This window comes from Galendromus occidentalis, unplaced genomic scaffold (genome assembly GCF_000255335.2).
Source record: "Galendromus occidentalis unplaced genomic scaffold, Mocc_1.1 scf7180000077360, whole genome shotgun sequence".
In the NCBI taxonomy this organism is placed as follows: domain Eukaryota; kingdom Metazoa; phylum Arthropoda; class Arachnida; order Mesostigmata; family Phytoseiidae; genus Galendromus; species Galendromus occidentalis.
In genome coordinates this window covers 434,797-503,841 of record NW_003805348.1, presented here as the reverse complement: position 1 = coordinate 503,841, position 69,045 = coordinate 434,797, and the positions used below count along the sequence as shown (strand labels likewise).

Here is a 69,045-nt window from a genome sequence, read left to right as displayed (position 1 = left end):
CAGAACATTCTCCCCTCTTTTCCGAATCCATTCGTTCCTCTCCCGGAATCGAACGGGAATTCGGCGAACCATCCAGAGCTTCCACGAGGGCAACTCGACTTAACCGATACAAGGCTGGTGCATTCTGTGAGAAGCCGTCACAAGCGCCAGAGAATAGACCGATTCGTCCATCAGCAGTAACTTCATTAGGACCTGCTTAGAAATCGATTTTGCCTCCCCTGGAGACTCATTGGGAATTTTCGCCAATAAAACAATATATGCAACGGTGCCAGCCTTCATTTTGTCTAAGCCGGTGAGCGACTACTGCTAGCGAGAAAGCCAACAATCCACCGAGCATCTATACCGGTCCCAGGAGTAGTTCCTCACTTAGCCCACGTACAAGTCCACGCGAGACGTGTTCCTACGTTCGTCGAATGAACACAATATCTACATACATGGAAAAGAGTCCATACCTTCCCAGAGAGGCTACAGGAGCGGCGAAGGCCTTAATGAGAAATACCTGTTGCAGATCGTAGCCTCGTAGCCTTCCCGGCACGATTAGAGATTGCGGTTCCCAATGACGTCTTTTGGATGAGCCTGATAAGTCGGGGAGAATCAACGAGCACCGGGACTCTTTTGGAAGAGACGCTAAAAAACTTGAGTTGTGATTCAGATCCACAACTGTGTTCGGGACATATTCCCCAATCCCGGAACGAGCGGTCATTGCCCCCCTTACGAGGGGAAGGCGGGTATGAGGGGCGGGGAGAAGGAGCTGGCTCGAAAGAACGACCAACGCCGCGCCGGGAGTTTCGACGCTGGGGTAACGGAGGAATGGGGAAAGAATAATTACTGAGAAAAACGAGAGGCTGTCTCTCACAAGTGTTCGTGTTTCTCAGGGAGAAAACAATGGTTGTGAACGAACGCTGAACACCGCTGAGGATGACGTTCGGCACTCGGGAAGAGAGTTTTTCTGGAAGCTCCTCCCTCTCTGTGTAACCGACTTTCCCTCTCATCCTTTTGGAGCGTCCAGACTCACAGGCTGGGGTCTGGTTTCCCCATCGTCTACACATTCTCCGCTCTCTTGTTGTTCGTCGCTCCGTCGAGCGATTTTCCCGCTGCTCGACAAAATCAAATTTAGTTTAAGGCTTTCATTATTCATGAACGACTTGATCGAGACACAACGAGCTCGGCAAGCATGTGCATACGAAGTGCACCATAGTGCTAATGATAGGAGCAGCTCTCTTGACTCGAATCAGTGGTCACCATGTAGCAAAGTTCTAAGCTTTCGAGCTCTTTCCAGTTGGAACGATGAGCACATGAGTATTTTTTAATGATCCGCGGATGCTATATCGAGCGTTTCCGAAGTCAACCGAGTCGGAACTCGCCGACGCATGGAACAAATACAGAGGACGTGGCGCATGTTCCTTCATTTAGATCGTGTTCAAAAAGTTTCGCAAGCATGCGGGAGCCTCGTCGTACTCGACGCACGGAATCAGCGCTGGTGATTGACTCGGGACTGTGATTTTTCGGCTTTGAGATCCGGGCCCTCTCAAAAGAGCCGGATCGCTGTATTTTGGTACAGCGCGAGAATATTCCCGGGGTGTCACAGGATCGCTGAAACTATTTTCATACCGGTGGCAGCCAGAGACGACTCGATCTAGTAATTAGCTTAATTTGGACGGAGTCGACCCGTCTGCGAATATCCTCGCAGGAGTCAACAGCGGCTCATCGTCGGACACGGATCATCTTGTCGCAGTCAGCTCGAGACTCAGGGATCGAGAGTTATTTCCCTCTTCCATCGCATTCCCCTCACCCAACTCCCATCGACTGACCAAAAGGATCAGGGAGCGTGAGCCGTGAATGATCGAAGCGGAGAACTAATGACTTGGAAAATCTTCACTACTCTCAATTTCCCTTTCACTGACAAATTGGCGTCGTCGCATCCGGACGAGGGCGTCGCCGTCGAGCACGCGCTGACGATCGACGTCAACTCGATCGCGGTCGGATCGGGGAGCGTCATCGGACGCATCGAAAGCAGTTTGGATAAGCTTCGCGTGAATATTCCACGGAGCCTCCTCATCCGAGAACCATACGGAGCTCTGGGAAACCTGAAGTCCGTCCGAAGTCGCATCTGGGAATCTGTCGGACTCCGACGGGAACTCGCAATGAAGTTTCGAAGCATCATCCCGATAGAGAGAAGTCTCTAAGGGAATATTTCTTCACTGTATGAGCATGTCAAACGTCATCGTCAGCGAGATGACCATTTCGCACATGAGTGCATCGGGCTGACCCCGACTCCTTGTCTCTGGTGTCCGGAGACGGACAGAGAAATATGGCGGGACGACCTACAAACATACCAACTTGTCATCCGAGCAGTCAAAAAGCCCTCAAAGCTCGTCAGCGTGACCCCCTGGCCTCCCCTCCCCACTTATCCTTCCGAGCGGACGGAGTCGACTGCATCGACGTCCTTTCAGCGAGACACAGTGCGTCGATTCATGGTCAGACTGTTGACAGCCCCCCCCCCCCGGCGGATCGCCTTGAGCAAGGCTCCCGAGGATTGCCGTTTATTCCATTTCCAGTCAAAAGAATAGATCCCGAATCGCAATGAGGTCGTGCCGGTCGATATCGACTTCGGCACTCTGTCGTCTTGAAAATATAACAGTGCATCGCGAAAGTCGGCCCCAAGATGAGGAGAGGCGTGCCCTCGATACGATTCGATCTTCAAACGCGCTGGTGGCTCCATTGCGAGGAAATCCACGAATTCGACTGTCAGGCTCAAAAGTTCATTTAACGGAGGACGGACGGAGCCAGCGAACGAGGAACGCCGACTAGGGATCAAGTTCATTTCCCTCGAGGATCCCCTTAGCATCGGTTGCAAGGAAACACGAGGACGAGCCTCGATGGAAAGAATCCCCAACGCACAGACGGAAACCAACCGGAATACGTTTTTGTTTGGGAGTTTTTCTGTTGCAGGTGTCGCGCAACAAAGTGCAAACGAACCTTTCGCGGCTCCGGCGGGCGTGATGAGCAGCAGGAAAAGCAGAGACGACGACAACAACAACAACGACAACAACAACAACTGCAGCGACGGAGGGAGAATGAGGAGAAGGACTCGTCGCCACCTCATGTCGGTCCACGTTCCCTCAAGGTGCGGACATTCCACTCCACTCGCGAGTCCGTCGGATCTCTTGCCAGAGCCCGCCTGAGAGAGGTGTCAACGAAACGCTGCGTTAGGTCCACATGATCCGTCGATCAATCAAACGATCAATCGTTCACCACCAATCCACACGGGAACGCACACAGCACACATGCACACGAGACAAAACAACTCGGAGCACCACCGGGTAGTCGTCCCACGAACACCGTCTAACGCATCACTGTCTTCGGAGCGCAGTAAGTTCTCTCCGTTGGAGCAAGAGCAGGAGGATGGAGAGCTCGACGGTGGAAAGGGTCCTGCCGAAAAAGGAGAGTTCCTGCTGAGGGAAGGGAAAAGCACACCGGACAAGGTTACAACACCGCTCTCAGGTCGTTGTCGTCGACGTTCTCCCTCCGTCGGCCGCGCGGCCACCGTCGAGTCACAATCCCTCCATCCGCATCGGGGTTTGATATCCCACCTCTTCCAGTCGGCTCTCGGACTGGAGTCTCCCGTTTTCCTCAATGACCCCCAGGACCGATGAGAGGAGACCTTGACCATTTTTGGTCAGACGGACGTTCCCTGCTCGAGCAGCGTACTCGCCAATGGGAGAATCAGCTGACAGAGCGGAGCTCTATTTTTAGGTAGTGCAACACAAGTTTGCAACTTGATAGGCGACGGCAAGACCGTCAGGCCAATACCGGTCTTCATAACTGTCTCTTGTTCGACGTGAGTCGACTGCTGACGCCGACTCAATCACCTATACAGCGTGGACCGAACGAGTGAGCGAGCTTGTCCCTTAGCTCGCTTCTCGGCTTTCCGGGGAGCCGGTGACTGGCCTCTCCGTCGTCTTCGCTCGAAAGTAGAAAGAGAACCTCGGTAAACAGATGCCTCTGTCTTCCCCCAACTGTCTGGGAGGGCTCATCTGCAGCTCGTCGTCAGCAATACGTGAATCCTCAGGGGTGCTGGCGGAGCTCCGGGGAGCCGAATGACACGGCACAGTAGGGACGAGACACAGTCTAGAGTTTACGGGAACTCATCGTGGACAACGGACAAAAAATGTTGACACGGCTGATTTCAAGGATGGGCCGAGGACGTTCGGTGGATCTGATTTCAGAATTTCCAGTTTCGAAAATTTATGTCGGCCGGTCATAGTTTCCCTCATGACTGCCTCTCACGACTGGATTATGTTCGACTCCCGCTTTTTTTCCCGGCCGAGGCGTCCGTCGTAGATATTGGACCGAGAGGAGATTCTCTCGACTCGTTGCCGAGGATGAGCGAATTGAATCAGAGAAATCACTCTGAGTCTTCGAAGGACGCACTCTCGTCTCCCTCCGCTTTTTCCTCTGCTTCCGCAGTCTGTTTCAACTGAGCCTCCGCGACAACAGTTATTATTATATATTTCACGATTTTACGATTCTGACATCGACGAACTCTCTCTGCTGGCTACGAGAGGGAACGTACCGGAGGGGACCCGCTTTCTGATGTTGCGACTCACGTGCCAAGAAAGTTCGGGATTCGAACCTGCGTGAGACTCTGTGTGACCAAGCGAGTGATTGCCGTCTGGGCAAATCTACGAATGGAGGAAGGACCCCGCGACTCGCGATCTTCTGAATCGTGGGGCATGGTATTAATAGTTCGAACCGGAGTCTGCGAGAATATGCCGTCTATTACCATATGACTCACAGTAGCAGACGGGTCACGTTTTCTCCCGAGCTAAGGGCATTTCCCGCGATAGGGTGTCAGGTGGGAGCCTCGTAGCCGGTAAAACAAATTTAGCTCGCTCCTCCCTGAGTCGTTTACCGGATTCAAACCCTAGCAAAGCAAACAGGACAGGCGGGTGACAGTGCGGGCGGGCGGCCGTGCGAGTAGGGAAGGGCTAGACAAACAGGCTGGCTGGCAGGCAGGCAGGCGAACAGCCAGGCAAGCAGGCAGACGAACAAAGTCGCTACGAGTCGCTCACAAGGGAAAGCGAGGTAGCAGTCAGCAAACCTGCTAGATAGCTATTTACGCTACGGGGAGGTTAGCCGACATTGTCAACATCAATGTCAATGATCTGATACGTCCGGGGACACTCGACGTCCTCCCGCAATTACCCATGAGTGCCTAGCCCGGGGCGGAATCTTCATCTGATTGGAAAATCTTCGAATTTCTCCCGACCGTGGGGCTTGGCCGCGGTCCGACGCCGCCGAAGGAAGACGAAACAGATGAATGATAGAACGCTTTGGAGCCCGATTCGTTCTGCCTTGAATACTCTGTTCAGGAATTATTATCATGTCATCGTATGCGATCAGGTACGTCTGTGAGCTTCAGGTCGTGATCTCCCGCATGAGAGTTCGGACCGGTGGAATCTTTGAGAAAAAGAGACTATGTCCAGGAAATTACGAGAGAAATCCCCCAAAAAGGAGGGGATTCTTTGACGGCAAGGAACGATAGATCCCCTTCGCGTGGAGGGCGGAGCCCCACGGCGGAGTTTGTTGCTTGGACACCCACGGACCATTCGGTGTTCAAGAAGATATCCTCCCCCGAGCGATTTGAACTTTGTTTCAAGCTCGGACTTATAGAAATTCGGAAATGAATCATGCTCCTTGAGATTACATTAAAGGGGAATCTTGTTACGATCCAGTGAGGGATAACGCTCGCCAGGAATGACGTCAGAGGATCGCCTCGTCCCAAGGGTCCTTTGCACGGAACGCCAAATTTCCAATTACAGCACGCTATTCCGCCCCTCTGATTCCCATCCGAGCTTGGAACGACATCGCGAATCGCGACTGACAGCTCAGAGTGGCCAGGTAATCCTCCAAACGAGGGAAAATCAGACAAATTCCCCATTCTAGAAATCACGCGGAGCCGCTAGAGGGCAAGACTTGCTAGGGAGCGGGCTCAGGCGTTGACACCAGAAAGTTCATCAGAGGCACGATAGAAAAAACGTGCAGAGCGGCTCGAACGTTCATCTGAAGTTTTTACTTTGTTCTTTCCCAAGGGGGAAATAAGCCGCCGGCACGCCAGGAGGTCCCTCTCACGACCCAACGGGCTCGAGGACGTGACCTGCCAGGGGTAAGCGTATCGCCGATAATGAAATCAGAGAAAATATGGAAGACGTCTGGAAATCACTGGAGACAGGCGTTCAAGGAAAACAATAGGCGCAGAAATAAGTGGGTCAGCAGCGAGCGATCTGCGGAGCACCTTGTCTCGAGAGTTGACTCGACCCTGTCGCAGCTAGCGCACAATCGTTCCACGCGAAATTTGCATCAGTCTTGTCCAGCCCCGCCTTGACAGTTGTCGACCGGTAGACCACCAAGGTTCCTTGCCGTGACACCGTTCGAGAGGTGGGGCGTGCCCCCTTCACGGAGGTCTTTCTGCAAAGACGTCCGAAAACCACTCGCGATATCCTTCCGCTACGGCCATTCCCCGGCCGTTCTCCGACGGATTGGACATTGATCGTCACCACCGATCTTTCCCTAAATTTCCCACCCGAAGGTGATCGAATGATTCTGTTCAATCTGGGGCAACTCAAGTTCAGAAGTCCGTATTTGAAACTTGCGCTCGGGCATCGTCACGCTCGATCCTCATGGCACGCATTCTGTCTCCTCCTCTCCACTCATTCTCTTTTCGGGCACCATTGACGTACTGCGGTTTCCCGGCGTGAAAGTCTCTTCTTTCCGGACGAGCGGAGCAGCGGTTGGACGGCGGTTCCTCAGGCAGTTCGCTCGTTCGGTCGAGTGGTCGGTAATAGATTCGGCAATGATACAAATACCGTGGGCTTCCAATCTACCGACAGCAGATGACTTTCGCTCTGACTGAGCGTAGTGCCTAGGACGGACTGTCCTGGCAAACGCGGACGGACAGACGGCGACAAACTGATTCGTTGAGCAAACTGGTTACATGAAGCTCTCTGCAGTAATCACAAGGCATCGCGCGGTCTCTCTTCTTGTATTTATATGCTCTAGTTTCGGCGGCGAATTGTCGGGAGGAAGGAACAATCGTGCATGGGCGGGCGGAATTATCTCGAGGTTGCAGGCTGACGCACATGAACTTCTCGTCTCGACAGTTCTTTCTCGCTCCAAGTACGCTATCTACATACCGGGAAAATGTGACGGAGAAAATCCCGACGGAGGAAAAGCCGAGCTGTCGGCATCCGCTGCTACCCTCGCGTAAACGTCTACCCGCTCTCTCGAAGATCGAGTGAATTCGGGATGAATCTTCTCTGAGACTTCATCGATCCCGCGCCCCGTACTCGTCGGCAGAAGACTACGATTATATTTCGTTCCGGAATCTAGAGCTCCGATCTCTGATATATTGATCAGAGAATTGATTCGGATATTCACTTCCCATCTGACCGTGGGGGGGACCCATCCTGAAACCCGGAGCTATCCGTTGTCACTGGTTTGCGTGGAGACTCTTCGAATCCGGCACGTGAAGCCGAATCTGAGATCCTTGGGCAGCCTCCTTCTTCCCCATACGGAACGGGAGGATCGCGGAACGATACGGTATATCGAGACGGTTCCGAAGAGCAAATATCAAGGTAATGGCTCGGAAAATTCCTCGCTCTTCTCCTGTTCACCACATTCCTGAATCCGCTCAGCTGACCGACCGCGTACAACTCCCTGATCGGATGCGATTTCCGCTTGAGTTTTCAGCCGCCCTCTATTCAGAAGACACCTCTGTTCCCACCAACTCGGATCTCCTCGTCAGCTACCGATAGCAAACCTGTGAACACGGGACTCGATGATTGCTGCGGGTCAATCCAGCTACAGCCGTGGAGGACGAGTATTCGACCGAAAGTCGTGGACGCAACTTCCGTATCGCAAAGCGGATCGCGGTACGATCAGCTCGAACACTTTCTCGACGTCGGATTTTGTTCCTCCGTATGCATAGCGAAAGTTTCGACGGCTCACGTGAGGTGAAAGAAGTTCGTTTATGGTCGACGATAGAGTTCTAACAGTCCGAAAGTAGTTACTATCTTCAGCGTCGCACGTCACGTATTTGGTTTCCCGCGAATTCTCCGGGGACGTTGCCGTGAAAACGATAATGCGCGGTATCGCTCAAATTACGTTTACGATCACCTACGACAGAGTTCCTCCGTCCTCCACCGCGGGGAATCGCCCAGAACTCAGAAGCTTCGAGAAAAGGGGTCATCGGAAGAAAGCGCCCCGGGGTTCGAATTCAGGGAGCTGATAAAACGGTGTGCATCGTTTCGTGCACCTTCGGCGGAATAATAACGCAATGGGGAAGTGCGAAGGCCGACCTTCTCTCCGACTCGGTTGATTGCCGCCGGTCCCCGAAGAATGAGGTTGGAGCCGCGCTGAAAACAGATTTTGCTCTTGCGCTAGAGGACGTCCGCTACGAGCGCGGAGCCCGCTCCCAGCAGAGCGGGGCTCGCTCGTAGGAAAATAAGGGGTTCGGCATCAGACAGGCACGGCCATACGGGTGAGGAGAGGGGGGAGGGGAACAGCCAACGAGGGCCAGAGAGCTTCGTCCACTGCAAGATATTTAATTAACGTCAACTCCACGACCGACGATGCTCACAGGGCAGCGTCGCGAATCTCTCCGTCGAGTCTTCGAATGGTGCACTGTTACAAAGATTACTCGATTTTGAGAGGGCGCGCGGGCTACTATTCGACGAGCCGGGACGGCCGAAGGAACGGACGCCGGTGATAATCTCTGACGGAATTTCTTCTGCATGCAGAATTCCGTGCGATGTTCCATCCGTGGCATCACTTAGCTCATTCCGCTTCTCGGAGTTTGGAACCAATGGAAAGAGAATTCGTAGCATGAGCCAAGACAGTCAGGTGGCGTGGTACTCAGTACACGCCAGAATTCTCGATCGGCTTCCTGACCGACCTGATCCGAATTCAGTTTCGCGATGATTTTTCCCTGTCGAGCTCTGACGTGAGCATCTATCCCGAGGAAATTTCGCTGCTGAAAGTCAATGTTTGGAGTTCTGAATGTGAGACAATCTGAGGATTCCCGCTGCATCTACCCAATAAATGACATGGAGAAGAATCCCTCGCCGCGCGGAAGCAAAAGTCTTTCACTCACGGCGGGCTTGGGCTCTGTACGTGTAGACGCGTTGTTGGAGCTGGCTGGAAGAAGCAGTCGAGGCAGAAGTGCTGCGCTGCGAACATGCCTGCACGTCCGTAAAACGTAGCCGTAGAGCACATAATACACCACGGTGAGCCACGCGACGTCATTGGTCGCAGGACCGGAGGCCACCCACAGTACATCCTCGTTTCCCTGCCCGTTTCATTCAGGATTCCACACCGCACCGGTCGGTAGTCGTGTCAGGAAGGTCAGGAATTCTGCAAACTGAAAGGGCGGATGAGCATACGAGAGGGGCTCTCTGTCTTCTTCCACGTATCAGAGGAGCGTTCTCGACGTTATTCCCCCGTCATAATCTATCGTGGCGTTTCTGTGGACGATTTCCAGAATCTGGATTCACGTTCGTCGAAAAACTCGCGCGCGTTCATGTTTTCCACAACGAATTCTCGGCGGGATGTCCCCGTTCGACAGCGTTTAGGAGGCAAAAGAGTGATGCAGTGAGCTCCGCTTAATAGGAACACATCGGGACCAGGCAATTTCGATCCGAATAGGCGGCGGATCCTATTAATCGGAGCTCGAACCAACGGAAACCACTGATCGGGACTCTCCGAGAGCGATCCGATTGAGCGAACGATCCCATCAACCGGTGTTCCCATGGAGCTGAGTTCACTGTACTTCGTAATCTCTGTGAATCGTTGCGCGAAGGAAAGCGCGGGAAATGAGAGAGGTTGAGGGTCAGAGGAATAGCGGAGGATCGCGAGGATTTCCAAGTGTTAGGACGGGGGGGGGATGGAATCTCAATACTTTTGAAGTCTGCGGATTCCGAGGCACTCATGTCCGGAAAGTGAAGATTGGGAGACCCTAGGAGCGCGACCGCAACCCTCGAGCGACGGGCTGCTGAACGGACGAGGACCGCTCGCGAGAGAAAGCCGTGACGCGGAGTCGCATCATTTTTCCTTCTGTTCTCCGATGAGCATCACTGCAGAATTTTCGAATCAGCATCGTGACGCGTCGCTGGTAAGATGCCTTACCATGATTAATTTCCCACACGGAACCAGATTCCCGTAATCAGGGCCAAGGTCAGCCATCGCTCCGACAATCCCGTACCGTAATTAATTCAACGCTGGGCGTTCGAAACAGACTGGGAGGATCGGGAGAGAGAAAGGGAGGACGATAGGGCATCGTCCCGAGGCAGTCGTTTCCGAAACTGCGGAGTCGAACCGCAAGATCGGCGGGATATCATGGACGGGGAGAAATGAAGAGAAACTTGCGTCGTGCTTTTCGTAGTGCATTCGAAAGCAGCAAGGGTGTTCCCGGGAACGAGAGAAGCAGACCGCAGCGCAGATGGAGCTCGACAGGAGGAGGAAGTTCACCAGCGAATTTTCCAGCTCCGTCGCTCGCTGCGCCGAATGACTATTGAAGCATTATAATCGCTCGCCTTATCGGCAGCTCCGAGGCAACAACATCGGATGATGCCCACGAGCTGCTCCAAGAGACAAGAGTTGTTTCCCAGCGCATGGCCGAGAGGTTCCTCCGGCATCTTCTCGAGCCGAGTCCCTCGTCATCGTCATCTTCCGCCGTCCTCTCTACTCTCCTCCCTCGCTATCTATGAAGCCATCAGAGGCGAGTCGAGTTCAGAAAAAACGCTCCGGTCGACGGACGGGAAACATAGGCTCAAGTATTCAGATAAGCCTTATGAAGTGCATCATTGACCCTGTTCGACAGAGCCGTTTTTCCCTTCGGCTCTCCACGCAGCTCGCTTCTCCCATCCGTCTCGAGTCAGGAGTGATCCCAGAGTTTCAAGATGCGATTTCAACGACGTTTTCCGTCTACACGGCCTTATAGCTAACTCGGTCGTGTTAAGTCAAGCTCCGGAACACCATAGAACAATCCGGAGCTTTCCAGAACCGCTCGGAATGACGGACCGCGAGAGGTCGCCATGGATATCCGAGCCCGGTCGCCGAGGGATCTCTTTCTGGGACGCAAGGGATGGTCTGGTCGAGCTCTGCGGTTTGCGAATCTCTGCGGCGCGGCCGCAGCGGGCGAGAGTTTCCGGGTTTCCGGAATTCGATCAGTAGTCTAGAGAGCAGATCGTGTCAGTCGAGCGAGACCAAGAGAGGAATTTCCCATTGAGGAATATCTCGAAGCCGCCTCGCCAACGACAGTGGCGGATCCTGACATCCTTGGATGGACAGACACCCACTTCTTTCGGAAGCTCGGCACCTACGCGAGAATCAGTATTTTCGCATCGCGTTTCGAGGAGCGGGGAATAGGACTCCATATGTATGAATTCAACGAGGAGCCATCGACATCCACGGACGGCTTGGTGATGGAGTCGGATAATGGGATTTCGCGCATCCTGAGGCTCGGAGTTTCAGACAGACAACGTCCCGCTCCTCTCCAGCGTGAACTTTCGAAGTTCCTTCCACGCACCACGAAACGCATCTTCACCTCCGGATTCATCTGTTCGAGGAGTGCGTCCCCGTCTTCACACGGCCGGGGTCCGATTGTGAGATCAAGAAGTATTCCGATAGGTAAACCCATCGGGAAGAATCATTTACTCCTGAGGGGATGTCCATCGTTCCGGGGGCTCACGAAAGAGTGTGCTCGTGGTCTCTTCTCCCCGCGTGACTGGGTTGTCAAACAGAACTCGAATATTTCCGCTTGACCGTCGATTGGCATTGGATGATGAAAATTCGAAGTACCTAAATCGTAGCAGCTCATCCGACGTAAGCCACCGAATCCACCTGCCTGTACAACGAGTTCCCTTTCATCGGTCCCTTTCGTTCTTCCGCATGAGTCTAAGCTGTAGCGGTGGGGGACCCTTCCATGCTCGAGCTCGGGTCTTCTTTGCTCCCGGCCCTCGTTCGTCTATCCTGTGTTCCGGGAAGGGGCGGAAAGGGATGTCATTACCCCGTCGCAAGTTTCCTCAACGCCGCTCGTCTTGGTGTCGGAAGTCATTAGGACTCGGTTGTCCTTCGAAAACGGTGGCAGCAGGAGCTGATAGATAGATAGCGAGACGGGGAAACTAAAGAGCAATGCGGCTGGAATGAGTTACTTCGCCTGTGTACGCGCTGCGGGCAACGCGTCTTCAGCATCATTGAACCGCACGTCGGTCGCCGTCCGCCGCGACGACAAGACAAAGAACTGCCGGAGGGGCGGCGATAAGGGATCGCCTGTGCGCGAGGGGGTGAGAATCCGTGAAGTGAGCCGGAAGGACCGGCTTGCTTTTCTTGACTCGCCTTCTTTGCCTTGCGGGAAGCGTCCGCTCTCACGGGCGATCTCCCCCTTCTTGCCAGAGGAAGTCTCGCCGACCGTCGCCGGTCGGCTTGCTTAGCTTGCCAGTCTCTCGTTCGGGAACATGTAATACGTAGACTCCGGTAGCCGCTCCTACGAAGCGAACTCGCTCGTCTGCTGGTCGGGCAGCAGGGGGCGGGGGGGGGGGTCGACCGATCGACTGGCCCCAAGAGGAGGGGGGAGGGGGTTTGGGCGTTGCGGTGCTCCCTTATCTGACGCGGAAAGACGCGCGGACCTTTTTATCGCCCACGGGGTCGTCCCCGTTCCGGACCCACCTACCAGATGGGCATCGAGTGCGAGGTCCCGCGGATCTCTGTGTATTTCGTATGAAGGACCCGTCTTTTCGGATCTGTTTTCCAATTGATTTGCACAATATCCACGCGGCTTTGTCGGGGGCAACGACGACGTTGAAATCTGGGTTCCCGATTGACGTCGCTCCATTTGTCTCGGTCGGTTTCGATCGAGTCAGCAGGAAACGAGTCCTGCGTCCGTCCATTCATTTGCCTTTCTAATGATAGGAACGCTTGGCAACAGTGCGGAAATTCGCCGCTGTGAGTAGAAATGAAACAAAAAGCTTTTTCTCGAGCAGTCACATGTTCTTCGTTCCCCGTCTCTTCCCGTTTCTCCTCTCATTATCTCGCGGTTTATGGGTGACGACGAGTCACAGCATTCTTCATTCGTCCTTAGAGGATGGGGTTTCTGGCTCGCTCGCTTGACTCGAAACAAAGCGGCGCTGGTGTTCGCAACATTTTCCGCGGGGGTAGGAGCGACGTTTGTCATCGCCTCCACTTTAAACAAGTAACTGTCAAGTAACGCTCGACATGTTCGTCTTCGCGCAGCTTGCAATTGGAAACACTCATAGAGCCGAGGAGTCAGTCAGTCATTCATTCTGAGTCAGTCAGCTCAAGTCGGTCGTTTGAAGTTTTTTCGACGCTGCGGAAAACTCGTCGTCTCATTTTCTCTTTCCGGCTAGCTGCGAACTTGAAGCTTGGAAACTCGAGTGTCGTGTCCCCAATCGAGCGAGCTCCTCACACCGCCGGACGGATGGAGTTTTGTTTCTGAACGTCTTCGGCAGCTGCGGTGGTGAGTGACGCACTGGAACAAACAACGCGAACTGCGACGATTATTATCTTGAAAATTCCCGTACACCGAGCAGTCCGAAGTGACCTCGGAATCAACCTTTCGACGATAAGTTCATCCCATGGCTCTTTCGGGGAGGATATTTTCGTTAACTGGAGGGAACTTGCGCATTTCTGTGGAACAACAAATCGCTGTCGTGAGAGTCCAAGCCTGAAAATTTTCGGCAGCCGTCAAGAAGCTTCTGGAGCCGCTCCCCGAACCTCCCGCAGTCGAAGTCCCGCACGCGTCTCCGGGCTATGCGAAACTTGAAAATTCAATGTCTAGAATTCCATATTCCGAGGAGCAGATCTCGAGGTGCCTGATCTGTCTCCGTGAATCTTCTCATTGTCGGAGAAATTCATTCCGATGACGCTTTTGTTCCGAACGCGCGAGATTTTTTGTTCCGGGGAAGAAATGCCGAGAATGAGATCAATCGTTCGTTCTTTGATTCACAGTCAACTTCTCCTTACGATAAAGGCCATGGGAGCTCATATCCTACTGACGCCAAGCGCCTCTGAGCCCCACGGGAACCCTCTGTTTGCGACTCAGCTCGGTGAACTTTGATCTCGAGGGACAGAAGTTTCTCGTCTCGATTTCTCCCGTTTCTGGATCGACTTGGATGGTTCGTAGATAGGCCTCTTGGATGGCGGGGAAATGCTTTCGCCGATCGCAGGGAACAGAGAATGAAGCAATCGGGATGCAACTTCATTTTTGTCCTGCTCTTTGGGTTGAGAATTAGGCGGGGGAAGTCTCCTCGTTGTAGGTGGTCGAATTCTACTCGATTTCAGGCTCTTGTCCAGATAGGCCGATGCCTCATCCGAGCGAACGAGAATGACCCTTCTAACAAGCTTCGCACCCGCGCTCCGGTCTCTCAGCGCTATCCGTGGAGGCTGGGATCCTGTCGAATTTCCAGCGCGGATCGAGGATCCCTGGGAACTTGGCCTCCTATCCACACCAGGTATATCACTGGGAAATTCGCTTTCCTTCTCTGAAAAATCTCTCCGACGCAGACTGGAGCATCGCGCCCGATGTGGTTTCCAATGCCTAGAGATTCTCGTGTACGAAAGTTTGCGGGTTTCTTCTCGGGGCTCGAGAGTTACGGCAGAACAGGGTTCGCCGCATGAAACAGCGGAGGTTCTCCGTTTCGAGTTCTAATCGCCAGAGTTCTGCGAGTGATGGATGGGGGATTGCGACGAATTCGCCTGCTCTACCCGCACGACCTGGAAGAGGGAATGGCAGGCGACTTCGGATAGTCGCGAGCTCTGAGTTGGCGCAAGCTCGGGAGGCATGCGGTGTTCAGAATCCGGACCCTGTATCGGATACTCATGTGGGTATCGACCTTTTGGCAAGCTATCCAGGTCATGTCTTCCTATCGATGGATAACTTGAAGCGCGATCGAGCTTCATGCAATACTTCGGGGAGCCGGAAACCCACGTATACCCGGGCGAGATGGGTTCGCCCAACATTGTAGCCGGCCATATAATGTCTAATAGAGCCCTCCTATTAGCTGACTGCATCCTAAAGGTGGACGGAGTGAGAATTCGTGAAACTAAGGAAACCGGTCGGGTTCTTCGGAGTTGCTCAGTGGAGACGAAGACCGAACTCCCCAACCACAAATACGCAGCATGATGAATTCTTGGCTCCACGGAGGGGTTGGGGTGTGGCAGTTGGCCTCTACGGATTCTCGGCCTCCGGAGATCGAGTGGTGAGAGTTTGGTATCCGAAGGAACAGGACGGAAACTGCGAAGTGATAGCGAGAGCTCATCAACATCACACTGCTCCCATCGGCTGTGGCCGGCGTTCATTCTGACTCCTCGGAGCCGAAGAACTCGGATTTCTTAGTGTGAGAGCCGACACGAAATACTAGCTCTTCCGCGGCGAGAGTGATGCGTCTGCGAACCGTCTCCACGCATCTCTCCAGCAGAACGTAATCAGTACTGTCGGCTGAACGGTTGACGGCGGGAGATGCATCCGCTCCGGGCTTCGCGTCGGCCTCTCGGTGGTAGGCGCCGGCTCCGCAAGCTCGGGGAGTGCCGATGAAGGGGCTTCCAGGCTCCCTCCGACGCTTATCTTGATTGTTCTGACGCCTCATGACTCACGATTCACTTCTCAGCGCACCTTCTTTTTCTGTTTCGACTTCCAAGAGTCGAATCTTGGATGAAATCGTCGAGGGGCGTCGAGACGCCCGTCCGCTCTGGGCACCTCGAACCCTTGAGCAAGCCTGCAGTGGATTGATACGAACGGATACTTCGGATAATTCGAGGGAACCTCTGATCAAGTAATCCCGAATGGATATTTTCAATCCGTACGAACGGTCGACAGCCGCCCGCGAGATGTGAACCGGCGGAAGGCACTCGAGAACGAATACGCTCGGTACACAATCGCATCCTCCGGAATCGCAGCCGCGGGAGCGCCTCTCGGAGGGATCGAGTTCGAGGAGCCGCTTTTAGCACGCGTGGAGACGGGCGTGCCTCTCGGACCTCGTAAGTTTATATTCATTGGGAATAATGACTCCTGAAAACTTTCCTGTATCAATCTCTACCCTCTATAACAGCCGACGGACTCCCCGGGGACGATACTTACTCAGCATCGTCCCCAACGGGTCCCAAGGGAACAAACTCCCTTTGACAAGGAGCCCGATGAGTTCTCTCCTTACCCTGTGCTACGAGAATCTTTTCATCAGCGGACGGTTCCCGGAACGGAGCATCGCGCAACAACATACCCGGAACGAAAATCAGAATAGCATATCGTATTCCAGAGGAAAGCTTTCTGAGTTATCGGATTCGTCTACATAGGCGCTCCAGTCTGCTCTCATCGAATCTGATCTCGCCCGAATCGATTCTGTAGAGCCTAGTCAGATTTCGACGCTACTTGGGTTCGTATTCGGCCCATGGGGCTACTGGAGCCTGAGGAAGCCATGCTCAAGTGGACTCATTCATCTGAGACCTTTCGCTCTACTCAATGAAAAGAAGAAGCCTGGGATTCCGGAGATTCCCGGAATTGACGCTCGCAGAAAATCGTGAGCTCGATCTTCGAATTGACTCCGAGTTTTGTCGAGTCAATGTTTAGTCCGATCATGATCATAGTCATGAAATCCGATCTCAGAAATTCTCCCACTGTGACCTTAAATCGCCCCTCGGAATGTTCCGCCTTCTTTTCGCTCTATGAGCCGGCAGGATGTCCCTGATTGCGAGGGGCAAGCGCGAGCTTCGAAAAGGCGCGCCGGTTCATGTTTATCTCGAGCTTCCTGGGAGAGGAGGAATAGACGTTCTCGTCGCATCCATTGGAATCATTCGAATCGTGCAACCAGCTGAAGACTCGGAAGACCGATACCTGGATGGAGTGCATTGTTTTAGCAGTAAGAGGTTCGTGCGACGTCTGAGCGGGAGACTTTTTCCAGCCTCCAGGACAATTTATGTAGCAGGCGCGATCTGTCAACTGAGAATCAGCTTCCTCCGTAGAATTCGAACCGCGCAACGTAGGACTCCTTGAAGGGGCTGATTTTCGCTGAGAGACGTAGATTCCCGAGTCGGGTCGATATCGTTGCTCCCGAGATGCAGAGAGCGGTGCAGAGATCTTCGGCAACTTTGCGGTGTGGGCTTTCGCTGAGTAGAAAACAGAAGGTAGGTTCAAAGTTTCCCGACTCGCTGTTGATCACCCCGTAATCTCTTGCGACTAACCGTTGCCATGAAGGATCATCGGAATCGGAATCGATTTCGCCGCTCTCATTTGACGCATACTCTTCATGAGTGTCCTTGCGGTCTGCCAAGATTTTATCCTTCCGACAATCGCCATCTGTAACGACTCCACGGCGGCTCTCATATCAATGGTTCTCTGTGACAACGTTTTCACGAAAGCGTGGAGCAGATATTATCTCTACCAAGCGCGGTCTATTTTCCACGGTTTCATCCCATGTCCCTCCGTTCCGTCGCGATGGATATCGGTGGATAATTTCTTCGATCGATTAGAGAATACACAGTACTTCTTGCCTCTTACCCTATGAAGTAGAGCTAGAGCTCTGAAAAACGGCAGAGATCCCGAAGCGAGAAGATAAGCGGTAGCATTACCGGCTCGGATTCATCGCTGCGCTTCTCGGCGCAGTTGAGCATCGTGAAGAAGCTTTTTCCTATCATTTGTCGAGTCCGGGGCCTGCGGAGCTGTCTCACCTTACAGGTGGCTCCCCTCCCGCGAGGACCGTCACGTTTGCTATCATCGTCCACTTGTCCGAGATATTTGGTCAAGGGCATACATACATCATCGGGTTCGTATTATCCCCTGCGACGGTCGCCGAAACTCACCCCGATCACGCCGAGGCTCTCCGGAGTCCGAGCGGAGCGAGTTTTCGCAATTCCCGGAGCTCCTCCTTGCCCCAGTAACTTCTTTTCTGTCCTCGGGCTCATTCTCTCCACAACTCGGGAATCTGTGCTGTTGATCCTTGTCTACCGCTTGCTAGTAGTAAGCAGAACCCTCGAATAGTCCACAGAGCCGGAAGAGCGATCGACTTCAGATTATCGGATATCGGAGAAGGCATCTCCGAAGTTGTTATAAAGGAATGGTACGTCGGCCTTGGCTCGAAAGTAAATCAGTTCGACCCTATTTGTGAGGTAAGTATTCTCACTTCCTCTATCAAACTTCCTCGATTCAACTCACTCATCATTCGAAACATCGTTCGCGGGGAATGCAACTCTACCGTCGTCACATCCCCTATCCAGGTGCAATCGGATAAAGCGTCGGTGACTATAACTTCGCGGTACGATGGAGTAATCAAAAAACTCAATTATGAAGTGGAGCAAGTGTGCAAGGTCGGAGCTGCCTTGGTCGAGATCGAAGTCGGTGAGTGGGGCGAACGTTCTTGGGGGGATAAACCTATGTACCTCGTACCATAGCGAGCTCGAAATTCTTCATGGTTCCCCAGCTTCTGATGCCGCGGTGGATTCCCGACCGACGCTCGAGACGGAAACGCTAGCTGAAGAAGAGCCCGTAAGGAAGAGTCAACCGTCCCCAGCAGTCACTCCGATTGAATCAGGGAAGTCAGCTGTTTTCGTCGACAAAGTATTGGCGACGCCCGCGGTACGCCGCTTCGCCACTGAGATGAATGTAAGACTTCAGCTCCACCCGGAGTGCCCACATGCCTATTCGATGCACATGGGGAGGTTAATCTGACCTAGGGTGCCACGGCTATCACTATACGCTTCTAGGTAGCGCTGAGCGCCGTTAGAGCTACGGGAAAAAATGGAAGGGTTCTGAAGGACGACATAGTCGCTTACACTCAGAATAAACCGAGTGTCGAACGACCCGCGCCAACGACGCAAGGTAAGGCTCGGGTCATTAAGCCCAAATGTTTCAAGCAGACTTCTGCTGAACCCCTGTAGAACCTGACTGTACTAATTTGCAGACGAAGCACCTCGTACCAGGATTGTGGACATCGGTGGCTATACTCGGGCCATGCTGAAGACGATGACTAAGTCCTTGCAGATACCGCATTTCGGCTATAAGGATGAGGTTGAGATGGACGCCCTCATGGCTATCCGGAAGGATCTCGTTGCGCAAGCGAAAAGCTCTGGCGTTAAGTTGTCTTACATGCCTTTCTTCATCAAAGCCGCCTCAGTGGCGCTCTTAGAGGCAAGTTGAATGCGATCTCTCCCGAGTCCGTCATTCTGTTTGAAGAGCCGTTTTTTCCTAATTCTCCTCACTCCACTTTCAGTATCCGATTCTGAACGCGTCTTTATCCGATTGTCAAGAGAAAATCATCTACAAGGACGATCATAATATTGGTTTAGCGATGGATACTCCTCAGGGTTTGATTGTGCCAAATATCAAGAAGTGCCAAGTGAGTTTCTCAAGATCAAGAAGGGAAACCACCTATTTTCGCTCTTGCGATCCGAGCTTGTATCTTGATTTTACGTTCACTTGATCAGGAAAAGAGCATCCTCGAGATCGCGGCCGAACTGAATCGTCTGCAAGAGGCTTGCCTGAACGGCAAAGTTGGTACTCAAGACCTCGTCGAAGGAACTTTTTCGCTCTCGAACATTGGATCGGTGAGAAATTCACTCACAATTGGGATCGGGGCAAGTGATCCTTTTCGGGGCAAGTGGGTGAGGAATATGGACTCGGACAGACTCGTCGATATATGCGTTGATCGATTTTGCAGATCGGGGGCACTTACGCATTCCCAGTTTTGGTTCAACCAGAGGTCTGCATCGGCGCTCTCGGAAGAATTCGGAAGCTTCCTCGCTTCTCTCCAGCTGGGGAAATCGTTCCAGTGAACGTCTTGAATGTCAGCTGGTCGGCGGATCATAGGGTGATCGACGGAGCGACAGTCAGCAGATTCTCCAATGTCTGGAAGAACTACTTGGAGAAGCCTCATGCGCTACTTATGACCCTCAAATAGCGAGCTGCGGTAACACGCGCACCGGGCACACTCGTGTATGCTGGTAGTCCGGGTTTCCGAGATCAGTTGATATGACGACTCGGAGCAATCAGTCATTTCCGATTTGTTCTGAGAGAATTTCATTCTCATATAGGCACGGGTTTCTAAGATAATAAAACATGACTCTAAGATGATAAAAAATGACTCCTAGATGAAGCTATGCATTCCGTCGTCGACCACTTGGTCAGAGCTTCGATTGTATGTAGGTTGTGACGCATAGAGAAATTCCCGTTCATCGTTCCCCGGGGCTTCCCTGACGGAAGTCAACACGATAATGGGGTTTCGAGGCGAAATCCCGGTTAAAGCGATTGACTAAAAGAGATTGAATTTCTATGCAGTCAGTTTCGATTGAGCTCAAAACTCTGGTTCAGATCGGCGACAGATTCGCGCGAGGTGGACAAGGTGCCCTGACTCTCCGTCGAGAACCCGCGTGTCGTGAGCGATCGACAGACGTTTCGAGCAATATTCAAGGAAGACCGTGAGCTTCTCGCAGGAATTTAAACTAGAGTCCGGTCGGAGCTCCGAGCGGGAAATAAACTTGCGGCATTCTGTGCTAAGGCGAAAAAGTCGCTGGAATCATTATTCAAGCCTTGACTCATATCTGTAATCTAGTGCATATCGAGAGAGAGCGCACGCGCCGTGAATATCCTCGATGATTATCCTCCACACGTTCCAGTCGATTCCAATCGCCGAAATCCGAGATGAATTCGAGAACCAACAGGCAACCGGCACCCGGGATAGTCCGCGTACTCGGAGCCCGCCAGAGGTTCCTGGATTTTTTCGTCGAGAGCTAATAAAAGGTGGCAGCCGAGTCTCTTTCTCAGTCTGTTGGAGTCCCTTTCCACGCAGTCAGCGCAGTGACAGGATGCAGCACATTCGTTCGTAGCTTGTGAAAACTCCGGTCGTTGTGCACAAGGCCCCTCCATCGCGGCGCGTTTGTGTGTGTGTTCGTGTGATTGTTCGACTCGTTTGTGGTTTCGTTTCGAAAACCGCAACAACGTGAATCACGGCCACGACAAACGGGAAACCACCGGAGCTAATTGGTGAGAGTCCAACCGGGTACTTCGGAGCTGTCAGAGCTGGCCGGTTTGAATTTAATTTGAGAATACTACCGAATCTCCCGAAATCCGACGGGAGAACCTCGATTTTGGATGCTCGAGCTAAGACCACCAACTTCACAACGGATACCGGTACGGAATCCCGTCTGTCACGAGCCGCCCGTCTCTCGATTTGGAACTGGGCTCGACTGGATTCAACAAGTCGCCCTCGGAGAACCGAAGAGCGAGATTTCGTTCGTTTGCCGTCGCGAGGAAGCAACAAAATGGAACATTCCGATTACTCCACATTCTGATCGAGTTGAAAAAAAGTTTCCGAACGTCCACGATGTGGTTCCTTGAACTCGTGGCGATTGCTTAGCCGGAAGAAGAAGAAGAAAACAATCACTAGCAACCACCAGTAGCTTCCGAACACATTTCCCAGATGTTCTCATCAGTCGATGAAAGAGTTCTATTGGAGCGGCTCGGCCAACAAAACGGGCGCAAGTCACCCAGGATGACCAGCACGAAGTCTCTGAAAATCCTTTCGTCGTCCTATTGATTTCGGTCGAGGTCTGAATTGAGGAGAAACTACCGCGGTTTTTACAGAATATATCGAACGATGGACGGCAACGGTGACAAGCTCAATGTGGAAGGAATTGGAATGAGGGTCCTTTTGTTACGGTGATCATGTCGCTGGTTCCCGGAGGCCGAAATTATGTTGCGTCGCATATCCTTGCGTCGCGTCCCATTCATGGTTGGACTCTTCCTCGGAGTCATCGCATCGCTGCTCCTTGTCTCTCCGTTGAGCTGTGATGTTGATGCCGACGTTGCCATCAGACCGATCATCAATCTTCAAACCAGGGATACCGAAGCCAACAAACAATACTCGACTGTGATTCGGCCAAGGTGAGCGTCAGAAGAAGCGTAAATTGAACCAGTCACGACAGAACATTCTTTGAGATCTCTTTCGGTTCTTTCAGATTCTATTCAACGGAATTAGAAATTAAGGAAAAACTTCTGGTCATCAGCTTGAGCGATCGCGAGAACTTTGATGATTTCGGCAGAGCCTTCAACCACACTCTCGCTTCTCATGCTTCGAAACTCGTGTTTTACGTCTGTTCAGACTCCGCATCGAATAGCTCCGCATCTCGAGCAAACGTGGTGTTTGTTCACAGTGAATGCAATCGCTTGCTCTACCACGCCATGCTTCACATAGAAACAAGACAACTAGCCAAAGAATATGATTTCGTGCTAATCGCTCGAGCTTCAACCTTCCTGCGAGGCGACAACCTCATGTCCCTCGTCAATCATATGAGCATATCTCAGGACATTTACATGGGAACCCCCCTGGCAACAGACCCGAGAATTTGCGACTTGGAATACGGGATCCTGTTTTCGGAGTCAGTACTGTTCAGGGTGAGTTTTGCTCCAGTCCAACTCGAGCTGATCGATACCTCAGGCTTTATAAGAGCATTTTTCGTCGGCTTCCCAACGCGGCCAAGCACGACTCTCTATCTCTCACCGCTTCCGAGAAAATCGCATTCTAAGATTTTCGGCTCTCGGCCGATTCCTCGAAACAAGCCGCGTCGATTACTAAGGGGCTCGTCAAAAAGTCTCCCACTAACCTAGACCCATTGCCCTATATAGTCACTTTCGCCAAGCGGCTCATAGCCTGAATCCCCATGTCATTCGGCTGTACCACTTTACCGTCAAGACTCAAGCACAGTTTTCATCCACGCCTTTTCAGATCCTTCCAAACCTTCAGAAGTGTCGCGGTGATGCAGATTTTCTAGATGACGATGACGCGTTGACTTGCCTTCTGAAGTACAACCCGATATCTTGTCAGACCCGCGTAGGCAACAGTCAGTATTTATCAGTGGACGCTGATTCAAGACTCGATCCGAGATCTTTCTCTGACTCACAGGTTCGTGCCGGAATTGATTGCATGAGAATCGATCCTTCGGGATTCTATCCTGCGCTAGGATGCGCCCAAGTCTCACGGTCCATTCCCCTTCTCCGCAGCGACCAGTGATAAGCGTTGCTCCATTGAACTACCATAATAACTTCTACCAACTGAATCATAAACTAGACCAGCAAACCTACAAGAAAGTTCAAAGGCAACTCGTCGGCATCAGCAGTAACATAGCCGAGATAAACGACAGGTGTAGTCTGCCGGATCTCTGGCCCCGTGGATTGCGGAAGTTCTTCCAGCCAAAAAAACGCTTCGATGTCATCAGGACTACTTACTTCAATATGACGCACCTATTTTGGAATACTGATAACAAGGTAGACTTGATTCTCTACGACCCCATCAGCATCGCTGACACACAATAACTATTCGCCTCTCTTCTCGTCTTGCCGATTTGTCGGTGGGTGTTTCGCCGAGAAGCTTCGATTAAGCTGACTCCCCGCTCTCCAGGTGATTGAAGCTCTGAACGAGATTTCTTCGAGCGACATAGAATCAATCGTCAGAGCATGTGAGAAGCATCTCCAAGAAAAGGTGACGCTCGTCAACGGCTGGCTGACAGTCGATCCAGTCATCGGAGCCACGTATCTGATCGACGTATCGCTGAACGGAAATCTCAAACGACTCAAAGTCGTCAGACCCCTGAGCCTGTCCGAACTGACACCGATGCCCTACGTAACCGAGAGCACGAGAATCTCGATCGTGGTTGTGGTCCATGGCGGTGAAATCGATAGAGCTTTGGCTTTTTTGCAGAACTACTCGAAATTGATGCAAAAAGGAGATAACTCGATGCTTCTGCTCGTGTTCGCGTACAGAGATAAGGAAAACGAAGAAGACGGTTTCGATCGGGTCCGCAAATTAGCCGAAACATATTCAAAACAGTTTTTGAAAAAAGCGGCGAGGATAGCGGTACTGAAAATTCAGTGTCCAGAGCACATACCGGAATTCGGACTGATTGATATTGTCGCCTCTAAGCTCTCACCTGAAGGGATAATGCTCATCGTGCAACCGAACGTTCTTCTGACGGAGAATTTCCTCAACCGTGTACGCTTGAATACCATCAGGAACGAGCAAACGTTTTTACCAGTACCCTTTACCTTATATAAGAACCTTGCACAAACAGTGGGCCAATCTATCACCAAAGACTCCGGTTTTTTCGATATCAATAATGTCGAAAACCTCTCAATTTTTGTGGGTGACTATTTACGTATTCGTAGGAATTTGCCACTTATTCCGCTAGCGACGGTCTCAGCCGACTTGGACAGGGAAGCGTACAAAGATTGTATATACGGTATAGCCGAGGTGCTCCTCGCGACCAAAGAACTCCATGTAATGAGAGCCGCGGAGCCTGAGCTGCGGATAGAATATATGCACAGAGTCTGCGAGAACGTCACTTCTAATTCTCGCCAGTCTGCTCACTGCAAGCGGACGAACAAAATCACGGTTGGGAGCAAGAAATATCTAGCCTCGCTGGTAGCGTCTTGATATTGTTCGAACCCGGGTCGAGGAGATAGGAATTTTTATAAATAAGCATCCAATGGAATTTCCTTTTCCTTGCCTTGGCACAACAACGCTCACACACTCTATCGCATGGGTCGCCTCCGTCGGACACCGACCTGGGATCGAGCCGAGCGCCATGGGATTCTCGTCCGATTTTCCGCGGACCGATGAGCCCACGGCGCGCCGCGGGATAGGTGAAACGCACGTTCGAAAGTCCTCTGATCGCGTCTCCTCGTTTGTCGGGGATGAAATACTATTGGACACGTGCGATCTTCCGATGAATTCAAGTTTACTTGATCAGTCAGGGGTCTCAACGACCACGAACCACTCGATGGAGCTTCGGTCCGGAACGTTCGAATGCTCCCGTCTCATTCGAATGCTATGTCCCCGTATTCTCGTGCGAGCTCAGCACGTCGAACCGAGTTTCCAACTTTTTCTCCGTGGTTTTCTGTTACTTTCCATGAGGATTGGGCACGGCCAGCCGTGTTCGGGTTCAGGCGGCGGACTCCAGAGGTCGGCGACGGCGATCGCCGGCAAATTCGTGACGCGGCGCACGGCTCTGCTTGGGATGGCGGACTCGCGTGGTAATGTCATGCATGTAGCACCTCGCAATAACTCGGAATATGCCCACCGGACCCTACCCTGACTAATCTTGAGCGGATCGTAAAGTTCTGTTCCAAAGAGATGCTCGATGATCGACTGAGCTCACATCATTCTCACTGATTCTCGGTCGGATATCTCTTTCAGCTCGACCGAGCTCATCCAGGGGGCTAGGACGCCTAATTCCCAACTTAACTCGGTAGGGGCAGACACGGGACGCAATCGAGACTCTCTTGAAAACATAATATATTATGTGATGCATTCGACTGAGGCGATTCTGGTTCCTGCTATAGATGACGAAATCACCGAACGTAGACGAGAAACTAGATCTTCCGACGACCATCGAAATCGTTTGGCGGGGTCATGCACCGCTCCTTGCCTGTTCCATTACTCACTGACTCTACCATATGGTTTCTATGAGCACAGCCACAACAAGTAGATCAGAATGAAGAACAAATACCGTGCGGGAGCAAGGAAACACGGTGGCCTTCGGTGAGGAGAGAGGCTCCATCAACGCTCCTCTTTCCATAATTGCTCGCTTTTTTCCCGCATCGTGGCAGACTCGAATCGGGAACTCGATCATTTGAGCATGACAGCTGGACTTCGAGAGCTCCGACGGAGTCCGTTGTGGATAGAGTCGAGCTCGGTCGAGGGGAGCTTCTTTCGTTTTTTCCAATCACGAATCGCGACAAGTTCTGTTGATATCGACAATGCGGTCGGTCCGCCTGGAATGGAGCGGGCGGACGAAGAAAACTACAGGGAGAGATTCATGCCTCTCGATGCAGAGAGAATAAATTGGAGGCCGTGGAAGTTCGGTGTCAACATCGACCAATCCAGGCACGTCCGCAGGACCAATCTAGGCTGTCCAAGGATGAGCGACCGGCGGCGCGAGGATTCAGTTGAAAAACTCCATCAGGGTCGCCTTTGGTAGCGGGGGAGGTGCTGAAATATATAATGGTGCAGCAGGATAACTCTCGGAGACCAATTCGACCAAGCACGCTGCCCCCGGTGTCATGTCGGCTGAACGCTCAGTATAGTTCGAACCGCTCGGACGGGCATCGATAGGTAGCTTTGTGTAAAGGACGGATGTATAATATACTCTTGTCAGCGACGGGGTTTGCATGCTAAGTGTCTCTAAACTGGATCGTTCAGGAGTCTCCAACCGAATACAAACCAAGAAAACGACTAGGTGGGCTAATACGCTACATTACCCGACTGATGGCGCGCCTGAAGACGTCGGAGCGTCACGCGGAGGGTCAATTGAAGAAGATGGAATTAGAGCTGCCTGTTTTTTCAAGGAAGGCGACTGAGGAACCCATCAAGATGAACGCTGTATATTGTGAGGAAGAATGAACTCTAGACTCTCCGCTCCCGTTGAGATCGCTGATCCCTCGATAACTTTCATCGAATCCAGGCATTTCCATGGAAGAGGCGGGGAGGCTCGTTGTTGGAGAAGTTTTTTCTCTGATCCACCAGACTCAGGATTGGCTTTATTGGTACGGATGTGACCCTTCGAGTGGAACACATTTAGAGATTTTCTTCGAGACCCTCGAACAGCAGGTTGCAATCGCATGGGTCTACCTCGAGATCCGCGAGCGTCGTCTAATTCTGCGTGAAGCGCTTTACAAAGATATCAGTGACGGTGAGTCACGGTCGTGGAATGAGTACCTCCAAGTGCTGGAGACTAGCGACATAGTGACTGTAGAATGTCGTTTAACTTGTATCAGATCAGTGTCTGGGTGGAGAAACATCTCAAGGTCAAACTTACTGTGATGGTGGACTCCGTCTGGAACGAAATGCTCCCATGAGGCGATGGCGTTTGGCAGTCAATGCCACGGTGGAAGATCTCGGGGAAGGGATTTCCCAAACTGGCATTCATGTAGGTTTTTGAGCGCAAGTTGCAATGTCGGGACACACTTTCGAGCTTCCGAAGCAAGTCCGTGCCTCCTTCCTCGCCAGGCGGTTTTCCGATACGGCAAACATTGGAGAGGCAACGACAGAGCTACCGAAGTAGGTTCGATACGGGAGGCATAGTCCGACGAGGATGGGTAAGGACATGTTATAATTTCTCCTCAAAGCTCGCTCCGCTCTCCTTGATCCCAGGTGCTGTGCTGTAACGGATGTCAAGCCGTTCTACAACCGGTCACGCTTTTCACCGAAATCTTCGTGGAAGGCCGGAGACACGAATGCATGCTTTTTGGTTCTCGAATAAAATACATGGGGGGCTCCACGTTCCTACAGGGTATGGAGATTACCATCGGACACGCGGAGGTTAGCACTGCCACACTCCATGCACGTATTTCAGACTTGATTCAGAAGAGCAAGCTCACCACTTGCTGCAAGATGCTAATCTTCTCCTTCCCATGTCGGGACATTCCAGAACGGCACGGCTCATCGTGCTTTTAGAACAGCCCGGAAGACCTTTGGTTATGGGAGCAACCCTCGGCACTCCACCCAGCCGAAATGCAAGGGACGCTGGATGTCAATCAGGGAGGACCAGTGCCCAGCACAATCGGAAGATTTACTTTCAATGAATATCGATGAATATAGTCGTCGGTACCTTGGACCCTTGGTAAACTTCGGTGGAATGGTTTCCGTCAAGATCGATCGGAGTCAATTTACGTAACAGCAGCTCTCTCTCTGGGGGAAGAAGTGTTCCATGAAGTATTCTAATGTATTTCTCTACGGCAACCATTCTCGAGGGGTTTTCTGATTCCGGCGGCAGCTTCGAGTTTCGATTCGTATGCATACGTCGAAATTTCCTTCTAGAAACCTTTCACCCACTCAGAGCAGAGCAGCTTCTGACACCGTCTCCTTGACAATACTCAGTCATGATATTCAGGAACACGCGGCGATGAAGGAGGGCATCCTACACGAGAAAGAAGCTTCTATGGGCCTGATATCCGTGGCGACATATATCATAGTAGGTTTTCGGATTCGCTGCGGAGGGATTTCTGTAACGCGTACAACTCCCGAACTCCCGAGTGAAGAGATGGGAATCTCGTTTGGTTCGCCGTAGAGAGAGAGATTATGCGGGATATACCTTCTCATTGCCCCGATCGACTCTGCCTATTCCCACCAGTGAAAACGCGTCCTCGAGTCGACTCTGTAGCACGCGGCCATGAGAGCGGGGGGGGGGGATCTCTTTAGACACAGAAGGCGACTCCATGACTCCGTTTCTGGACGCTCTGGAGCTGATCCCGAGGCTCTTGGAATATCTCCAGCCGGCGACTTTGACGGTGACTTTGTTCACTTTCTACCACTAGGTTGTGCTCACGATGCTCAAGAGCAGTCAGGGTGAGCAGCGCAATACCCCCGAACCGACGATCCTCCTTCCGAAACTTCTCCGCTCCGGATATGAAATAGAAAGCGTGCGAATCCCGCTCGGATTGCAGGTGAGGGATCCCGAGCCCATTCCGACCGCCGTAAGAAGTCTATGTAGTAGTCCGTACTATATCGTTTCTCGGAGCCTCGATCTCATCACAGATAGTCGACGCACATAAAAATCACCGCACGCTTTCTCCAGCTTCTAGGCTACAGGCTTCGTCGGGTTCACTACGGAACGACCCGGTGGCAGATCGTTTCCCGTACATGACTCCCAGGCTGCCTTGGAATGGTTGGAGACCGAAGATTGCGGGTCCGCCTTGGAATTCCGAGCCTTCAGAGCGAAGATCGCGCATCGCTCTTACAAACATCCATGCCACGACCTGGGACATTGATCCCATACCCGTGATCAAACGCTGCAGATGAACGTGCAGAGCAACGGAAAACTCACTAAAGATAGAGGCGCATCAGTATTGACGAGGAGGCCTAGCTTCCCAAAGAGGAGACTGCTCATTTCTTTCATTAAAAAAACCCAATATGCGGTGTATTTGAGAGAGGTTAACAAATCAGGGCTTGTCAAGCTGACCCATAAGCTGCGCCTCGCCATGCCAAGAGTGGGCAAACAGCTACAGCTCGAGGGCAGACTTGTCGATTGAAAACTGATTTTTTTTCATTTGCGACGAGCCGCTCCGTCTCATCAAGTCGAGGGACGCGACATCGATCTCGGAGTAAGATCATGACTCCTGCGAGTCGTCTGGAAATCAAGGTCATTCTTGATCACGTTATCATTATGACATGCTTCTAAGGATTTTGTTCCCATTCGTAGAGCGATCCGGTGACAGAAGATGCATGGCGTACTCGACCAAGGGCAATTCCCCTTCCTTCTATACGGAATGCCGAAACCCGTTATGTTCCAAAGCGCAGAGCTTGAAAGGAACCCCAGTCAGCGAAGGAACAGCGGTCGGACCTGCTCGGGTCGTGAGAGACTTCCTTTCCGAAGCGCATCTGATCGAAAGAGGAGACATTTTATTTACCCGAGCTACCGATACGGGGTGAGAGAGCCGGTCGTGACTCCACAAATTAAGAAGATACTTCGCGAGGCATCCACCGCAATGAAGTTCGTGACAGCAGCTCACTTCCAGGCGAGACACCCTATTTCCCTCTGTTCGCCGGTGTTTTCACTGAGATTGGGGGACTCATGTCGCATTGAGCGGTAATGGCAAGGGAATACGGTCTCCCTGCAGTTGTCGAAATCTCCGCAGTCGCAGACTTCGTGAAGTCCGGAGAAATCGGAATTCTGGATGGGAAAAAGGGACTCTCTTCCAAATTCTTCGAGGGAAAGCTTCCTCGAGGGCGACACCCCATCTGTGCATGTTAAATTATGCGAGCGAAATTGATTCTCCTGAGGTCTCGGATACTGGGCGGGGTCGAATAGGGGACTTCGGATAATGAGTTTCATTCTTCCTTCGCTCATTCCTGAGAACTTTCTGTGCTCAATACAAAATTATCTTGGAGCGAGTTCAAATCCGTAATGAGGATGCCGCATCCTATAGTACATATCACTTATCAAGAGCCGTTTCGTCGAGGTCGGACGCTGCCTTTTATTGCGTTCTCCGTGTCACGAACCCGGGAAAATTGTACATATTTAGATACATGCTGGGATGTGTCTCCACTTCCCGGAGTCTAGAATCGGCTCATTGGAGTTCCGCTCGGCAAGGAAACAAGATTCCGTCGGAGGCTGGACTTCGGCAAAGAGCTATGGGTAGACATGCTCCCTATCGATTCGAGCTCTTGGTCAAAGAGTTTCTTGTGATTTTCCTCGAGGACATACTCCCATGCTTTGTAGGCTTCACCATTCTGTGGGAACTCATCCAGGAGTTTGCTCTGCCTCCAGTGTCTCCTTGAAGTTCCGCCCGAGTTGCTGGCACAAGACTTCAGATCTTTCATTTCCAATTGTTTAACGGGCTCCGAAGGGAATGGTTGGAAGTGCACAGATTTTCCCACCAAGGATTTTGGTCTAATCTGAGCGTACAGACTCTTCTTATCCTCCGGGGAGTCTTTCACGGGTGCGACTCCTTTCAGGTTGCTTTGGCTTAGATCTATGGCAATCACAGAAGTTCCTCTGTCGCTAATCAAGCTGCACACAGCATCGTTCAGTCTTTTGGCACCTGCAGAATCAGAGAGACTTTTCCGTTAGATAAATTACGCCGGCCGAGGTGTTTCACATTAAACATCCCGAAACCCTAGCAGATTGAGTCAAAACCCATGAGGACGCTGACCTGCTACCGCATTCGGACTGCTGCGGAATTCTTCGACAATTTTCCCCGGCGTCAGCGCCTCGGTCAGCATTGAAGAGGAGAATATCACGACGGATGTACTCGATACATTCAGATTCAATGACAGAGTTTGCGGTTGAGGGATCGCGTCGCAGAATTGGGATTCGCTGATCTGCCTGCCTTGCTGCGGGAAACCAGCCTGGGGAGGAAACCTTGCATGAGTGTCGCGGGCTCCTACAGTGATACTCGAGCTTGCCCCTCATGGAAGGTCATCGATAAAAATAGTCTTGCCAGAAGATGACTTGCCCCTGCCGAAGATTTCCACTCCTGGTGTACACAAAACTTCGTTCGATCCAAAGTAGCGTCTTGCAAAGGACAACTACTATTCTTCATGTCTCCAACAATGCAGCTCATCGCCCCAGAGTGCAGTATCGTCAGCTCCAGGAAACCTGGACTCGCTTCAGAGGGCGTGATATGGCACAAGATCATCGACATTTGATGAGGACATATTTGTTTTTCGAGGTTTCTGTAATGAATGGACGCAATCAGAGCTCCTGCGAAAGATGGAGCGGGAGCCTTTCGGAAGTCTCATGCGCAGAGACGAGCCGCTTGCTGAGCTTACTTGTACACTTTGTGGATGATTTTCTGGAGGGCGACACTCGTTCGAGCGAGAGCTCCGCCCTCCGATTCCTGATGCTTCTTCCGCATATCGCGAATCAAGTCAGCCAAATGAGCTTTGGCCTCCGAGCAGACCGCAGGCTTGACGTACGACTCACAGATAGCAAGAACGACTTCCTGGTGTTTGGCGCCTGCTTGCGAGCATTGATTTATGTACAGCCTGAATCAGGGAGGGAGCGGAAATTATTCATTCCATTCATATATCATTCGAGAAGAAAAGAGTTCTCATCGACCATTGCTCGATTTGTCATTGGTACGTCGAAATTCTACATTGACGGCAAATCGGCGATCGCCTCACCTGGAATGTCCTCGGTCGGATTCGCAGAAACCGGTGGTCCAATGGAGGTTCCCGAGCGCCGTATCGGTGATATTCTTGTCAAAAGGGCCTAGTCTTCCGCTGAAGTTGGTGTCCACCACCGATACATTCCTGTCTCCGCTACTCGGAAGAGAATCAAATTACGATGCGTGGTGATTTCATCATTTTTCCTGATGGATGGCCGAGATCGTTTTACTTCTTCCACTGAGCTATAGCTACGCAAAGAGGGATCCTAGAACTACTGTACCAAAGCTGTTGGAACTCATCGGTGTCTACGCCAATCTTCTCGTTGCAGGAAATATCCAGAACTTCGAGACTGCGGGGAACGAGCGAACTCAGGTTGACTTCCTTCAGTAGATTGCATGAAACATCGAGCCGTGTCAAATATTGACATTTGTCGAAGGCCGGCAGGGATGCGAGTTGATTGCAGTTGAGCAGTAGTGTTTCGAGCTGAGCCATCACAAATGGAATATTCGACGGCATCGACGAAAGTTTGTTCCCGGTCAGATGGAGGTCTCGGAGGTCCGTCAAGCTGTATAGACTGCAAGTGAGGGCCGTAATTAAGCCCTTTCAGAACGGCTTCCCTCCCTCTAGGCGCAATCCTCTCATTCGATTCAGTCCTATCGAGCTAGCGGAGTTCGTACTCACTCGTCAGGAATCGTTCGTAGGTTGTTGAAAGTGAGCCTCAAGACCCGGAGCTTCGGACAGCATATTATGAAGCTCCATATATCGTCCACCAGATCGTTGTGGGACAGCAGAAGCCATCGAAACGGCAGCTGGAAACCCGTGATGTTTGGGAAAGACCGGAGTCGATTCCATGACGCGTTTAGCCATTCCAATCTGGAATTTCAATCGGATTTCGATCGTTTTCTAGACTTAGCTGCGATATCTCGGCACGCCGAGCCGCCTTGCACGTATCGCTCGCTGCTCACCTCGGAGCTTCCAGAAGGAAATCATCGGGAATATTCGGCGAGATTTCATTGTGCTGGAGATCTATATGACGGATGAAGAAACGAGCCCCACTCGAGACGTCAAGTCTCCGGAGACGATTGTGATTGACGCGGAGCGTATCCAGTCGGGGCAGAAGAAGCAAACTGCAAGCGAGCCGGAAGAGCAAGACTCAGGTACTTGGGGCTTACTTAGCATAGAGCTCCATGAGATGAACTGTACGTTGAGGGACTTTCCGCAAGTATCGTGTTCCGTATGTTCCGCACATGGATCACGCCTTCGTTCGATGCATGATACTCACGCTTCGGGCAGTTTCTCCAAAAGATTGTGACTTAGATCAATCTCGGCGAGATTCGTATTTTGGCAAATCCACGGTGGACAATGTGGAAGTTGATTGCTGGAACATATTCGTGGTTTAGGAATCTCGATTGGATCCGATGCAGCGATGAAGGAGCCCCACATCCGTTTTGTTAGGGCACGGGCGGACGGTTCCTGGATCCACAACGATGTTCATTCGTTGTTTACAAAACGAGCTGTTTATCCATCCATGCACTAAAGGGGGCGAACGAAAACGAAGGAGACACGCTGCTCAACGATGTCCATTCGACACAATGGGAGCAGGCAATGCTCAGAGAAGAGCACAAAAAACTTTCAAACGGAACTTGCGAACGAAAGCGTCCAACCACGGGGACGCCTCAAAGACTGAATTGTGAACTTACTTCGAAACGTCAAGAAACAGTAGCGAAGTGACGTGACTTGAACCGGTCAAGCTCGAAAGGTCTGCAATTGAAATCGGCGTGATTCAACAAGTCACCGAGCTCAGGAGAATGTCAACCAAGGGTCGCAAAGCGACATTCGATTCCCGATCGAAGTGAGCCGCATGACTACCGAGTGATCGAATAGGGGTACAGGCACGCTTATCGTGTCTCGCCGATGTATTCAGAGGACTCACTGTTGAAAGAAGCGTTGAGGTGCAGCAGTTTCTGACTATTGAGGTGGAGCTTGGACAGTTGATTATGACAGCAATCCACGTACTCTAAGTCGCGCAGAGTTTCCAATCTTATTTCCGGAATTGCATTCTCCGAGATTTCCAGGTAACGCAGGCACTGGTTTAATGAGAATAGAAGCTTCTATAAAAAGCAGACTCTCCATTTGCCCCGTCGCACAAGCACACAATATTGTTTCCTTATTATCCGTCGGTAGGGACCGTACTCACGGCTATCGAATTGAGATCGAGCCGAGCCTTCAGAGCGTTTTTCCGCAAATCCAAGTGTCGGAGATGGGTCCAATAGGGGAAAAGGGGTTCCGGGGATTTCCACAATCCGTTGGCTGCCAACGAGATCTTCTCCAGGTTCGCTAGATGACAGAACTCTTGTGGAATTTCTCTCAATCGATTGCTCTTCAGGGATAGCACCTCAAGGTCGTGTAAACATCCAAGCTCCGCAGGAACCTCAGAAAGATCGTTGAAATCGGCGTAAAACGAGCGCAACCTGCAAAAATAAACTTTGATTTGTTCCAACAGCACTGGGCACTGAGCGCTCCGTCCTGAAGTTTACCAGAAAGTTTGAACTTCAAGAGCAACGATGGTGATCAGATCGGTTCGACACCGAAACTTATATTCGTTGGTCGTGAAAGAGATTCTGATTGTGACCGATGCGGATTCCTACGGGCGTGGTTTTTTTTTACAAACGGAGCGGACTCATTGAGCCGCGCAGAAAGCTGAGTACGTATCAATTTCGCGTTGAATTTGAGATGATGATCGGAGTGGACTCAGAAGCGTTGCGCAAGATCGATCATGCCCCATGGATTGGTGGATACTATCGGTGCTGATACGATCAACGAGTGAACGCTCCACGGATTTCCCGATCACCGAAAGCGCTTGACGGATCGAGACGTAATCGCAAGCGAAGCCAAGTGACGATGTCTTCATGAGGGCAGTCGGACGAGCCAGCGATCCCGGTGATTTTGCTCACGTTGCGTGAAACGTCAGCGTGGTGCACAACAACGCAGACCCACTGTCCTCGGATTTCCCCCCCCTCATCGCCGTGATACGAATGTAATTGTACAGTATGCACACGCAGCGCGATACGGCCTCGCCTGCAGCCTGCGTGTGGTATCCGTCGATGAAAAAGCGCTAGAAACGAACGGAAGGTTTCACAGCGCGTGGGTGGAATTTCAACTTTCATCTCAATTTCCGTTCACGCACCGATGTCGTCGCATACTTCGGAACCGGTCAAAGTCGCGGGCATCGCGACGCTCAGCCAGCCGGTCGCGTCGTCTATCAGTCTAGGACTCACTCAGTCAGAGAAAGGGACATTCCGCCTATGTTTATATTTGTTCTCTGGAAGGCAGGCGATCGACTATAATTTCACTTTCATTATTGGGGCGTCATTTGAGTTCGTCACGAACAAAAGAATTCGGAAAGCGCTCGCGAAGTTCTCGAACAAAGCAAGGCGCGGCTGTCTTCGCACGTAGTTTGTTTTCCAAACGCGCAGCGAAGTCGCGTCTTCGATGGTCGTTCGCTAATACGTGAGTTCTCGGAACGCGAGTAATTGGGAGTGACCGGAGCAAGACTTCCTAAGCTTTGTCATTGTCATCGAGGCGGAGTCCTTTCAGCGAGGCTGAACCCGCTTCGAAATCTATGGGGTAAGTACGCGCAGTTTTCGAGCTTCTCGGCCGGCAAACCTCATAGCTCGGCCCAAACAGTTGGACAGTACTGAGGGCTTCCCGGAATGAAAGATCTTTGAAATGGTCGGACCGAGCCCGACCAATCTGCCCCGGTCGAATTTAGGCTCGCAAGTACCTACGCTCAAAGCGTGCCGCTCAACATCGTCTACCAGACACGTGATTCATTAGTGTGTTTCGTTCGCGGGACCAGGATCTCAACGGTATCTCTCATCGTCAGACGCCGAGGGACGCTGGCTGACCCACATTACCTAGCCCCCGTCTTTGCCCTGCTCGGGGACCTAAGCGGTAGAGTGATTCTTTTGTACTGTCGTTGAGAAATTCCGCCAGCGTTTGCCAGCTTTGAAAGTTCACTTTCGAAGCTCCGAACTATACAAGATCCAGAGACACTTCAGTGAATCCCCTCTGCACCTAGGAAAAACCAGTCCCTCAACTTTTTAGGAACGTTCGACATCGATGCGATTTACCTACAAATCATAGAGACCATTCGTTTCCGAGCCATCCTCCGGTTCGGAAAATGTAGAAACTGACAGATCCAATTTAGAATCGCAAGATTTCCAGAACACAGAAGATAAGAACGCTTGATGAGGATAATTGGAGGCTTCGTGGAAGTGGAGTAAACGGCCGAATTCTCCAAGGGATAAAAAAAACAGAATCCCGTGAGAGCTGCTGCGGCTTGTGTTGGGAGTTCCTTTACGGAATAATGCCTGACGCCGGCTCCTAGTCACACATGGTTTGGTGACCAGCAAGGCCCAGACGGCGCGGCGGTAGCGGTGAATCACTGGCTGGCTGATTTTCACCCCGCACACAAGACATAAGCGAGCCAGAGTTGCAGCTCAGACGCTGACTGAAGTGCGTCCGACTATGAGCATCGCCAGCTTCAGAAACATCTGGCGGCGGCTCTCACCGCCACCAACGCCGATTTTAGGAAAACACACGAGTAGAAGAGAATTTCGGAAACTCCTGAAATTGGAGATATCAGCTCGAGGGCCGATTGCCCTTCGTCCCGAGCTCCGATACGGGGGAGGGGGCGGAAGTACACAGGCCTTTCACGAAGTTGCCGAATCTCAGCGAAGTTTCGATGAACGAAAAATGGAACATTCCCCATCGAAGTCGCGGATCCAGAATGTTCGGAAAACGTTCCGGTGCAATTTCGTCCCTCGTCCTTCGGGTTTTCTTCGTTTGACTTGGAGCCGAATAGGTGTGATGATTGCGCTTCTGAGCTTCCCGAACGCGCCGGATCGTGAAGCTCCATCCGATAGTGATTTGAACATCGATTGAGGTATCCCTGCTCCCCCTCTCAAACCCAGTATGGAGAAGAACGATCTTTCCATCGAGGAGCCCGCCGTCGACGCATGCCGTGACAACACTAACAAAATGCCACCCACAGACGACTCGAGCATCTCAGACCGCAGAACAGACCTTTTTTGTGAGTGTAGAATGGGAAGGAGACCAAGAATCAACTTACCCCGACGACGAAAAAAAACTCCCAGGAGGAAAGCGCCTTTGTCGCGGTGGATTTTCAAAGATTGTTCACGAAAGCATCCTATACGGGGCGTGATACGCTGCCGTGATTTTGGCTATTCCATGATTGATTTTACGGGCATCGGGACCCAGCTCGCGTCCGGTGCAACCACGCCGGGTGTCTTTCCGATGTCTGCGATGTGATTGAATATATAGTTTCACCCAGTGAACGCGTCAGTGTGATGTCGTGGTCGAAATAATCGCATGCCGGTCTTTTGACAAGACGGACTTTTTCTCGTTCCTTGCTCTTCGAATGGCACGGATTTGTGCGTCGACATAGAGAACAAAAGATCGAACCTTTTGTTTCTCGAACGCGTGAAAGTTGCTCTAGCATTGTCATCGGCTGTTCGGTGAATACACAACCCAACTGTTCCCCTAATTCATAATTGGATCTTTTGTCACGTGAGATCTCCTGCGGAAGCTTCTACTCATTCAAGCTGCGATTTCTGCTTCACGTTCCTCCGCAGCAGTCGCTTCGCGATTGAAGAAACAATTCGCGTACGTATCTTCCGATTTCTCCATGCTCGAACAGAGAACTCGTGGAATACTGCTTTGCCTCGCCGGAAAAAAATATTTTCCTAGCATCAGTCTCCATTTTCCGCAAGGATTCCCCCATTCTCCCCGCGCACCGGACCTTACAGCACGGAGCTCCACCTATCCACATGGTTTCGGATAACGCCATTCACCATTTTACGAAAATGAACGGAATGAATGAAGCACTTTGCGAAGCGAATATTTTACGAAGAGTGAAAGCTCTCACCGCACTTTCTCCGGAGCCCTTTGTATGGAACCCGACGCCAGCTGCCCAAATTGACTGTGAATTGATTGATGATGTCGGGCGAGAAACATTTGGATAATATGCACTCCAAAATATGACAGCCATCATCAGACGCTGACGATTTCCAATATTTTCCTTTAAACGATGATGAAGCTGCTTTCGGCTCGCTCATCGGACACGGAGTGTCTGTCTTCGCTGATAAGTATTGTCTGAGCGAAAGCGTCCGTTTTCCTCGGGTCTATGAGAAGCTCGAAGATCGATCCACTGTCCTCAACTTCAACCCAATTCTCCGCGATGAGGATTAAATTTAGGGAATTGCGATTGTATAATATATTCTACGTAGACCTTGATGAGCCCTCAGTTCTCCTATGCAGCAAACATGTGAGCATTCTCAAATTCAGCTCACTTTATATTGTGATAAATTTCCTATTGACCCGCTGAGCGTGGGAAAAAAGTCCACCCTGTTGGAGCGTTGTCGCCGTATCTGAGCCCGAAGAGAACTTCATAGCGACCGCAAGCAAGCAGCCGGAGAAGATGGCTAGCTTCTGCTGCACGACATACCGAACGTTGCGTGATGCGATGCACTCGCCGGAATCAAACAATCGGGTTTCATTGTGTGGAAGCACACACGATCCCTCAAGAGTTCAGCGGTGACTCGCCGCTCGACCAACGGCAAACACCGATGAGGATGATGAACTCGTTCGAAGTCGAGAAAAAACTTCCACTCACTGTCTCACTCAGCTAGTCAGAAGACAGTTGTCTGGGCGAACAGAACATCACCTCAAAAGTATCTGCAAACCTTGGCGGGGCAATTCAACTGTGAACGACATCACACCGTCCCATTGTGCTGACTGCATCGCTTCACTTACGGTCGGGCTGATACGGCGACTCGTTTTGAGACTCTTGTGGCATCAGAGATTTTCAATTCTACCGAAACTTGTCGCTCCTCTGTACAGGACCGAGGTACGGTCCTTGATCTGGCAATCTGGTCGCAGACGATATCCAGTGTTCCTAGTTCAACTCACCTGCCGAATCTTCCGAATTTAGGCGAAAGGGTTTCAATCTTATTCAACGACAAGTTGAGAGTGTTCAAAGTCTTCAGACAGCAGAAGAGCTCGTTCGGAACCGAAGCAAGGTTGCAGCCCGCTAGGTTCACTTGCTGGAGGTTCGCCGAGAACTCCGGGATGCACGTTGTGTTCGAGCCGAGATCCAAACCCCGCACGTCCAGCACCACTGGGGCCTCTTTGTAGGGAAACTCATCCGATCCTCCGGTTTCGAATCCTGTCTCGGAGCCCTCTGACGTTGACGGCAGGTCGTCCGTACTCGCCATCGCCTGGAAAGCAATTTGTTCCAATCGTATTGGCTGTAATCAAATTGCGCTCACAGCTATCAGTGCGGGCTGCGCTGCCCGGAGGCGAACCTACCGCGGAATGAGCCGCCACAGTTTCTGCAGTGACCGATGACGACTGACTGAGTTGTCTCTGTCGCGAAACCGGCATTGTCGTGAGTAGAAATTAGCTTTCGTAAGTTATCAATCGTTTGCAACACTGTCACGTCATGCCCAGCTACCGGTCAATTATTTATTTTTGGGTTGCCGGCGATTCCTATCGAAGATGTGTGCAAATCAACAATTATCAATATACATGCGCGAGAGGCGGCGAGCCAGCGCACGGTCGTCGAGATCACATGCGTGGGAATTTCTCCCCTTCATTCACTGCTCGACAAAACGACAGGATGCGGATCAAATCAATAGTTCGGGGATAAAGGGATTTACTCATTCGACCAGTTCGTGATGTGTTAATGAGATCACGCACTTCATCATCGACCGCCCTGCGGTAGTATGATATCGTTCGCGAAAAAGACGAGTCGACTACAGTTGTTATTTTTCTCTGCGCGAAATTTCACTGTTTCGATAATATTGAGTTTCCCGCCAATTTCCAGGAACCCTATTTCGACGAGACTGATCGGTGGCATTCGTCTCGCGGACATGGGACGACTTCCACGGGAAGAGTCAAAGCAAGTCCTCTGGGGAATGAGGTCGGAGACGATATACCCCCGAAACTCCTGGAAGATAATTTTCCCCCAAAGCGTGCGGGCTTCGTCCCTCCGTACACGGAGTTGGAACGGGAAAAGTTTGATAGGCAGGACAACCGGGTCGATGATGTCCGTTCGTAGGGGAAACAACGTACGAACTCTGTCAGACAAGCCATACAATGGGGTGGGGAGGCTCATTATCGATCGGAACGAAACGCGTCGCTCAGATCTGACTCATGACACTTCACGATACACAACACGAAGGGTGGTCGAGTGGTCGTCAGGCCGACCGGTCAGCCAAACCCTTGTGGAACAATTCGATGATCAGAGGCACGTCCGTCGATGCAGTTCGATGATGTTATGCAATTGGGTTTCGAGAACACATCCGCGGATCCGATTGCATACGGAGTCGATGGGACGCTCATCTAATGATGACTCGATGCGCGCTAGCTTTCTGTGGGCTACGTAAGGATAATTACCGATTATACTTTTGCGACTGTCAGCATCTGATTGAGTCATCAGATGCTGCTTCGTGAGTTTTCCTCGCGTTCTTTTCTTAGCTCCATGACTGGATGAAAAACCGATGAAGGATCGTCGCAAGAGATAAAAATGTAATGCATCTATTTGGGGAAGCCGACAGATTGTAAATATACGAGCGACGTTCATGACTTTTGATCGAGACTCGTGAGGCACGTTTCATCTTCGGGGTAGCACCTGCTTATCGAAAGTTTTTGATCGAATGTCAATTCGATAGCGTGTCGGACACTTCTCGCTGTTTCGCTCGCGTTTGATTGCTAGTGGCTCTCTTTCGGCTACACAATCCCACGATGATGCTTCTTCCGACAACCGAATTTCTACTTTCCCGATCAAACGGGATCTCAGGCGCGGTGCGGGATGGACACGCATGCCGAGGGAGTGCGTCGTCTACCTGGTAGCTCATTAGAATCTCATCCTTAGAGGGCTGGTTTCCCCTCCCGTCTACCTTTTCCCCTTTAGCCAGAAAACTTGGAACCGAGCACGCTCGTTCGCAGTTTTTTTCCTTAATGTAATGTACTCACCATGATTCCAAGTTATCCTCTATGTCCAGTGCATATATGTCTCTCGTCGAATCGAAAGCGACCTAACCTACGTAGGCATCGTCGAACTCGAGCCCGAACCCTACGACACCCGTATGCCGCCTCGGGAACCCTCGAAAAAACACTTCGTATCCACAGAGCACAAAGTAGTTCTTGGTCAACTTCACTCTTTGCGCTACCCTACGGCGGGTGCGCGTTCAGATGGAGCACTCGGTGTATCGGAACCAGGTGGTCACTGTGGCCGTATCAGTCCCCGTTTGTGAAGTGCCGTGAAGTGAGGCTCACATCTGCTTCACGCGCTGACGCATGACGAGAGGGAGAAAGAGAAACTGCCGGCGAGGGTCGGTCCCGATGACGCTCTGAGGGTCGTATAGTGATTTTTCAGCTGCCTCCATTCATAAACTTTGAGAGCGGGGCGTACGGCTCGAGTCCCTCGCCCACGATCTCCGTCCATGGAGTCCGAGCCTTATCGAGTTCCTTCTTTCCCCTCTGGGAATATTCACGGCCCCCACACGGATTGGACAACGGTTTATGCTTGAACAGCCAGCGACAGAGTTATCCTCTGACGAAAATCCCATTCAATTGGAGTCGGAGCCTAGCGGTTTTTACTCTCCAAGCCTGGAGACTGGCATCATCCGGTCTGGAAGCTACGATCGCCCGCGTCCGGCCTTTGTCACTAAAAGCAAGTGCGCGAGGAGCACACAATTCAAGCATTCGGTTCGGAGAGTCGCGTATCCGCGTCTAGGAATTAGGAGCGGGAGCGCGGGGTTCTGAGTGAGTTTTTCTGGGAACGCGGGATCGTCGGAGGTGCTATTAGCTCAAGACAGCATTATTTCTCCTCGTCATTCCAGGCGTCGATCCGGCTAGTCGGTACGCTTCACGCAAAGCCGTCTTGCATCCGCCCGAGAATCCATGAGCTCGATGCTTGATTCATCTGATGCTCGTGAAGAGCTCGGACCTTATGACGAGCTAGTCGTGGGGAGAGACGTCTTTTTCCTAGCAGGAATGTCCGCCGGATCTCACACGGAATGAGCATAGGATTGCCCTAAGTCGATCACATGGCTCGGCAGCCTCCTGGCTGTGCCCAGCTATTTTTCCGGCTCTTCCTGTGAGCGTCCTTCGGCTTCGCATTCAGAACCATCGGAATACGTCCCGAGGTCGTGAGTGTTGCGATACCGTGGCGGCGAATATCCAGAAGGGAAACTTCGATACTCATGCTTCATCGTAAACAAGTTTATTATGTACATTTCGTAACAAGAGTAGATCTGTTGTACAGCTCTATTTGCATTCGAGGATTCAATGCGCATCCAGGCGGAGTGCTCTTGAAATAGCGAAAAATAATTCTGCGATGGCTTTGGCTTCAGCTGTTTTGCAGTCGAGCTCGCTTTCCGCAGTCGATGTCTGACTAGACGAGAGCGAACTCGAACCAATAACAGGATAGATAGGGCTTACGACGGAGGAGAAAACGGAAGGGTTCGGATTTCAAATTCGATTCGCTACCTATTTACATCATGGCAATGTTTAGCTCGCGGCTAAGCCCACTCCTGGCTCCTCGCTCACGGAGCACGAGGGGAGCGAAAGCGTTCAGCAAATTAAATAAACTTATTGTGTACACATTGTTTCCCACTTCCCTCAAGGCTCTCTCTCGACTCCCGATCTTCCCCGCTCGTTCCGGATCAGTTCCGTTGCTGCTGTCCCTGCGGCTTCTGCTCTGTACGACTCCGGCTCAGAGCGATGCTTGGCACTAGATTTGGACCCCTCCCGACCACTGGCGGATGGTGTCCTCCGTCGATCAGTGGAGTCACCCGAGGTATCGGACGCGAGAATCGCATTCGATGTCAGAGTTCGGACACTTCGAGCTTCCCGAAACGGTTCGGCGTTCCCATTTTGGCGTTGAAGATGTGGCTGTAGTCAACTCCGACATCGAGGACGGTATTGAAATTGTTCCTATTGTGATGACGCTGAGGCGGCGGCGGCGGAGGCTTCGGGGCCGGTACTTTGTGCTGTTGGGTTTTCTGTAGCGTGCGAGCTTGACTCCGGCTCTGCGGGCTGATGACGTAGCGGTCGTTCATGAGATTCGACGTAGAGTAGCCGTCGCTTCCGGACCCGGAACCCTGGTCCGTGTTGTCGGCTACGGCGTTCTCGTCGAGCGAGTTCGAGTCGCTGTGCCGTAACTCCTCGTCTTCTTTGTTGAACCATTCGTTGTCGTACGAATGCATCCAGATTGGATTGCTGCCCTCGACCGAGTGCTGGTTCGTGTTGGGCAAATCGTGCCGCCGGTGGGCCATGCTGTTGTTGCTGGAACCGAAGGCCGATACCGTCGCTGCCTTCAGTTGACGTTGGTAGCGTTTTTTCTGAGCCACGCACAGCGACAGGACCAGTATCAGCATGACTACGAGGAATACGACGAGACCGACCAGCCACGTTTTGAGAGGGTCGTCTTCCTCGATGCGGACGATCGATGCCTCTGCCGGCTGCGAAAGGGAAATAGGTGAGTTTTTAGCGTTGAGCATACTATAAGCTCGGAAGTACGACGGAGAAGAAACGTTTCCGCCTTGGGGACCAGCTGCGACTTGAAGGAGTTCGGAACTAACCTCGCTATGAAGCACGTTGAAATCTTTGAAGAGCTTGTCGAGGAAGAAAGAGTTCTGATCGATGAGGCTGATGGCAGTCATCACTTCCATGATTGTGTTGTCCTCGCGGTTCACAAAATGAAGATAGATGTCGCTCCTGGAAAAGTCATCCATGAGTGATCCATGACATCGTAATCCTTAACAACCAGTCCAGACTCAGTTTATATTATTACCTATTTTTATCAATCGATTCTTATTTCATAATATTTTGCACGGACTCTTCTCGAGGGGAATTTATCTCGCTCAATACTCTCTAATAATCTTAATCCTTAAAGCATTTACTTCGTCCGATCCACGGTTCCGTCATTGTTCTCGTGTAGTTTGATATCGTCGATATTGACGATTGCTCCGGTGATGTTCGCCATGACCATTCGGAACTCCCGCTCCTTCTCCTTGAACTCATCCGGAGTCAACCGGAGCACAAACCGAACGCGTTGATCTTCTCTTAGCAGGTATATCTGTGGGACGACGGAGATGAGGTGAGATCATCCGACGGCGTACCGCAGAATCATCTTCCTACGGGAAATAGTCGAATCGCACGCACGCTGAATAATAAAGGAATGAATGTGATCTGCAAACTCACGAAAACGTTGGCTGTGTCCGATAGGCCCTCGGAATCATTAGCGGTGACTTTGAAGTCGAAGTATCCTTTCATTCCTCGCTGGGGGTAGAAGTTCAGGGCGATATCACCAGTCCGGCGATCCAGGAGGAATGGTGAGCCTTGAATTGGGTCCAAACCCTCCGTGAGTGTCCGCACGACTTCGCCGTCGATGTAATAGGTCACCTTACTGTTTTCGCCTTGATCGATGTCGACAGCCTGAAAATGGAAATTTGGAGAAATCACTCAACAAAGAGCCGGCGGAACGGAGCACATAGGGAATAGGAGCAATCGATGCTCATAGTTGACGGGTAAGCTAGATCAATCGATGAGAGAACCTCTGCTCACCTGAACTTTCATGAATGTAGTTCCGAAATTAGCTTCCGTGGTGACTCCACCTGTGAATACCCGGCTAACGAATCGCGGGGGATTATCGTTAACGTCGAGAACTTTGATGTCGACTTGCAGCAGCGAGTTGTCTTTCGAGTCGAAGTTCAGGACGCTCTTCGGTTGATGGAAACAGTCGTCCGAGGCTTGCACGATCAGCGTGTAGTGGGACTTTTCTTCTCGATCAAGAACCTCAGTTGTAACGAGTTGATGGGTGAATATATCCAATGAGAAACGATTGTCGTCGTTGCCGCCTGAGAGGAGACAGGAGCCGTTTGGGGTCGATATCGTAGAACTATGGTCGGAACTCTTGGCTGAGGAGCTCGAGCGGAGGAAATAGCTTGAAAAATGACCTACCCACTATGTAGTAGCACGGTATCGGCTTGTTCTGACCGAAATCATCGTCTCGGTCCACCGTCGCGAGCAGTTTATACATCTCTTGACCGGGCGTCATATTTTCAGTAAACGTCAGCTGGAACACGTCCTGAGTGAATTCTGGCGCGTAGTCATTCACGTCAGTGACATAAATTGTGAGATCCAAGTCGCTGGTTAGCTGCGTTGGCGACCCCTGGTCGCTGGCCTCGACTCGTAATTCGTAAACTTTTTGAGTCTCGCGATCGAGTGCAGCACGGAGGGTTATGACGCCAGTGTTCTCGTCGATGTTGAACGTTCTCCAGTGATTATTGGCCAATGTCTTGAGCCGATATTTAACGGCTGCGTTCGCACCGTGGTCCTCGTCGTCGGCTAGAGCTTCTACCACTACGGTGCCGATGGTTGCATTCTGTGGAGAAAGCGGATACGTTTCGGTGAATAGCGGGAAGAGGAAACACCTTTTCGACCTACTAATGGAATCTTTCGATAGAAGAAAGAGGACAGCCTGGTATCGAACGTCGACACACCTCTGGGATACGGATGGTGTAGTTCTGGGGAGGCTTGATGAACACGGGAGCGTGATCGTTCACGTCGAATACGCATACATTAAACTTCTCCATGGCGTTTTGAATTGGAAATCCTTGATCTCGTGCACGTAATGTTAGTGAATAGTTGCCAACTTTGCCTCTAATAGGAACTTTCGTGAAGAGTCGAGCCTGGTTGTCGGCAAGGGTTTCGACCTCGAATATATCTGAAAACGGTCATATGGTCCATGAGGTCGCTCGCTGCCTGCCCATCTCCTCCGATACAGACTGTTCCCAGCAGAACGAATGAAAAGAACGGGATTAATTGCCCGAAATCACTGGACCCACCGTTTTCCGGCTGATCGATATCCATTGAGAATACGAGCCGAGAGTTGAGACTGCCGGGCTCGTCTTTGTCGGTGGCGCTTATTGTCAAAACTGTTTCTCCGGGATTCAAGAATTCGCTCACTGAGGCGCATTCTCCCGACGGTTGTCTCACGAACACTGGCTTCTCGTCATTGACGTCACTGAGGTGGATGGTTATCTGGGAGTCGGAGAGCGTTTGTAAGGATGACAGAATTGCATTCTGCAATCCGCTTGGGGAAATACTGCGCGAAACGTTTAGGGCTCCAGGGGTCCTGTTCTCCTAGAATCTATTTTCACTGACCTGCTTGAACGATCTGCGGCTCTGGTCGGTTCCCACACCGGCTTCGTAGTTGTCCCATGCTTGGACGATGAGGGTAAATTGAGAGATTTCTTCCCGATCGAGACCGGCGGCGACCGTGATGACACCCTGGAAATGATTGGGAATCAAGCGGTTCAGAACCTTGCACTGGAGAATCGAGAAGCTAGATGTGCGAGACTGTGCGCAGCATCGGTTGGCAATTCCCATGATTGAACTTTAGAAGAGAGAGGCAAGGCTTCGGTCGAAATTAACGGAAGGAGAAAACTCACTGTGTCTTTGTCGATTTTGAATTTCCCATGGGTTCCAGATGGGTCCAAAGCATAAGTGATCCGTCCGTGTTCCCCCGCATCTGCGTCAGTGGCTGTCAATTGGGCGACAACTGTCGCGATGGGACTGTCCTCTGATATGTGAAACTCTGTCGAACCCTCCGCGAACACTGGATTGTTGTCGTTTTCATCCAAGACCTGGGGGGAATCATTTTCTAAGATCGTGGGGAAATCAGAAAATTCAGCCCGAGGGGCTATATCAGAGGATGCGGACGAGCGGGAATGCGACTCGGGAGACAAACCTGAATGCTCAACGACGTCATGCCGGTCAGTGGCGGGAATCCAGAATCCGTGGCTTTGAGGGTGACATTGATCCAAGAGGTTGTTTCTCGGTCGATCTTATCGCTCACGAGGACTTCCCCAGTCTTCCTGTCGATACTGATGAGCCTGAGGAGATCCGATGGACCCTCGAGACTGTACGTGATCGTCCGGTTCCTGTCTACGTCCATGGCTCGTGCAGTCACGACAGGCGATCCGATTTTCGAGTTTTCGGTCACCGCTTCTCTATAGAAGGGTTTCCTGAACACCGGAGCGTTATCGTTCACATCGCCAACCTTCACGTTGAGAATAGCTTGGCTCAATTGATCTTTGGTGACTCCCGCCTCGTCTATGACTTGCACGCACATCTTGATTGTTTCGACCGTCTCGCGATCAAGGCTCTGTCTCAAGAAGATTTTCCCGCTTTTCAGATCAACTCGGAAAGTGTCCGTGCCATTGAATGGCACGACGGTCCCCTCCTCGTTTTTGGCTTCGCTGGCTAGAGCTTCTTCGCCGCTACACAAGGAATAACTGAGGTCTGGATTGTCGTCCGGATCCGTTGCCACTAATTGACCGACCTCGGTTCCTGACGGTGTGTTCTCCATGATGTGCACGATCCCCGGGGGTCGCAGGGTAGGCGGTTTGTTGTTGACGTCTACGATGCTGATGTTCACTTGACAAGCCGCCCACATTTGCTGATCGCCGAGTCCTCCGTCTAAGGCTACGATCGTGAGGCTGTGCAACTTCGATTTTGGATAAGTTCGGTCGGGGTCCAGATAAGCTCCGGGCGCAACCGAAATTATACCAGATGTTGCGTCGATGACAAATTTGTCCTGAGCTCCGGTTTCGATTCTGTAGGCAATTTTCGAAAACGCCGGAGAGTCGTCGGCATCGGTGGCTTCGACGCGGATTATACTGCTACCCTCTCGGATGTCCTCAGGGATTGCTTGGCGATAGAAATTCTGTTTGAAGATTGGGGCGTTGTCGTTCGCGTCCTGCACAAAAACTTTCACCGTTGTGTTCGTGGACAGCGGGGGCTGCCCCGCGTCTACGGCCATCACAGTGAGCACGATGACGCGAATGTCGCCTTTCGGTTGGGGTATGGCTTCGAAGTTGATCGTATTTTTCGGTTTGATTTCGCCCGTGCTTTGGTTGATCGTGAAGTTCCTAGTGTGATCCATGAGAACATATCGAACAGCGGAGTTGGGCGTATTCGGTTGATCCCCGTCCGTGGCATGAACTGTCAATGGGTTGTTGAACTCTGTGGAAGTGAAGTTTACAATTTTATCAAAGTTCTATCTCATGCGCTCGCTCGAGAGGCACAGTTCCGGAACATTCGTGTATCTAGCCTGTGGCTGATCGAGAAATTTGACAAAGATGATTCCTTACGCGGATCGTTCTCCCGCAGTCGCGCCTCATAAATCGGGAGGTCGAACAGTGGTGCTACATCGTTAACGTCCTCGACCGTTACTTCCAATTGAACGGTGTTCCGACTTCCTTTGCCGAGTTCGTCTCGGGCTTCGATGGTCACAGAGAATGACGACAACGTTTCCCGATCGAATCCATGGCTGTTCGAGGCCACGACTACTTCCCCGGAAATGGGTTCTAGACGTAACCTTCGGAGGAGAAAAACTCATAGGCGTCTCGGAAGAATATCCTGAGAAGTCGATGATCGCGAACTTGCGTAGTTTCATGCGCGAGGCAACCCATCGAATCGTCTCAGCTGAACTTACTTGTCGGCCAGCGGTCCTCGTATGCTCGTGTAGCGGATTCCTTCCGTTCCGAAAAGTTCCGAGTCCCGATCGACGGCTTGAACCTTGGCAATGACCGTTCCGACCTGAGCGTCCTCTCGGACGCGGGCTCGGTATGTCTCTTCCATGAATTGTGGAAAATTGTCGTTCGCGTCTCTGACGTAAACCGTTATTTCCGCGGATGAGGTCTTGGGGTTGAGTCCGCTGACTTCTTTTGCGACGACATTGAATTTTATGACCTTGGTGTCTTCGAAATCGATCAACTGCGGCCTCCGAACCCTGATGACGAACGACGCTTCGTTGACAACTTCTGCCGGAAACACTTCAAACGTTCCTTTGGGATCGTCCAGAAACAAACTGAAAGTTCCGTTCGTTCCCTGGTCATGGTCGAAGACCTCGGGTGTGGCGTTGCCCAGGAACGTTATTGGCGCGTTAATTTGAGCGTTTTCAATGATTTCGGCGAAGTACAAAGGACTCCGGAACGTTGGCGTTTCGTCGTTGACATCCGTGATCACGATCGTGACTTCGGTACGAGCGACAGAGTCTGCAATTGCCGATCCAACTTCTGAAGCCTCGATTTGAAGAATGAAAGCCCCGTTCCGGTATTCTGTCGATTCACGGTCCAATTTCCCGCTGGTCCGAACCACTCCGGTGTCATCGTTGATCGAGAAAAGTCCCTGGAGGTTTCCCGATTTGATTCTATATTTGATCGCATTGTTAATCCCTCGGTCGCCGTCTTGTGCTTTGACTGTTAACACCGATGACCCAACAGGGACGTCCTCGGCGACCCGGGTTATTGCAGGGACTTGGGTGAAAACCGGAGGCTGATCTTCCAAGTCCTCGACTTTGATGATGACGACGGCGGTAGCGGTGTGTCGCGGACCCTGCCGCGCTCGATCCTGGAATACGAAAAAAAACATGAATCTCTCCTGTCGAACTGTGAAATCTAACAGTTCTACTAAACAATTCTACTAAGATTCTAATAAACATGAAACTCAAAAATCCGTTGTAGAGATCGGTGGGAATTTCCCTCGTTTCATATGCAGATGAGAGCATTGTATCTACGGATGTCGCGACTTACGATAGCGAGAACTCGCAGCTCATAGACGAATTTCCTTTCGTAGTCGAGTGCGCCGACCAGAGATATCCGTGCCTGGCTACCTTGCTGTTGGAGTTTGAACACGGACAATGTTTCGGCGTCTGTGTTCTGCAATGGGAAGGGCATGAGCGATATCCCAGTCAGTCGGAGCACTCTCGGCCCACCCAGCTATTAACGAATTTTCGCGCGTCGGCGTTCCGATCCCCCCGCCGACAATGACGGAGCCTGTCAATGAAGTCAAAAGAATTGAATAATAGCCGCGATGGCGTTAGAAGCACATACCTGGAACTGGTAGACTACTTGTCCGAAAGGTCCCTGATCCCTGTCTGTCGCTTCTATAGTATCGACCAGCTGAGGTCGAGCGCCCTCGGGCAGGATGTGCGATGTCTTGTAAGCTTTGAAGACGGGCTCGTTGTCGTTGATGTCTTCCACGATGATCACCAGCGTTTGGTGTATCTAAAATATGGAATGGAAACTATGAACGATAAGGACCTGGTGCCTCTCAATGGATGCGGCCGGAACCCGGTCCCCCCGCACGATTTCCTATAATCCAGGGCGTGAACAAACGCGAAAATACCGCGTATCGGATCTCAGGCCTGAGATCGCCCGCGGACGACGAAGAAGTACTCGATTGGAGGGAAGCCATGAAAAATTTCTTCCTCGCCGACTCCGGTACCGAATCTCGGGAAATACCTCACCTCACCCCTACGAGCTTCTCGCCGTGACGGGTCTCCGGAAAAGCAGCCGTGCTTCAAACATCACAGACGCAGCGAGTCCCGAGGGGGATCGGCTCAATCGGGAGGAGCGAAGACGAGGATCACGACAGAAATCGGGAAGCTGGTGTTCACGACTCGCCAGAGAAGAAAATGAGTGCCCGAGTGATCTCATTACGAATTCGCAACAATTGCCGAGAGCTGCGAGGTCCCGAGCGTCGGCGTGTTCGCTTCGCCGCTCCGACCAGGTACGCTTGATGGTACTTCGAGTCTTGAGCAAAAGAGCGAGCGACGCCCTTCTGGACCTCGGAGGTCGGTTTTTTTCTGTCGGCCCGCTAGTCCATTCGGGCTCCATTCAACTCAATTGTCAGAATTCGACAGTGTCCGCCTCTGAACTAAGGCAAGTGCTTCACAATAGTTCCAGATGCCAAAGTTCCGCCGACTGCCCCTTTTCCCCAATTGTCTGGCCGGCGCGGCCAGATCCACATGCACACTCGCAGGTTTGTTCACTCGCTCTCACACGCAAGCAGCCAGCTCCAAATTGGGTCCATTAAACGACAAACCCGAGAAGAAAGGAGCTACCTAAGAACATTCTGGAGCACTTACGAATTGGCCGTCGCCTAGCTTCCCATCGGTGAGTGTCAACACGATGGTATACGAGTCGCGAAGCTGAAGGGAAGAAGAGGATGTCGTTAATTTTCGCGCTCAAAGTACTCAATCACGTACCTACGTGAACGTTCTCAATGGAAGGTATTCGTCTCAATCTTCAAATCAGTCATTGCTCATTCCTAGAATATCGGTCGCCGGAGTGTCAGTATGATCACTCTTCAGGGAATCGGGAGTGCTTTTCCCTTACTGTCACGAGTTCACGGAAAAGGTCTGATCGCACCGGAGTGTCTTTGAGATTGCAGGTCTCAGAGATAGAAAATTCGCAAATGAGTGGAAAAAAATATCCCTGGTGGAGGGAACGATGATCCCATCGCGTTCGAGATTCTGGGCATGTGAAATTCCGCCGTCGCGTCGGTCAGCGGCGAACTTCCATGATTTGTTTGAGGAACGATTTGCATTCTAATTGGGTGGGTGAACGCCTTTCTGACCATGGCATTCCGCCATCGCTAGCTCCGACCTGATAGAAGGGGATTACCCCGCACAGAAGTAGCGACGGCGGGGGTGAACCTTGCGCTTAACGGCTCGCGGTCACTCCGCCATGCTTATTCCCGAATCAAAAAGATGACCTCTGAACCCCGCGGACAGGATTGGTCGACGTGGAATTCACTGCTAAATGCGCATCTTGTTCAATTATGACAAAGGGATGCGCTGCATCGGGACATTATTTCGTACGCGGCAGCAGCCAAGTCGAGAACACTGGACGCAACAAAGACGTCCACTGACGGACCGCTCTATCGGGAGAGACGGGACCGATGTGAAGTCAACGCAGATCCAACCGGACGAAAGAACGACAAACGGACAGAACAACGTACGGTCCGATAGACCGTCGGCTCCATGAAATCGCAAAAAATTGAAGAGAAGCGAACTCTTTGTGATCCGCGCATTGAGAACAACTCAGGATCATCACTGGAACGTGGAATTCGACGTCGGTCGGCTCCAATTCAAAAGATTACGGCGGATCCTTGCGCTTGTTGCGGCAGTAATCATCACTGCCATTCGGAGCCCCCGACATTGCCCTCTTGATAATTGCTTGACCGCGTCAACGGAGTAACGTTGGCAAGTGCTTGTTTAGCACGTGTGAACGGCGGTGAGCAGAGCTGCCCCGGGGCAGCCTGGACCGCGGGTTCATCCCGGCTGCCCCATGTACACATACGCGACTGTGGCGTGTCGGAAGACTGAAATGGAGCTTGTTCTCCAACGGCACATTGCTACTGACCTCTCTGTCGAGCTCCTTGTTGAGGAAGACCTCGGCCTCCGTTTTCGATTTGCGTTCGAATCGCAATAATTCCTTCCCGTCAGGCCCGAGCGCTCCGAATGTGAGGGTATCCCCATCCGCATCCTCACCTCTCAGCAGATATAGGGGTTTGCCTGGCGAGAAAAAACACACGATTCGTCAATGCACCCTATGAAACATGCAGTCAAACACACCACTCATTCGACTCAAATATACTCCGAATTATAATTGCGTCGCGAAGTCGATCTCCGATTCTGAGAAACCTCGCTTGCTCTTCTTCCTCTCGTTCTCTGGACTCCGGGATTATATTCACCTAAACTCTCCGGACCTTCCTTGACCGTGACGACAAGTTCACTCAGCCCTCCCACGGCAAACTTGGGTAGGTTGTTTTTGAATGCTGCAAATAAAAGAGTAGCGATATGAGTATTCTGAGGAAAAAATATTGCCGATCAATAGTTCGGGAGTAAATTCTCATAGCTAAATAGTCAAAGCTTTCACATCGCGTCTCGGAGTCTGCGAGCGTTCCCGAAGTGTGGCGGCAGATGATAATGAAACCAAAACTAAGAATCGTCACACCCTGATCTTCCGTGCAACGTGGCGGCGATTTCAAGCAAAAATTCGTGGCTGCCGAAAGATTGACTCGCGATACTCGAGCGCTAGCCTCCACGAAGACTTTGGGGCTGTCAGGCGAGGCAGCGGCGGGTGGATCCATCGATCAGAAGAGAATGCTCAAACACGGCTATCATCGGACATTGCAGACGCGTCTTCTAACCAGACCAAGTTTACGCCACTTCGGATGGTTCGGATTGCGGACCCGGTAGAGGTGGTGGTGGTCCTCGTCATGACAGGAGCGAGCAACAGTCAATATAAAGTCGCAGATGCGAATCCGACTCGAAGTGTTCTGGATATTTTTTCTATTCTGGTGTTTTCTCGCTGGTCTGTTGTTCTAGTAGTTGACTGGGCTCGGTCATGATTCTGTGGAGCTGCCGCCTAGTTTCTTCCGATGCTCGACAGGTGACGAAAGGCATCGATTTGTAGATGCGCGCTCTTCAGTGGACAGCCCGATCGAGCGACCGAGCCTACGGAAGATAGATTCCAAAAGATAGAACGCCGTGGACTCGTAGGGACACATGGACGGACGCATGTCTCTGTGGCTCGCTCCAATAACTCGAGTCGGCCACCTAGCCGAGCTGTCTGCACGTTTTCTTGATTTTTTTCTCGAGGTTTGGCGTCTCATTCCACTTCATGGCTTTTTTTACGGGGTGTGAGCCTGCCTATCTGTCGTTGCTCAAGTTTGTCGCGCTTGTCTCGACCGCTTCCACTATCGTTGTCGCTGGCCGAGTTTTGTCCGAGTGTCATCGTAATTTCATCCGCACGTCGCTGTCCCGGGCGAAACAATTGCTTTCCATGGAATCATATTCGATAAGATCGATCCGGCGAACGAATGGACGGAGGGATGACGAACGAAATCGTGGACGACAGGAACCGATACCGCGAAAGAAAAATAACCGTGCCGTTATAAAATTGCAATCGAGTGGAGAAACTCGTTCTCCTTAGTCGGAGTTGTCGCGTCGTTTTTTCTTTCCCAGGTTTTTTGCTTTATCCGAAAACGGAAGATCATGATTCGTATCCAGTCGTTGTGGCTCATCACGAACATCGTAATGTTCGCGATTTTCAATCTTCTTACTCCAGTCAGTTTTTCGGCATGGTCCGTTGCCGTCATTCGATGACAATACCACATCCACACTTTTTCACAGAATCTCCCGATGATTTTTTTTGCCGAAAACGTCGCTCGGATACTTAGCTGGACGTAACGGGAAATCCCATCAAGGCTTTCCCACGGTTCACAGAGCCTGCATACGTACACATGTAAGAGCAGAAATTTTCCTGTTTTTTTCTAAAAGAGGGACCGAAATCGACGGAATTTGGAAATTCGTGAAGTCTTTGTTCGAATTCCATTCTTTCGCATTGCTTCGGCCGGAAAGCACGGCGGGCTTCGCTGACCGACAGTCTCAGATTCCCAGTCATCTTTGTCGCGTATGGATTCGTCTAGCGATTTTGTTCGCTTGGAACGATCGTACTCAGTCTACACTCGAATCACGCCCGCTCGAAGTCTCCACCCCACGGAAGCCCTGGCTCTGCATACCGTCAGGACACAAGCTCCACAAAAGCGGCTTACACAAGTACCACACGAATCAGCATCAATTATTCGAAACAACAGATTCTCAGACATCCAGGATCCCTCGCCAAGTGTCTAAAGGTCAAAACGCTACAAGTCACATCGGCAGTGCAATCGCTGCACAAAGACGGAAGGTTTCATATCATGACGAAGAGTAAATTGGCCGCTCGTCCGACTCTAAAAACAAGGGTTCTACCCTTTGGGAATAAGTTATTTTGACCCGTGTTTCAAAACCCGTCAATCGCTCGGCGTGAATGTTTTTTCTTCGTCCGACCAAGTGGTCCTTCCTAGTCATAGTGGAGCGTTCCTTGCGGAAGTGCCCATCGGTAGTCTTCAGGGCGCACGAAATCAGCCAAATTCAGCCAATGAGGAGCTCGTCTCCACGATCGACGGAGGTGTCGATGCTTTGCTTTGCAAAGATCGAAATGGAACAGTCCATTGAATTAACCCGCGTTCGCTTGGGGTCGGATGAGACCAGTCATGGACAGCCTGAATTCTCTTCCGATTATCTGGATGACGCACTCGAATCGTTGATTGTTGCATTAACCCTATATCATAGGGTTAAAGATAAGTATAGCGTGATTGAGGACCAGAATACCGAGAAGAATTCTCGAAATCCGTTTCCAGATGGAGACTCACCCTGTGCGCTCGCCGCTGCGATGAGCAGCAGCGTGAGGCGGATTAATAGCACCATGGCTTCGATACCTCATCACCTCGATCCTCACGGAGTCACCGAGGCAACATCTGAAAGAGAGAATATCCCGTGAATAATTTTGATTAGGCCGCCAGGAATGGAATAATAATGGTTGGTTAGCCCCCCCCTTCTTCGGCCCAAGTCATGACTCCGGATATCGCCTTGTGTCCTGTTCTGCTCTCGGATGTATGCGGTGGAGTTTCACTTATTCAATATATTGTATGGTGGCCTTGATTGGCTCCGGAGGTTCCTACCAAGTTCTGAGATCCCGGGAAGACGACCGTTCCTATGGGAAGATCACGGACATCGGATTCCACGGTGGTAGGGGCTAGATTATGCTACTATGAGTACTCTGGACTATGCTTGTGGAAACCTCCGCCACCGTCGCGCTCCCACCCGAAGAAATTCTATCCGTTGCGCACCGGAGCAGTCAGCGAGTCGTCAAAAATGATTGTGGGTAGTTTGTAAGCCCGATTCGAATCCGGGGTCCCTTCCGAACTCTGTGAAATCTATTCGGCGTAAGCCGAGTCAATTACCGTGGACGGTAGGACATAGCTCGACCATTATGGACTGGGGTCGATGTCACCTTTGTCACCGACTCATGCTGCGCCGTTGGGACGCTGCGACCAACTCCATTCCGTCCATCGAGCTCGCGCGACTCAACGAATAAGCGAACGAGCGAGCGTTCCGCTTTCTAGACGACGCCGCGCGGCGCCGACGCGAAGGAAAAAACTCCAATAATTTGTCGTCACCCGCGACTCACTCTTCTGTTGGAGGACCAGAGTGATTTTCCCTTTTTTACCCTTCCTACATTTTCTGATTTATTCCCCCGCCGTCCCCCGGCTGCAATGAACCCTGAGCTATGCACAATCTACTGATGACGATCCATCCAACGGTATTCGCGATTCCGACGCAGGAACTTCCGCCTCGAGGTCAAGGCTCTCAACTCGACCCGTCTCCCGGCGCCGGACGTACTCCAGGAGAAGCGGAACGCATCCGCTCATGGCCAAGCTTTCCCCTTGCAAAAAACGAGCAAAACAACATTTTTCTTTGCTATCCAGCTTTGAGGTAGAGTTTGACTCGACCACCTTGATCACAGATCATTCGATCCACAGTTCTCTCCGTAGTAATACGCGCGAGAAAATTCGCGCGACTACACCAGGTGAACATTTTTGTAGTCTTCATGGAGAACACAAATCAGGCTACGACGAGCCTCACATTACTCATTCCACATGGGCAGGTGGGCTGGAATGGACACTTCGGCGCGAGAAATGTCATCGTTTCTGAAATGGATGCATTCCGTCGGCTCGACGCGCAAGCCAGTTCGCAAGCCATCCAGCGACACCCTCATAGAAAGAACCTCATTCTGACAAATACCTTCTCAGTTTTCTCTGTTCTACTTTCCAGAAATATTATTACTTAGTCGGGCAACCATATAGGAGCCGAAAAGGCTTGGTTGGCTGCTGTGCTGACTGGGAGAACCGGCGGATGGATGGATGGACGAACGAATGAACGAGCCAGCAGCCGGCCGAACGGCCACTTGAGTTGTTCGAGTCACGCAACACGCTACTTGTGGCTCCGTCCAACTTAGCTTAAGATGACCGTTAGAAACTGTTACTCGCGATGCCGGCGATCCCTCGTCTAGATGCGCGCTACTGGTAACGAAAGAGTAGGGGACGAGCAGAACAACGAGCGTTCGGATCGACTCCGGTGTTTCTGGTAGAGAAGAAACGCCTCAAGGTGTTCCGATCGAGCTCGTCGAACGTCATCTCGTCATATGGTGTGCTCATCCCAGACTCGCCACGGAGAGATTCCGGGACATGTTTCGGATCGATCCTGCCAGCGGAAATCGCTCGGGAAAATTCCCTCTTTGAGGGCCGCCAGCACGTCTTGAGCTTTCAGTTCCGCCGAAATTAGGCCTCCGACCTTCTTCGGTACGGACCATGCAGGGAAGCGCCTGGTCTTATCGAATTTCCGCGTCGAGATACAATGAATTCGCGTCGACAGAAATCAGGCGAGTTCATGCATGAGTCGGTAAGTTCGACATGCGGTTCTGCAACCGACATGCTTATTGTTTATCTACCTCCAGAACCTTCAGTCGAGCGTAAAGCAGAACGAATATTGAAGAGCATTGTTTTCTTCAGTCACCCACTTGCATGAAGAGAAATCAAACAAATACTGCAACAATGGACTCTACCGAGGCGGCAGTAGCGGGGAATAAATAGATTTTATGGTCGTTTTAAGAAATCATCTTGATATGACTGTGAAAACTCTTGACCAACATTCTATAATGTGGACTCTTCACGCAACTTCCCGAGAACGGCATCCTCCTTTGTGGCTCTTCGAAAAGTCGCCCTACCTTCTCTGATTGATGGGGAGGTTCATAACAACCTCCCCGATTAGAGCGCATCATTCGAGACCTCAGATCTATTTGCAGCTAGAGAAAAGAAGGATTGAGATTCGGAGCTCGCAGACCTCGGGGAACCCATCGTTCCAACGGTCTATCGACGAATACCTTTGAAATCTATTGGAAAATCAGCAAGTCAGTGGAGGGATCATTGACAGTTCCGACGTCCCGTCCATTAATGTCAAATCAGCACGGAGGTTTCAGTAATCGTGGGAATATCATCCTTCGTGGGCATTGTTTCACTAGGTCAAACTTTAATTTCGCCCTCAGCTGACCTTTGCGCTGGCCACGACCCTCGATGCTGCTGTCGAAGAGAAGTCCTGACCGTTGAGTAATTTCTGCATCGAGGGAATACTTAAAAGAGATCGGTTTTATACATAGTCAGATTCACATTGTTTAGTTAGTTCGCCGTGGCAGCGACGAGTCAATCTTGTTCCGCGCATCGGAGCGTTTCGGGCGGCGATCTAGCATACTTCGTTCTCGAGGGGCGTATTTTCGGGTCAGACTGATCCACGGGCCCAACCCAACGGGAAGTTCCAGTGACACTCACAGCCGGCCTTTTGTCTCTGGGGCTCTCGGCTGGTGGTCGTTTTTTTTGCTCGTTTTTCCGTCAACAGACCGCGCGACCAGGGCCTGAGTGATTGCCCGTGGAGGCTGGTACGGGGCCCTTGGAATAGCAATCCACTCGTGGATCTTTGTATGGGGAGACGGAAGTGCTTGACGAACTCTTCGATTCGCGGCCCTCTGACAAGGAACCGCTTCTTCCACCGTGATCATCCCCTGCGTCGGCATAGAGTTCGTCACCTCGAGTCCTCCGCGTGAAAGAATCCTGATAATCCAGCAGTCTCGTCCGAGACTATGCGAATCCGGTCAGGATCTATGTGTGAGAACGATAAACGAGTAAAACGAAGTGGGAAAGAGTCTGGAGGAATCACGAATTCGGCATCTCTGGAGCTTCTCTCGTCGGCTATCCGCGCCATAGGTCTGCCCCCCGATCCCGTATTCATCATGATCAATCCTACTTGCACTCGAGATCTCGGACTCCGCAGCGAGGCAGACCTCTCGAACCCTCATAGCACTTGCATTCTGGCGAGTTTGCGCCGGATATCAGATAAATTCGGTGCTTCACTATTCTTCCGCACCGCTGGTCGAACACTGGCCGGGGTGACAATTCCTCGCGATTCGGGTGGTTCAAAGAGAAGAACGTTGCGATTACGGTCGAGCACCGCGGACAACCACGGCGGGCTTGAATGGAATCGCGCGCGAACGCGTCTAAAGCGCGGTCCCCAACAATGACCGTAATAAGCGGGTATGCTGACCGTAATAAGGCCCCCTCCTCCCATTCCAGACACATTCCTTCCACCCGACGACAAAACTCATTATTGACAGACCAAAAGGGGGGCAAAAATTAAAAGAAAACTTCTCCACCACACGTACTCCCGGTACACTTCAGTGCGTTCCTCTTCGGTTTCACGCCCGAAATTGAGAGGCGACGAGAAACCACTTCCAATGATTCCAAAGCTCCAGCAGAAGAATGAAATGCACAAAAGCGAACGATTTACGATGGACGTGAAAAGGAAAAAAAGGCGTTCAGTCTGGAGACAATGCCTCAAGCTCAACTTAAACGATGTAAGTACCTTATGCGGCACTTAAACCGAAGTTCGATTTTCGGCGGAGAAAAAGAACCCCGAAACGCCGTCTTCGTTTGTCGAGCATCAATGAGGATTCTCGACCCCCGTTTTTTCCGCTGACTAGCAGTTTGAACTTCCGATCGACGAGGACTGCATTACAGCATCGGTTCGTATCAGTCTCTTCAGCACGTTTAGCGCCCACGCTCTGTTGTATCGAAGGCCGTGCAGAACGTTAATAACAACAGATTACTGGGGATTGCCGAAAGAACGCCGAGCCGCATCGAACCGCATCTCTTCCGCCTGCGAGAACACCATGTCTGGATTTGTCATTTGCGACCGACTATTGTCAAATCTGGTGGTCGTCCGGTCACAATCGGGGACGCGCCCGCAACAAAACTGTATCTTGCGCCGAGAACTCCTATTGCCCCGCCATGTACGGTATTCATCATCGACCGGTTCGGACGTGAAAACCCACCGCATGCACATCCGCTCGGATCGATCGTGAATCCCCCGTTGAGAGGGGGGGGGAGGCTGTTAATCGCCCCCATTGAAAGTTCAAAGGAGTTTGAGAAAGATCACTAGCCTTCAACGAAATAAACGTTTTCAATTCGGTCCCGTTCAGAGCTCGTGCTCCAAAAAGTGAACTGGAAAATGACTCATCAAGGGTTAGCCGGTCTCTTTGCCCGCCAGGGCGGGCGACGGGGCCGTGGCTATTGTTGACGGTGATGTTGGTGGTGGACTTGGTCGCGGTGGTTCTGATGAATCAGCGAGTCGGATGCGCTTGGGTGGACACAGACCGGTGGCACGGACCATGAACAGAGTTGAACTTAGCTTTGCTGTTAGAGGCTTAATGCCGTGTCCAGAGGGGCCCGAACTTCCTGTCGTCCGTTTTAATGCCGAAGCCTCCTACAACTTGAGCTATGACTTTGCCTCGGCCGTGGTCGGCGCGATTGCCCAGAAATTTTCTCATTCTGCGGGTCCACCATTCTTCCCGCGCGTAATCAGTGCCTGCAGTCGCCCTTCCGATGCTAATGTAAGACGAGAGTACTACGCCGCGCCTTGAGTTGAAGATTCTTCAATTCAAGGAACAAAAGGATAGACGCTTGAATGAGACTTTCTTCATCGAAAGGGCCCGGGCCCAAGTCGATGGACCGCTTTGAGTCAGAGTCAGAGGCTTAAACTCCTCGCTATGAGAATCGTATCGGTTCTCGAATTTTTCCCATCGCTCGTAGTGTCGTAGATAAACGGCAATCGATTTCTAAGCACTAGCCCGAAACGCGATTGGCGCGTCAATTCCCGGGTCTGTTGCCTCAATTGTACACGAAAGCGTTCTGTGTGCAGGGAAAACAGCGATTCCGGCGATTTACTCGCCGAATCTTCGAAGTTGACCCGCGGATAACGGAGTTGATGGCTGACTCTCCAGCTGACTGAATTGACAATATGACTGATGCAATAGCAATTCCATAATCCATGGTTCCCAAACGCTCAATTCATGGTACGCTTAACCAATGTTTGAGGAAACGGGAGCTTTTTTCCTTATCGTCCGCTCTCATGCATTGATGTCGAGTTTTTTATGTCCGTCGTAGCGGCATCGATGGTGGTGGTTGTTGTTGTCGTTCTTGATGATGATGATGATCTTCTTTTTATGCTCCGTCCATCTATGTCCGCAAACACGATCCGACTTGAGCGAGCGAAGATCGTCCGAGTCGTGCCGTCGGAAGCAATGCTGTCGATCACAGTGATGTATCCATTCGTCTTCAGATAATGAATGAATGAAGAACCACGGAAAAAATATTCCCTTTGAATCTGGGACGGATGCTGCGCTTTCTCCGATCATCTTCCAGGAAAGAATCTAGGGGCGAACCGGCTGGACGGGGTAGGGTGGAACGCGACATTCCGGTGTGCAAGTTCGCCGGCACCATCGACCGGCTCCCTGGGACAAGGCGTGACGATCAGAATCATGCCGTCGCCGTACACGCGAGACCCGCGAGTCCACTCCTAACGGTAGTGACAAACAAAGTCTGATGAAGATCCCTAATCAGCCAGTCGGACTCTGTGGACATAATAGGATCGGCCACGAAATGTTTGTTTTGTAACAAGCTCGGTCTTTGAGCGCCGCGCCTGAAGACGGCTCACGGCGGCAGACGGAACGAGTCCGAATGGAAGCCCTCTTCGGAGATTCATGCTACAGACGCAAAACAGATCGCGTGTCGAAGACGCGTTTCCTAGAAAATTCCCCGTCATCTTCCAGACACTTTCGACTCAGATTCCGCTCGTTTCCTCACTGCGCGAGGTCGCCCGAAAGGAGTCCGAGCGGGCTCGCCGACCGCTCAGACGGACCACCGATCGACTCGATGGACCGACCACAACGGATGCAAGCACGGGATTAGTTGTCGACGTTCCGTGGAAACGCCCTGCTTAAGACTGACAATAGCCATCAGAAGAAGTTGGCGCGATTATTTAGGCCACACAGTCCAATAGACGCAACTTCTCCGATCGCAAGAACGCCTTATTATCGTTATTATTGATTGCGTCCGTGTCTCTGCTCGATTGGCCGGGCGGGGAGTCGTGGGCCCTGCACTCGGTCACGAACGAGCGGCCCAAGCTCCTGAAGTTCTCCTCCAATCGAGCCAACTCATGCGCATGTCGACCTAATCGATCGGCGCGGCGGTCGGGCTCGAGGAGGACAGGCCCATCGGTGGTCTTCCCTGACCCACCCGCATCGGGAAGATTTAATTTTCCTGTGATTATTCCAGATCGTCGCGATAGCATTGAATCGGATCGTCTCTTCGTTTAATTGTTTCGGGCGTTACGTCCACAGTCATCCTCCTGATTCCGATTGACGACTTTGGTCGTTGAGGAATTGTGCCGCTCCGTGACGTCGCGTCATCCAGGCACCACGAGCGTGAAGATCAGGTCCGTTTCCTACGATTGTTCTGGAGCTCTCGGGTCGGCTCTTCGTTCTAAGGGTCTTACGATTTTTCGCACCATCCCCAGGTGGCAGCTTCTCCCGATTGCTCACGGGGGTGCGTGTATTAAATTACGAGAGGCCACGAACGCCCGGACGTTTGCCACCACATTCGGCGATCCGATCAAGTGGTGGTTGACGCGCTTTCCGACGCAGAGCATCAAGCCGGAACTGGCCAAACAACGAGGATGCGTCGGGGCTGGAAACTGCCGACACGATGGGAGAAAATAGAATTAAGCCACTTCTGATTTGGGCATTCAGTAATTAGAGCCAAATAGACAAAGTGACCGGCTCTCAGTCAGTCAGTCGGTCGGTCGACTGACATTCGCTCGCTCCAAGCTGTCGGTTTGTCAAGCGCGCTGCCGGTCGCGGGAAAATAAAGTGTTATTGTGTTGCCACATTGTAGGTCCTCTACACTGAATGAACGGAAATCTCATTGCTTGGCGGCGGCGGCCGGCGTAGGTCGCTGAACGAACCGTTGTTGCTGCTGCTCCAGCTTTTGCATCTGCCGGCTTTGCTCGGTGCTCTTGGCTTGGTCACCTACGAGCCCAACTGGTAGCCAAATAGCCAGTCAAACAAGCGGCTCCGGCTGCAGGCAGACTTCGCTCTCCCGCTCGGGTCCGCGGTGCCGGCCAACAAAACTCTTCAACTTCAACAACGCGGCCCGGGTCGAAGCCAACTCGTTCGGTGAGCACTCACGAACGCCGACACTGCAGATTCTTTACTTTTTTGCCTTCTTCTGTGAGAACCCCGGAGTGTCTAGCGACTGACAGAGAGTCGCCCGTTTGAGCGAGCGGACGATTGGTCCGTCCGTCCATCCGTCGCATAGCTGTCACAAATCGATGGAATCGAAAACGGGCGAGCTACCGTTTATCTGGCGAATCATGCGGGAACTGGCAGCGTGATTATTCGAGTGCCATCATCAAAGTATTCCAATCGCGGATTTTCCGTTCCGGTCATTTTCCTCCTCCTTCCCGTCGATTGCTTCGGTGTCTCGCCCGATTTCTGCCTCCGCAGAACCCGGATACCTCACTCGAAGCCACGATATGACTTCATACAGCTTTCGGAGGTTACCCCCTCACATACGGCGCCAGCTCGGCGTCGGAAGCTTCGGTTTATCCTTTTCCGCGGAAAACGTGACCGTGACGATTGTCATCCGGTCACTAATGGCGTTTCATCCGAATACTAGCACGCGTTGCATCATTCAATCGTATGAGCACACCTCATCCCATGCAAGATGATTCCATCTACGAAGATCATCGTTGGATCCACAGGGGTTCTCTCGAGGCAGCTCCCATCCTCAGCATGACATCTCACCAACTGTCATAGCACCAACGAATCGCCCTACATCCAGAACGAATATCCGTGGACTAAGGCCGGAGTACTGGAACGGTCACTGAAGATGATTCACAAACGTATCGCAGGACTCACTCAGAACACAATGACCAGAAAATACTAACGGGATGCTCTAGAAAGATGCAAAACATGCAGCTGGTCCTTGAAAACGAGCTGGTTTCAATGAAATGGACGAGCCCGCAAAGGGAGGAGAGAGCGAAACAAACGAGTTTCATTTTCAAAGCGTCTCAATAAGACAATATACCTCATGCCAGAAGAAACTTCAGTGTCTCCAAGTACCTGTTCGGTTTCTCGGTCTTTCATTTGTTTGACAGTTCCATGGAAGACGAGTTCCGCGTAGGATAACCTTGATCTTCACCCACGCCGAGGTGAAAGCGTGAACGGGTCCTACAATAAGAACTCTCTTCGAACTGTCCGCGTTTGTTCGACCGGACGATGCACAGACGTCAAGACAAATCGGCGACTGACTGAGCGTCGTTATTCACGCGATGATGGGAGTGCATACAATCGAGCGAGGATGATCGATGTTTGCCGGTAACAACATTTATCTTTCTCCTCAGCCTTGATAATTCCGTTGAATCGTTGCTCCCATACAGTCGATCATCTCTCCCCCCTCATTTTAACCCGTAGATATCCACGACCTCAGTGAAGCCCACGCCGCGCCTCTCTCAACAGGGGACAAAACCCCGGAGATTTTCCAGATAAGCCGAGATTCCGGAAGTAGGACGCAGGTATATCGCGGACTCTTCCGGTTCCGTCCCACCCAGCGAAAGATAGTATAGAGACGTCAAGTCATTACTTATCCTCACCACAGGTGTACGACTGTATACTAGGGTCTGGTCTCACGACTTTCCGAATCAATCGAGATCTCGATTGTTCTTGCAATTGTATCATTGGTCAGATTACGTGTTGAGAATCAGTCACCATTGTCGGGTACCGATAGGAGTGAGGATCGGCCCCACCGTGCGGTAACAGGAGGCAACAATGGATGGTCAGACGACACCTGTTTTCTTGAATAATCCGCTGCCAGAGGCCGTACCCGGTTCTGCCAATTGCTCGCATTGACGTTTCAGAGGTGTTTTGATCTTCGAGAAGAAGTGATCGTTGAGCTCGAAGCCTTGAGCTCCTGTTCTCTACTCTGGTCCACCATCTCTGACGGGGAAAAAATTCTAGCACGCCTGTAAACTAATTCTGCAGCGGCTGCGGGTCTCTGTTCTCGGACTCTCCACCTTCTTGGATAGCTAGTTGTTCGACCGGTCGGGTTTTCAATGTGAAGTGCTTCTCCACAATCGACTTCAGCAACCAGATATTTAAATATATTCTCATTCATTCACTCCGACTGTATGATCTCTGACCTCTCCTCACACCACGGCGATGCTCGCTCGCTTGCCGGCTCGAGAATGCTTGGACAACGAGTGAACAAACGATTCGAATATAACACGAAAAAAAAACGGCAGAGACGGAGTGAAGAGAACACAACGCTCAGCTGAGGCGACAGACCTCTGGGGAAGATTCAATTCATTGGATTCCGTCGCTGTCGCCGAGGCCGCCATCACCGCCAGAACCAGGTGCGAAATCGTTATGGCGGAGAGGCAGGTTCACGGTGAAACAGAAAAAGGAAACGAGGGACTCGTTGAATTTCATGAGTACAACAATTACTCTTTCCCGAGGTAGAGGCATCGACGAGCATTGCTCGAGAAATCTACGTGTTTAAGACTCTCTCCCAGACTGTTTAAGTTGGTTGGTTGGTCGGTGTGTGGAGTCCTCAATCGGCGTAAAATCCAATCGGTTCGTAGAGGTAAACAATATTCACAAGACCCCCCTTTACCATCTCTTCGCCATAGCGTCTCACCCAGCGTCACCCCGCCGTCCGTCCATCAAACAGTCCCCGTTTCGTCTGGCGAGTGATCACAACGAGGGTCCACGGTACGATCAGAGTGGGACGCGGAGCCACACCAGAATTCAGTGAAAAATCGAGGAAAAACTCTGGATATAGGTAATTCTGTCCGGCGGTCGGCTGTGTTTGTAGGAGGGACTGGCGCGTCTGTTCACGAAGTCAACGTGCTTTTGCGTCCGCGAGTCTGTTGTGGGAGTTGATTGACCTCGCTTAATTGGACGAACGCTTCGGACAGCTATGCCGAGCCCGACTGACTGACTGAGTGAGTGCACCTCATAAGTGACCGATAACGATTCGCTGGCGGAAACCTATCTCTCAACATAACACACTGCAGCCGTTGAACGATATTCGCGGGCGAGAATGACGCCGGCCGACACCTCAAGTATCGAGGGAGCTGCCCCATGGATCGCGTGTATTGCAGTCCGAATGCAAGAAGAATAGAAAAAAAATATTTGATTGATGGTTGGCGGGCAGAGAGTATACCATGCTCCTCGGGAAAAATGCCTCTATATCCATATTTGATCTTCGGAATCGGTGCCATCTACCCCGTTGTAGTTCCCCGTTTCCAGCTCCGCTTGATTATCACCCACGAGCTGGCAAAAATCCGTCACGTCAGGGAGGGGAGGGGGAGGGGGGAAACCGGAATAAAAATCGACGCTTCTATGAAAAAAAATCAGCAAGAACAAAGTAGCGGTAACACAAATCATCGTGTTCCGCCGTAGAATCTATCTGATTTGAAACAAAGTGCTGATGGACAATGCAAGTTGTCTTCCGGCGCGGCGACTTCGGGCACTTCCATCAGCTGCCGCAGCACATCCCAACGACAGCGGTTTTGGTGACTTCGACAGCGGGCCCAAATATTTTGACCACCCTCGATAAGCGTCGAAATGTTTTCCGCTGTGGTGAGTGAGTAGTACTCGTGAACGGTGCAGCCGAAGAGACCAGAGCAATCGTGGTACCAACAGCTGGTATGAAGTCGAAGTACGCTCGGGGCGGAACAGAGTTTCCGAAGATGTTTGGCTTTTGTCGTCCTATTCTTCGGAAGTCGATCCGCATCTGGAGTCGTATTATGGTCCCAGTCGGTCTGGCCGCTTGATCGGGCCGTGGTAGCAGTAACTGATCTCGTTTTCGCTTTCCGAGCCTCCGACTGTGTGACCGTTTTTTCCTTGAGCTGCGTCCGCAAAACCGAATTCAATCCCCTTCGAAGCAGAAAATACATTTCCGAAGGAGGAAGAGGGAAACTTGGCTTCATTCTCCGACCCTTCCGTCAACGAGCTCGTGGGAACCCTCGTTTGCTCCACGTGGGTTGCGGTAGAAATACCGCTGTGACATTGCGAGCAATAAGGGCAATAATAATCTGCAAAACGTGACCCGATCTTTTCCCCTACTCCACAGGTCTCCGGTTTCCCGCTCAGGCTTTCACCCAAGCGGTGATCAGCTGATAGCTGATCAGCTGTTACCGGTAGTCTTCGCGTCAACATTGCGCGTCAACATTGCGCGTCAACATTGCGCGCCAACAACGCATGTGGCAGGAGGAGTGTGTGTCCGAGGGCTCCATTCCTCGGAGACAATAAAGTGTTCGTCATTTTCGAAAGAAGATCTATTTGCCCATCAGAGCAGGCGTCAGAATGAAAGCAAGCTACGCAGTAAGTGCATTATCCAGAGAGAGCACCCTGTCTCAGCGTGTCAATGACATCATGGGACGGCAAAGACGTGTTTGCAGCGAAAAGAATCGTTTCCATCGAGACGGCAGCAGCATCAGCGACAGACCAGATGGCGGTATTTGATGGACTCGGGGCGACACCCTCGACGTAGGTCGACAGTTGAGCACGACAGGTTGAACAACCCACTTGGCTGCTCAGGCCTGACAAATCCAGAGCGACTGAACCTTACAGGAGGCACGCTCTCATTCACTTCGCCGACGACAAGGCAACTGTAACGACAAGCCTACAGCAAGCAGTTGCCTCTACTTATTCTGATGAGGAACGGAACTGGGTTACCGAAATTGAACGACGAGACGACATCCGCAGTCTCTTCACACGTACGTAGCGACGGAATATGCGCTTGACCGGGAAGCCATCGAGTCCGGGACCGTCGGAGTGCTCCTCGGAGCGTTCATGTAAATCCGCCCGGACATGAACTCTGTTCAGAGGTCACTGCTCACGCGAATTGACCAGGCGGCTCCTCGTAGGACCGGCTACGCGTTCCGTGCAATTATCAAAAGGTTTCGGCATTGCGATTGGCCGGGAAGTGATGTCGAGAGCTGACGTGGGGGATTCCGGTCGCCAGAATATATTTCCGCTGACGACAGTACAACGCCCTCGAAATCGCGACAGCACAACACGCTCCAAGATTTTCTACGGTACGTGAGGAATGAATGCTGTCTGGTCAGTTGTGGGTGTGTGGATTCCGCCTCGAAGAAGTTCAATGAGCTCTTCAAAAGAGATCAAATGGCTTTTAGATGGCTATGAAAAAAAAGGTGCTCGCCATTGTCTCTTCTATCGCGCAGAAAAAAGCCTTTCCCCAGATGGGCGTGTGTGCTCACAACCTGAGCGTTGTCGGGACCGTCGACGGCCCCTCCGCCGCATCGTACATTCAAAAGTTCAGTCTACTTTTTCTTCTTCCAGTGCAACAACGTTCTTTGATTGCGTCTTAACACGTAGTATGTCACAGGATGGATTGATGATGCCTCGCTCGGCTTTTCCGCAGTTTCACTTTCTCTCCTCTGACTCGAGAGGGCGATTGTATGCTAATTCATTTGGAAATTCGAAAGTCTTCTTATAATCCCGGAGCTTCCGCACGACACTCCCGCATCGCGTGTCCGTTATACGAATCTGAAGTCTCGCCTATCTTCACGGCTCGATTTCGATAAAAATACTTTATATTTATAGTTCGAATTCATTCCCCTAAATTGAGGGTAGGGGAAACGAATAATAAACGAAGCTTCGGACCAGGAATAAAACTTCGAATGATCCGAACTTGTTTGACGGTCACTTAATGGTTTTCCAAACGTGAGTTGGCATTTTTCATGAAAAACGTTTCACTCATTCCTCCGTTGCTATGAAGAATTGAAACGCATTTCACTTTTCATCTTCAAGTCGGAAAAGCGACCACACTTGGTGATGCCGCCCGACCGACCGACCAACCAACCGGTCGCACGACCGAGCCGATGTACGGACTCGCCGGCGGTAGTCGACTGAGCCCGCGGCCGGTCGCTGCCGTCCGCGGGGGACGCGTACACGCAAGTTTTATAGTGGAGTTCCAGAGGGATTCTGAACAATGTATTGTTCCAGATGATTTGGCTCTTGTTTCCGCCCGTTTACTATCGTTAGATTAGGCTCGTCGCAGGGGAATTCGACAAGGAAGCAGGAGCTGACGAAAAAGTAGAAAATAAGAACGCTTCTGCCCCACGACAAGCGTACCGGGTCCATCTTTTGGAACAATAACATCGGCAGCCACCGCAGCAGAGATTGAGATCACAGTCTGATTGAGGAGCTCTCGTCCTGTCGATGATCGTTTCCGGATCGGACTCGTCATTCATGACAAGCGATGGGAAAACGGTTCCGGTGAATTCGAACAATTTTCGCCTCCATCCTTCAGTTAGTTCCATCGCAGGGTAAGGCCACCTTCCATTGATTAGGACACCCTAAACGCGTGGAGCTCCGAGCCATCGGTTAGGCTCATTCTGGAAGTCCAGCGGGAGAGCGCTGAGCGAGTCCCGGGTCAATCGGAGATTCTGGGATCTGGAACGTGTTCTGTGAACGGCATGCAGTTCGATTCATGGGGATGATTACGTTCGGATGCAGTCACAACGGACTCCTCTCGGCGTATGTATTCATGGATTGCCATATCGACTCCGCTAGCCCGTGCGTATGGTCGTCCGCATGCGTCTGACGCTGGCTAATGATTGCAGATTGAAGGC

At 51.6% G+C, this 69,045-nt stretch overlaps 5 protein-coding genes and 1 pseudogene across 5 annotated transcripts in view; 3 read left to right on the top strand and 3 right to left on the bottom strand.

Annotated features, from left to right (window-relative positions):
* Positions 1–3,106, bottom strand: part of LOC100903456 (low-density lipoprotein receptor-related protein 4) — a 43,616-nt gene extending 40,510 nt beyond the window's left edge. Inside the window, exons 1-2 of the mRNA XM_029111157.1 lie at positions 3,062–3,106; positions 70–124 (exon numbers count right to left, since the gene is read on the bottom strand). Of these exons, the coding sequence (XP_028966990.1) occupies positions 70–124; positions 3,062–3,106 (100 nt within the window). The remainder of the gene's footprint in view (positions 1–69; positions 125–3,061) is intronic.
* Positions 3,107–16,837: 13,731 nt separating this feature from the next.
* On the top strand, positions 16,838–20,126 carry Dbct (Dihydrolipoamide branched chain transacylase E2). The gene is made up of 11 exons (XM_018639110.1): positions 16,838–16,935; positions 17,032–17,193; positions 17,744–17,831; positions 18,047–18,174; positions 18,283–18,403; positions 18,486–18,667; positions 18,769–18,883; positions 18,966–19,192; positions 19,275–19,400; positions 19,489–19,608; positions 19,722–20,126. Exons 2-11 carry the CDS (start codon positions 17,125–17,127, stop codon positions 19,959–19,961), a joined length of 1,416 nt encoding a protein of 471 aa, XP_018494626.1. The 5' UTR covers positions 16,838–16,935; positions 17,032–17,124; the 3' UTR covers positions 19,962–20,126.
* Positions 20,127–20,886: 760 nt separating this feature from the next.
* On the top strand, positions 20,887–24,529 carry Chpf (Chondroitin polymerizing factor). The gene is made up of 6 exons (XM_003742265.2): positions 20,887–21,043; positions 21,644–21,943; positions 22,018–22,453; positions 22,785–22,961; positions 23,060–23,323; positions 23,457–24,529. Exons 2-6 carry the CDS (start codon positions 21,753–21,755, stop codon positions 24,486–24,488), a joined length of 2,100 nt encoding a protein of 699 aa, XP_003742313.2. The 5' UTR covers positions 20,887–21,043; positions 21,644–21,752; the 3' UTR covers positions 24,489–24,529.
* Positions 24,530–26,426: 1,897 nt separating this feature from the next.
* On the top strand, positions 26,427–29,805 carry LOC114828171 (uncharacterized; annotated as a pseudogene).
* Positions 29,806–30,110: 305 nt separating this feature from the next.
* Positions 30,111–38,962, bottom strand: LOC100903027 (PH domain leucine-rich repeat protein phosphatase). The gene is made up of 13 exons (XM_029111156.1): positions 38,658–38,962; positions 33,862–34,135; positions 33,598–33,751; positions 33,365–33,425; positions 32,947–33,042; positions 32,630–32,791; positions 32,346–32,537; positions 31,945–32,238; positions 31,680–31,817; positions 31,326–31,541; positions 31,010–31,229; positions 30,707–30,902; positions 30,111–30,595 (listed from the first exon to the last, which is right to left on the bottom strand). Exons 1-13 carry the CDS (start codon positions 38,960–38,962, stop codon positions 30,111–30,113), a joined length of 2,793 nt encoding a protein of 930 aa, XP_028966989.1.
* A 3,618-nt stretch (positions 38,963–42,580) lies between these two features.
* Cad88C (cadherin 88C) lies at positions 42,581–54,864 on the bottom strand. Its single transcript, XM_029111155.1, has 19 exons — positions 54,810–54,864; positions 52,305–52,388; positions 51,974–52,125; positions 50,695–50,757; positions 49,658–49,831; positions 49,358–49,483; positions 48,259–49,175; positions 47,915–48,141; positions 46,510–47,786; positions 46,211–46,405; positions 45,924–46,049; positions 45,605–45,800; positions 45,260–45,483; positions 44,718–45,141; positions 44,322–44,614; positions 43,959–44,192; positions 43,658–43,833; positions 43,337–43,472; positions 42,581–43,216 (listed from the first exon to the last, which is right to left on the bottom strand). The coding sequence occupies exons 1-19, from the start codon at positions 54,862–54,864 to the stop codon at positions 42,581–42,583; spliced, it is 5,715 nt and encodes a 1,904-aa protein (XP_028966988.1).
* Between the last annotated feature and the right edge of the window lie 14,181 nt (positions 54,865–69,045).

What these genes read in the sequence shown, in the direction of transcription:
- Dbct (XM_018639110.1), top strand. Translation starts at nt 17,125, where the DNA reads ATGCAGAGAGCGGTGCAGAGATCTTCGGCAACTTTGCGGTGTGGGCTT. An exon ending in CTTGGTCGAGATCGAAGTCG is followed by an intron (nt 18,404 to 18,485) that starts GTGAGTGGGGCG and finishes ATGGTTCCCCAG; the next exon opens with CTTCTGATGCCGCGGTGGAT. An exon ending in CGCTCTCGAACATTGGATCG is followed by an intron (nt 19,609 to 19,721) that starts GTGAGAAATTCA and finishes TCGATTTTGCAG; the next exon opens with ATCGGGGGCACTTACGCATT.
- Chpf (XM_003742265.2), top strand. Translation starts at nt 21,753, where the DNA reads ATGTTGCGTCGCATATCCTTGCGTCGCGTCCCATTCATGGTTGGACTC. An exon ending in TCGACTGTGATTCGGCCAAG is followed by an intron (nt 21,944 to 22,017) that starts GTGAGCGTCAGA and finishes CGGTTCTTTCAG; the next exon opens with ATTCTATTCAACGGAATTAG. An exon ending in CGGAGTCAGTACTGTTCAGG is followed by an intron (nt 22,454 to 22,784) that starts GTGAGTTTTGCT and finishes ACGCCTTTTCAG; the next exon opens with ATCCTTCCAAACCTTCAGAA.
- LOC100903027 (XM_029111156.1), bottom strand. Translation starts at nt 38,962, where the DNA reads ATGGCGAGTACGGACGACCTGCCGTCAACGTCAGAGGGCTCCGAGACA. An exon ending in TTCCTTCTGGAAGCTCCGAG is followed by an intron (nt 32,538 to 32,629) that starts GTGAGCAGCGAG and finishes TTGAAATTCCAG; the next exon opens with ATTGGAATGGCTAAACGCGT. An exon ending in CAGTCCGAATGCGGTAGCAG is followed by an intron (nt 30,596 to 30,706) that starts GTCAGCGTCCTC and finishes CTGATTCTGCAG; the next exon opens with GTGCCAAAAGACTGAACGAT.
- Cad88C (XM_029111155.1), bottom strand. Translation starts at nt 54,864, where the DNA reads ATGGTGCTATTAATCCGCCTCACGCTGCTGCTCATCGCAGCGGCGAGC. An exon ending in GCCGCAGATCGTTCAAGCAG is followed by an intron (nt 45,801 to 45,923) that starts GTCAGTGAAAAT and finishes TCCGACTCCCAG; the next exon opens with ATAACCATCCACCTCAGTGA. An exon ending in CGGACACAGCCAACGTTTTC is followed by an intron (nt 43,834 to 43,958) that starts GTGAGTTTGCAG and finishes GTCGTCCCACAG; the next exon opens with ATATACCTGCTAAGAGAAGA.